The sequence below is a fragment of the Hydra vulgaris genome, chromosome 12, assembly GCF_038396675.1.
Source record: "Hydra vulgaris chromosome 12, alternate assembly HydraT2T_AEP".
NCBI classification, from domain to species: Eukaryota; Metazoa; Cnidaria; class Hydrozoa; order Anthoathecata; family Hydridae; genus Hydra; species Hydra vulgaris.
This window is the reverse complement of record NC_088931.1, coordinates 16,342,522-16,414,610: the sequence shown is the minus strand read 5'-3', so window position 1 is coordinate 16,414,610 and position 72,089 is coordinate 16,342,522. Positions and strand designations below refer to the sequence as shown.

Here is a 72,089-nt window from a genome sequence, read left to right as displayed (position 1 = left end):
GCACAATAAAACCTGTCAGTTATTACTGTTAACAAATCAGCTGTAGAACGAGAAGATCGAAATCCATATTGATGGTCAGATAGTAAGTTATTAGATTCAAGATGAGAAATTAAGTGATTGTTAATTAAAGATTCAAAAACCTTGCTTATGATAGAAAGAAGACTAATGGGACGGTAGTTAGACGAATCAGATCGCTCTCCAGAATTTTGAAGATAGGAATAACAGATGCCGCTTTCCAGCAGGCTGTAAAGCAAGACTCTGATAAGCACTTGTTGAATAATTTTGAGAGTATAGACGACAGCTCCGGAGAACACTTCTGCAAAACAATAACAGGTATGTTGTCCGGGCCACAAGCTGTAGAAGAGTCTAGGCAGGAAATCGCTTTAGATACAGATGCTGGAGTGATATGAATGTCAAGCAATGGATCAACCTGTTTGTTGGTAATATCAGGTAGAAAGCAACTAGTGGAATCAAGAGATGATATTAATGAAAAGTATTTAGCAAACAATTCAGCTTTGTCTTTAGGTGAGGTGACAAAGTCTGAACCATTCAAGAGAGGTGGAACTATAGATTTGCCCTTATTATTGATATTATTAAAGATTCTCCAGAAGTCACGAGAGCCTAATTTTTGAGATGAGATATGAGATTTCATGACCTGAGAATAGCGGGTTTTGGCGTTAGACAAAACCTTTTTACAATTGTTTCTAGCAGTAATAAACAGACGCCTGTTTTCTGGAGAATTGTTTTGCTGATAAATATGGAAGTAACGGTTTCGATTGGCAATCGCAGCAGCACAGTGTGAAGAAAACCATGGAGGAGAGTGAGGCTTGACCTGGAATCGTCGAGAGGGAATAAAAGATTCCATGCCAGCCTTAATCCACGAAGTTATGTAAGAAGCACATTTGTCGACAGGAAGATGAAAGATTTCTACCCAAGGGCCATCACGAAGAAAATCACGGAAAGAACCCCAGTCAGCTTTACTGTAGTTGTAAGAGGTTCGATAATAGTGGGATTCAGGTGATGAAGAAGAATGAGATAATAGTTTTAGAGAGATCAAACTGTGATCAGAAGCACCTAAGGATGAATGTGGAGAAACTGAGCACTGACTAGGATCAGAAACAAGACATAAGTCGAGTAGAGAAGGTAAATGATTCGGGTTGTATGGAAAGCGATTCGGAAATTTGACTATTTGAATTAGGGATTGAGAAAGGCAAAAGTTGTGGGCTTTAAAGCTTGCAGAGTCACTGACACTAGAGCCAAGCCATTCAGAGTGGTGAGCATTAAAGTCACCGACAACAACTATATTAGCTGATAGATAAAGAGAGAGGGCTTGGTCAATATGATCAGAAATAACGTCAAAAAGTGTGCAGTCTTGAGATGAAGGAGAGCGATATAGAACAAAGAGAAAGGCGATAGAGTGAAGTGCTGCTAAACGAAAGCACATAAAAGAATAGTCTGTGGATTCAAACCTAGTTTCACGACAAACAGGTGAATTCTTACGAATGTAAATGCCCAGGCCAAGCATGTGACTATTGGAGTCTTTACGAATTAGAGGAAGATAACCATCAACACTAAGATCACAAGATGAGACAGCTGAACTCAAATTAGTCTCACAAACAGCAAGTAGGTCTGGTGAACGTTGCAAGAGATAAGACTCAACAGAAGAAAAGTTACTTCGAAGACAACGAATATTAGTGAATGATAGGTTTAAAGAACTTGGTGATGATGATGGTTTTTTGTGTTTTATAGTTTTTGGTACTTTATTCATTTTAAAATTAGATTGAAGAACTTGACTCAAAGCATAGATGGTACTCAGAACACTGTTTAATAGCCCAAGCAATTGTCTCATTACTACTAATAAACCCTAAGCCGTAACAAAGGGCTCCAAATGTGGCCTCCGCAATGCACACCAAAAGTACAAACAGAGACACCATCCATGCGCAACATGGCACTGTTAATACTTTGATATTTTTCAGCTGTTGATGGAATCAGCCTCTCTGAGAGCTACCACAGAGTTCGGGAAACCTGACTACCAGCCCGCCTCAGAACCATAAAACTGAGTTTTAGAGCTGTACCCTCATTAGGAGATAATAGAATGAGTTGCCTAGTCATAAAAACACAATCAAAACCCATCCATTGAGTCAAGAAGATCCAGCATTCAATATCCTAAACTGGAAACAATGTATTAAAATACATCTGCGCCAGCCTAATAGATGAAGAAGGGGTGCGAGGCTGGTCAACAGATAGAATCTAAATTTAGCTTAAGCAACATTTTAAGCTTAGTTAGTAACAGTTGAAAATTTAAAATACCAAACAAAACAAAAAAATAGCTATCTAAATTTTAGCAATGATCATCTGTGTCATATAAAAAATAAATTTTGATTATGAATTAAAAGGCCATACTCCTAATAAGTTATAAAAATATATATTTAGCTTTTAAGTTATAAAGACATTTTAATTCAATATTAATAAGTCCCCTCATATTAACTTTTAAATTTACTTTGCGAAAGGGTTAATTTCAAAAAGGTCTTAAAATGAAAGTTAGAAAAGAAACTAAGATTTTGTTTATCATTTATATTTTTAAAAATTTATAACAAATCTAATTTCAAAATTCTTTTACAAAAAATACTTCGTAAAAAATTTCTATAAATTTGTTTTTATTAATTTTTTACATTAATCATTAAGCATTTACATTAATTAATTTTTTACATTAATCATTACTTTTGCTTTAGGGTGATTTTTTAGAAAATGTTCTTTAATAACGCTTTCAAGCTGACTACAATCCATATGCCAGAATAATCTAATAAAATCGGTCGAAAATCCTTTGCACGTTATCTTTACATTCCACTTTTTGCAAATTGCAGATTCGCCAGATTTTTCTTTACAAGAATACTGCCATGCTTTCGATCCATTTACAATTGACATGGTATAACTAAATTATAAAACAACTAAAGGTAAAGTTATGAATATTTCTTACATATGTATGTTATCTTACGTATGACTTTATATGTCTTTGTTTGCCGTTTTTTAAACACAAAAATTATTAAATATTTCAATACAGAAAAAGTTTAAACTTTTCAATAATTTAGAAGTTTAAAAACCAAACTTACTGTTTTCGCCGCACGAAATCTTTTCTATATTTTACTCATATTTTATACTAACGAGAAAAAAGAAAACATCGCATTGCAAATTGCAAAGCATTCCTTGAGTTAGATAATTTAAGATAGTTTCAATAACATTTCTTGTTGTGCTAGGTTTTAATATAAGATATGAACACATAAAAATGCAACTAAATGCAATAATATTATTTTTATTTTTGGTCGAATTAGTTCAAACAGTTATCATATATAAAATTAAAAAAATTATGTTCCGGGATGTAACAGTGATATCCCGGGAAATCCCGCTGCCACTTTTATCCCCGGGATCCCGTTTGATAAACTTTATTTCTATAGGTTATGACAATAAGATCTTTTTGATTGGAAATCTTGTCTGCATTTGTTAGAAATATTTACTAAAATAAAGGATTAAAAAAAAAAAATTGTATATACATTTAAAATAAATATATTAAAAAAAAAAGTTTATACGAATGTGTGTATATGTACGCATGTGTGTGTATATATATATATATATATATATATATATATATATATATATATATATATATATATATATATATATATATATATATATATATATATATATGCACATATGTGTATTTATGTGTATGTATGTATGATTGTGTACAGGGCCGTTTTTGGAGCGTCGTAGGCTCTAGGCACTCTGCATAAAAATGTAGCTGTAGGCCTTTCTTTCAATTTAAATGTCATGTACACGTTATTCAATTTACATTATTTTTTAATTTTTTTACGTAGTCGTTTATGTTTACATTTATTTAAAAATGAAATTCTCAGAATTCCACGTATAATTTTTAAAAGTACGATTTTATTTGGTAGGTATTTTATTTGTTATGACTACGTTTTTGTAAATTATTAATAACTTATGTTAAATGTAATGTTTTATGGAATATATTTAAATGTTTACCCCCTCTTTAAATGGGTTAACATATTTTATTTTTATGTTTTACGTCTATTCTATACTGAATACTTATTACGATTTTCAGAAATTCAAGTCATGTCCGATGGCGATGGGTACAAGAGAAAGCACGAGTCTGGCTATATTAAACGGCAGAAAAAGCAAAGGAAAGAGGATGCATTCAAAAAAAATGAAAGGTTCTTTGCTAAAATATGTTAATAAAGTAGATGCTACTTCTAGCAATGACACTTCAATAAACTCTTTCGTTTCTTCAACAAGTCCAGGAATAGTAATATCAGAGCCAGAACCAATGCTGACTGACACTGTGGAACAATGCGGTTGTGCAATGAGTTTTACAAGTGAACCAGTTATTCAAGCAGATGCGGAACCACCAGTAGCAGATTTAGGATTGGGAATAAGGAATAGTAAGGAATCTATTTCAAATGATCCTGCTGAATGGGAAATAAATGCTGATCTCATAGCTTATTATGCAGAGAATATCCCATCACAGAATTTGAAATCTGATTTAAGCTTAAAAGGTAGACAATTTAGTGAAAAGATTAGATATGTATGCAAGGAATGTTTTATAAGAAAACTGGTAAATGGAGAAATTGTCAGCAGGGATTGGCTCATATACTCGCCCTCAACTGGTAAAGTGTTTTGTTATATTTGCAAGATATTTGGTTGCAAAACCGCAGTGCTTGTTATATTTGCAAGATATTTGGTTGCAAAACCGGCAGTGCTAGTACTAATAATGCACCAAGGAATTAATTTATAACTGGTTTCGATGATTGGAAAAATGTTATTGCTAGGATAACCTCAAATGAAAAATCAAAAGATCATTTTGCTGCTGTGTCGATGATAATGCAATACAAAAAGTCTACTCGAATTGATGTTGAACTTCAGAAGGAAAATGAGAAGTCTTGCAAATACTGGACTGAAGTCTTGAAGAGGGTTGTTGTAGTGATAAAGTTTCTTGCTGAAAGGGGATTAGCTTTTCGTGGTGACAATCAATTGCATAACTCTCCTAACAATGGAAATTATCTTGGTTGTATTGATCTGTTAGCTGAATTTGATCCATTTCTAAGAGAACACATTCAAAGATATGGAAATCCAGGAAAGGGAAATGTATCATATCTTTCAGCAAACATATGCAATGAATTAATTAATATATTAAGAGGCAAAGTTTTGAAGCAAATAATTTTTGAAATCAAGGATTTTAAATATTATGAAATTAGCATCAATTCAACCCCTGATATTAGTCATGTAGATCAGCTCACACTTGTTATTCGCTATGTACTCAAAAAAGAAATGTAGTAGAGCGATTTCTTCAATTTATTCCAATTGAACACCATGATGAATACGTGTTAATCTTGTGGTTGGTATTCTTCAGTTTCATGGAATAGACATCAAAAATTGCCGATCACAATCTTATGATAATGCCAGCAATATGAGTGGAATATATTCTGGTGTACAAGCTAGATTCAGAGAGATTAATCATTTAGCAGAATGGGTTCTATGTGCTGGCCACAGCCTAAACTTAGTTGGTTCAGCTGCCGTGGAGTGTTGTTCAGCAGCTGTAAATTATTTTGGTGTCAAACAGTCAGTTTATAATTTTTTCTCAGCTTCAACGAAGAGATGGTCAACTCTTAAAGAACTTCTTAAAGAAAACGTATTTGTTTTACAAAGCTTATCAGAAACTAGGTGGTCCTGTAGAAGATCTAGATGGTCCTGTAGAAGTGATGCCACAAGAGCTTTCTATGCAAATTCGTCAAGCATTGTGTAAAGTCACTAACAGCAAACATCAACCACCAGCAGCTGTTCATTAAGCGAAATCGCTGGTTAAACATTTAGACTACTTTGAAACTGCGTTAATGTGTGTGATTTGGAAAGATTTACTTCAAAAGATGAATATTGTCAATAAAGCATTACAGGAGCTGGGTATTGAGCTGTGCACCATCATTAAACTGTACGATAGTTTCATACAGTATTTTCATGATACACGCAGTAAGTTTGAAACATTCGAAGGCCAGGCAAAAGATCTCACAGAATCTGATTACAAAGAAGCTACACAACGCAAGCGAATACGAAAGCAATATGATGACGAAGTTATGGATACAAGTAATCCCAGTTTAAAAGTTAGTGCCAGTGATAATTTCTGTATTCAACTGTATTACGTTATCATAGACAGACTTAATAATGAGATGGAAAAACGCAGAGCAGCTTATAAAGTATTGTACGAAAGGTTGAACTTTCTTCTTGACAACAGATCTTTGTCGAATGAGGAAGTTGAGTGGCTAAAACCAAGGCACTAATTCAGTTGTATCCATCAGACCTCGAAGAAGAATTTACCGATGAGTTTTTGCTGTTTTCTCAAATGTTTAGTGATGGTAAATCGGTGTCTGATAAGATTATGCTGCAAATAGACAATAAACTAGTTGCAAGTTTTCCAAATGTTAATATCGCTTTCAGGATTTATCTCTCTATATTAGGCACGAATTCAGAAGGTGAACGTTCTTTTTCAAAATTAAAACTGATAAAAAACTATCTGCGTTCAACTATGGGACAAGCCCGACTATCCCCCTGGCACTGCTATCAATTGAAAATGAAGTAATGCGGGAGATGATATTTGAAGATGTTGATTTTGCAAATACCAAAAGTTGAAAAGTTAATGTCATCTAATTATAGTGTTTGATTATAAACATTTTTATCAATTATGAATATTATGCTGCATCTGTATGATTGTTTTATTAATGAAATGAAAAACACTTTAAAATTTCTTTTTTTTTTTCATTTCTTTTGTAGGCCCTGTAGATTCGTAGGCTCAAGGCACAGTGCCTAATGGATAAGATGGCCCTGATTGTGTATATACAGTATCGGACAAAACATGGTGGACAAACTTAAATTTAGAACAAAAGTTGATCAATAACTAAAAAAAACTAGTAAAACAATTAAACATATTATTTTTTAAATAGTTTATTATGTTCTCAACAAAATTTAAAATGTTTGAGTTATACTAAGAATAAAAAAAAAAAATTTATAACACATTTTTCTCAACAAACTACATTTTTCCTTGGACAAAACAAGGTGGACAAATCAAAACGACGCTTTATTTATAAGATTTCATTGTCTTTATTCAATTTACCATATTCTTTTGTTTTCACTTTTATCATAACATTACTCTAAAATAATAAAATAGATTTTGGAACATCTGACCAATTATTTTTTCAATTTAACTAAAAATAGATTTAACTCGTGATATATGGCGTATATTGCAACTTAAAATGGCTTACGACAAATTAGGAAGTGTTTTACCTGAAAATATTATTAAAGATTTGAAAAGTGGAAAACGTCAAGCTGAAATTTGTAGAAAATATAATATACCTTAATCGACTGTAAACAAAACTGTCAAATCATTTGGATCTTGCTATAAAACAAACCATCGGGGCGGACCTCTAAGAAAAACATCACAAAGACTAGATCGAATAATTGTTAAAAAGCTTTAAAAAGATCCATTTTTGTCATCCACAAAATTAACCGAAAAACTTGAACTACAAATCTCTAATCGCATTGTGCGACAAAGAGTAAACGAAGCAAAGTTGTTTTCTCGAATGCCTGACAAGAAACCACTAACTTCTTTTAAAAATAGAAAGCTAAGACTTGCGTTTGCCAAAGCACACCAAAATTGGACTGCAGACCAGTGGAAAAACAAACTTTTTAGTGATGAATCAAAATATAACCTTTTTTGGAAGCGACGGTCAGAAGCGAGTCAGGAGACCAAAGAACACCAGATTCAATACTAAATATACCAAGAAGACTGTTAAGCATGGAACGTCTGCTATGGTTTGTGAATGTTTCTCAGCACTAGGAACTAGTTCTATTCGCAAAATTAATGGTATTGTGGACCGTTTTGTCTACAAAGATATAATGGAAGATAATGTTTTCACATGCTGAATAGGAGATACATCTAAAATGGATTTTTTTTAACATTGTAAAACAATGGTTCAAGGATAAGAATATCACCATAATGAAGTGACCTGCACAAAGCCCAGACTGAATCTCATAAAAATATCTAGGAAATAATTGGCAAAAAGATTGAGCGTACAAATGTGAAGACCAGTGAGGAATTATTTGAACAAGTCGAGAAGGCCTGGCGAGAGATTGATATGAGAACTGTTGACTCATTAATTGAGTCTATGCCTCAAAGAATGAAAGCAGTAATTAAAAGTCGAGGAGGTCTAACCAAATATTAAGTTAATTTTTTGAAGTTTTTCGAAAAATAATAAGTTAAGTTTTAAAATTATTTGAATTTTCAGTCGATTTTTTGAATGTCCACCTTGTTTTGTCCAAAGAAAAATGTAGTTTGTTAGGGAAAATGTGTTATAAAACTTTTTTAGTGATTTTTAGTATAATTCAAAAGTTTTTTATTTTGCTAACAACATAATAAACTATATAAAAAATAATATGTTCAATTGTTTTACTAGTTTTTTTTAGTTTATGATCAACTTTTGTTCTAAATTTGAGTTTGTCCACCATGTTTTGTCCGATACTGTACATGTGTTTATATATGCGGATGTATGTAAAAGTGTACTCTCGAGTCCCGAATACAAGGGAGGGTGGGAATAAACGGGTGGGTGGGAATTTTAGTCCAGATCTAACAAACGGGGGTTTTTTAATAAACGAGGGGGGGGAGTAGATTTTTTCTCAAATCTTTTTTTTTTTTTTTTTTTTTTTTTTTTTTTTTTTTTAATATTTTGCCGTTTAAAAATATTACAATAACCAATTATATTTTACAATTTTTACATTAGTAACGACAGGACTTCTAGAAGATCATGTGGATCTTGTCATGAAGCCCTTTACAATATATGGTTAATTTTTGATAAAAATACAATGTCTTAAGTGAAATAATAATAATAATACAACTTTATGCAAAAACATGTAAAAACCAAGATAAAATTTTAAAAAGCCAAGATTAAAAAATAAATAAAATATACAAAATAGAACAACAACGAATAAACAAACAAACAAAACAAAAAAACAATTAAAAGTAAATCAAAATATTTTTTATTAAAAATATAATTCTTTTAAGTTTTTGTTTGAATGAGGCAAAAGTCAGTTGGGTAGAAAAATCAAAATTTGGTAAGACTATTTTGTTCCAGAGATAAGGACCTCGATAAGAAACAAAAAACTGGTCTTTGCTTTTATGGCAAAAAGGGGCAATAAGATTGTTATTAATTCGAAGATTATATTTGTTTTTAGGTTTCATACAATAAAGATTTTGTAATACGTTTGGCAACAACTTTTCTCTACATTTAAACATGAAACATAAAATGTTAAAGACATTTTGTTGATATACATTTAAAATATTCATTTCTTTAAAAAGTTGTTTCGTATGAAAAAACCGATTTTTAAAATTTATTGCGCGAGCTGCTTGTTTCTGATGAAGGTAAAGAGATTTTAGTTTTGTTCTATGAGTGCTTCCCCATATAATATTCGCGTAGTTTATATGACAATGTATAAATGAATAATATAATTGTGTTAACTGGTGTTTACATAATACATTTCTTGCTTTATAGAGAATTCCAATGCATTTAGCGATTTTATTGGAGGTATTATTAATATGATTTCTCCAAGATAGATTCTCATCAATATATACTCCAAGAAACTTAGTAACTTTTTCTCTTTTTATTATTATATTATCAATTAAAAGGTCTGGCATGATATGAGGCAGTTTCTGTTTTTTTGAAGATGGATAAAAAAGTGTCCATTTAGTTTTTTCTATATTTAGAGACAATCTATTTTGTTTAAACCAAACAGATACTTTTTTTAATTCATTTGTCATATTAGTAAAAAGCATATTAATATCTTTATGAGACAAAAACAAGTTAGTGTCATCTGCAAAATTTATTGTTGTTAAGTTTGATGATTTATGAAGATCATTTATATATATTAAAAAAATAAGTGGACCAAGTATGGATCCTTGTGGAACACCACATGTTATATTCATTAATAGATGAGATATAGAATCTTTATTGTAAACAAACTGTTTACGGTTAGTAAGATAACTTTCAAACCATAATAGGGTTTTATCTTTAATACCATATGATATTAGTTTTTTAACAGAATTTGATGATTGACAGTATCAAATGCCTTAGACAAATCAATAAACAAGAGTCTTTAAAAGAGTCAGTTATATTGCGCGTTAGTTGAAGAATGGCATGCTCGGTTGAATTATTTTTTTTGAAACCAAATTGGTTTTCGTATAGAATTTATTTTCAACAAGATATGAGTAGATTCGGTTGTACATTATTCTTTCTAAAATTTTTGAAAAAACTGGAAGAACTGAAATAGGGCGATAGTTTGTTATATTTGTACGATCCCCCGTCTTAAAGATTGGAGTTACTTTTGCTATTTTTAGTTTATCTGGAAAAGACCCTTGTGCAATGGATGCTCTGAAGATTTTATAAAGAATATCTTTTATAACATCGTAGGAATCAATCACAATATTTGTGTTAATATCATCATACCCAGTAGCTTTATTACGTTTTAATGACTTAAAAGCAACCTCAAATTCATTAAAAGTTAACTCAGTATAATTTAGATTAGAGCTTATTGATGTTTCGAACTCATCAACAGATTTATCTTTAACCAACGAAATACTATCGCTTAATTTTGTACCGATAGTCGTGAAAAGCTTATTAAATTCAAATGCAATATCATTTGAGTCATTTATTAATTTGTTATCAATTTGTATAAAATTTGGAAGTAAATTTTTATTTGGTTTAAGTTTTCCAGACACCTCCTTCATGATTTGCCAGACGCGTTTTGAGTTGTGCTTATATTTATTAAGCAAGTTTGAATAGTAGTTTTTTTTTGCACTTTTGCGAAGCTTTTCAAATAAGTTTGTATAAGTTTTATAATTTTGTTTATGTTTTTCAGATTTTGATTTTAGGTATTTTATGTAAAGCTTCTGCTTAATTTTTGACGATTTTCTGAGACCTTTAGTAATCCAAGGAGATGATATTTCTTTATCGCTTAAAACTATTTCAATTAAAGGAAAATTGGAATCATACACTTGGTGAAAAGTTTTGAAAAAATTGTCGTAGATTATGTTGATATTATCATTAAAGTTAATATAACCCCAATCTACAAGTGATAGTTGTTCTCTGAAAGAATTTAAATTATTATTATTGATAAGCCGTTTTTTTATAAAAACTTTTCCCTGCTTTTCTTTTTTTAAATTAACACATATAGAAAAAAAAATCGGGAAGTGATCGGAAACGTCGGTTTTTATAATTCCTTTTTTTAGCGACTTATTAAAAAAATCGGTTGTTAAAATGTTATCAATTAATGATGATGAATGACTTGTGATTCTAGTCGGGCGATTAATTAAAGGTATTGTTCCAGTTTCAAATAAACCATTAAAAAATTTTCTCGAACTTTGATTTTCATAATAATCAAAGGAGTTTATGTTGAAATCCCCTATCAAGTAATTTTTTTTCTTTTCAAGATCAGTTTGCTTTATTATGTTTTTTAGTAAAAATTTGCCAAAGTTTTCAATTCTTCCAGCTGGTGGCCTGTAACAACAGCTTATTAGTATATTTTTTGAACGCTTATTGATAAGTTCTATTGTTAAAATCTCTTTGTTTTCGTCAGAAACGCACATTTCGCTTCGAACTTTATACAGAAGGTTTAACAAAAAATAAAACTCCTCCTCCTCGCTTATTAGTACTTCGTTCTAAAATTACTGGATCAAAACCTCGGAGATGGAGATTTGAATTATTTTTAAAATCTGCTTGTAAACACCACGTTTCAGTTAAACAAATTAAATCAAAAGAACTTTCCGCTTCGCTAATAAAATTTAATAAGTTTTCAAAATTCTTTTTTAAGCTACGTATATTAATGTGGACTGCATTAAGATAATCACTTTTATTATCGCCTTTTAAATATTTGCTCACGTTACTAGGATAAAAATAAGAGGTTTCAAATTCAGGAGAATTAATTTCATTAAAATAATTAATATCCGGATCGGATTCGTCGTCTAGGTGTAATCTATACGTTTCAAATAAATTAACTTTTTTTTCAAAATCATTATTAGCTGTTTCCATTTTCGCTATAATTTAGATTTAGCAATAAATAATAGTATGCGACAATTTGAAAATCTTTTAGGAAGACTTAGTGATCAATTTATTGTAGACCATAAAAAATAAAAAATAAATTTAAAAAGATAAGATATTACTTTTTTTGGAATTCCAATCTCGTACAATAAGTTTGTCGTATGAAATGTACGCGTATTTGCCAGCTTGTCTTTCTACTTTCATTTTTTCACGTAGTGTCTTTCGTATAACATTCGTTTCGTTACAGTAATCTTCATATATGAAAATATTTTTACCTTTTAATTTGTAAGAGTTGTTGAGAATTTCAGTTTTTTCCTTAAAATCCAGAAGTTTTAGGATTATTGTTCTATGTTTGTTGTGAACAACTTTGCCTATTCTATGTGCTCTTTCAATGTTTACACTTTTGACTCCTAATATGTTGTTGAATATTTCTTTTACCTTTTTTTCACATTCAGCCCAGCTTTCATTGTCATTTTCAGGGACACCATCAATTCTTAGATTATTACGCCTTGACCTATCCTCAATCTCTCTGAGTTTGTTATTTATTTTTATAAGTTCATGGTTGTTATTTTGTACTTTGATGTTTGCAAGATTTTCTTTTGCGAGACAATCAATGGCGGTTTTTATTTTTTTATCGAAAAGATCTTCATGAAAATTTAAACTTTCTTTGATTTCTTCTACTTCCTTTGCAATTGATGCTATTTTGGTTGAGTTTTGAAGGATGTTAAGTTCAACTCTGTCTAATCGATCATTTAATATTTTTGTGTTAGAACTATGTTAATAAAAGTATTTTCTTGTTGCTTCAGCATTTCTTCCGTCTCGATCTTAAACTTCATAAACATTTCCGTTATCAATTTTTTAACTTCAACAAGTGTGATAGACATGTTTAATAAGTATAAATTATTATAATATAAATATCTATTAATACTATTAACGATTTTTTATTTTATTTTCTAAAAGCAGCGAAAAAAGCATGCGTTCACATCGGCGTTCTATTATCTAAAAAAATCTAATAAACGAGGAGGGGGGGGGGGGGGTTGAACTGATAGTAGGAGTATAAAAACTAATCTTTATAAATATGTTTATATAAAATGATGTATACATATGATGTCTCAAACACAAAATTTTAATTGATAAATCCGAACCAATATTTGTTACAAAACACGCATAAAACTATTATCACGTGGCTCTCGGTCAAATGCGCATTTTCTAACAGCTGTTTTATCAAATGGATTCAATATGCTGTTATAAGTTTTATACTTTGCTAAGTATAAAACAAAGTATAAAATATATATTCAGCATATTAAATCCTACAATTAAAACCAAAGCTATGCAAATCTATGGTTTTAATCATAGGATTTGAACCAAAAAAAGAATTAAAAAAGAGTAAAACCAAAGATTTAGTGAGAAATAAACTAAAAGTTCATTTTTAGCAAATCGAGATTTCTTATGTCGACGATTTTTAAAGCCAGTTTACCCTGAAAGTTTTTGTTTTTATCGGTGACTGAAATTATTTACTAATGTTATGGCCGATTTTCACTGAATTTCTTTTTTTTTTGGTTTTGAGATATAAATTTTTTGTTGATAACAAGTAAAGATTATTATATGGGGGGTAGTGGGTCTCAATAAGCTTAAGGTGGTTGGGAAAAATATCCACAAAGTAGTAAACGGGTGGGAACGTTTATTAAGGACTCGAGAGTATGTGCGTATATTACTATGAATGCGTTTTTAGAAAACATCTCTGACGTCACATTTAAATAGCCTGCTACCGGGGGCTTCAATACATACATTGACTATCTTATAGCCTGATGCCACAAAGGGGTGCCGCTACATGAAGGTTAGCATGGGCCAGCAATCTCTTCGTTTATAACTTTTTTTTAAAAAAACACCGTATGCTATTAAGGTAGCAAAAAACTACACTTTTTTGCGTTTAAGTTGGCCAACTTTCACTTTAATTTGAAATTTTTATTTTGAATTTAGCACGCAAAACCTACACATCGCAAAACAAATCAAAATCAATTTATGGAGAAATAATCATAATTATAATAAATATGCAAAACAAATTTCATTCAAATTATGAAAAACTACATGTTAGAAAACGTTTCCCTTAAAATTAAGCCCCAGCCGCGACATCAAGTAGATTGAGTTCATAATAAACTTTCGTGCCAAATCAAAATGAAAATTGACAAACTAAAAACAATGTAAATAACAAAATCTGATCATTGGCGACTAACTTTTTTATTACATATAGCATAAGGATTTTAGATTTATTTTTTCAGTTCAATGACACGATTTATTTTTTTTATTCTTTTTTCTTGCTGTCAAAAAGTTTTAAACTTATAAAATGTTCTGATGAAAGGAACATTACGACCAACTTACAAAAGTCTTGTTTGTTTGATTTTGTAAAATAAGACAAAGTTAAACAAGCAATAAAAAATTTGAATCATTTAAAAAAGTACACAAATGACTTATAAAAATATATTAAGTGTGTCATCAATCTATATATTAGTAAATGTTTTGTTAATACATATTTATATTAGTAAGTATATTATTATTATATATATATAAAATTTATAAAAATTACAGAATAACTAATTAGCAAAAATGTGTCCCATGGGAATCCAAACATTTTTTGATTCAACAGAGTGTATCAAAAACTCTTCTCCACAACCTTGAAACTTATCTGTCCAATCGCGTGCTAGACCGTAGTTAACCCATGTACGTTTAACATTTACTGTAGAAGTGTATTCGACAAAATGGCTGCCTTCCTTAGATCCAAAATACCATATTCCATTAACGTTTTGGTGTTCAGTTAGGATCTTAGATATATGATCACGACTTCCAGTTAAAATATTGACAACACCACCTGGTAAGTCCGAAGTATCTAATACCTTTAAAAATAAAATCATTTGAAATAAAAAAAATCAAGTAACTTTAAAACTAAATTAATTGAGTTCTTTCGATTTCCTAAAAATCTGTAATTTTTTTAACATAAATACCGCTAAATTACCTGATAAAGAGAAAGCGCTGGCAAAGGGAACTTTTCACTAGGCACAATAATGATCGCATTTCCGCGTGCTATAGCAGGAGCCATAAGTGAAATGAAAGAGAGAAAAGGTGATTCATCTGGACAAGCAATACCAATAACACCAACAGGTTCATTCACTCGTAATACAGTTCCATAATATTGCGTCTCCTAATTAAAAAAATTTAAATGAACATTATAATTTTAACATTATAATTAAAAAGCTACATAAAATAAATTTGTTCTGTTAAAAACAAGAAAAACTTAAGAAAAAGACGGTTAAAACAAAGATGTCGCTAAAAAACCGTTCAAACCATTTTACCAACTAAAAAAGAGTAAAATAGTATAAAACATAAATCGTTTTTAAAGAAATAAGTATATAAAAAAATAAAAGCATATTATAGCAAAAGTATTATATTTTGACAACACACATGCTTAGTTAAAAATGAAAAGGAACGCTACTTTATTATACAATTGCTCTTTGTTTTTAGTGATCATCACAATTCTTGTAACTGACGGTTTTCTTCACCATACTGTTTAAAGGTGTGATTTTACCAGCATAAAAAAGTTTTAAATAACGTTTTACTAACGTATAAAAGTAAAAGTCTATGTCAACATTTTAAAATTAAAAACCAGTTGTTGTTAAGGAAAGAAAAGTTTAAAATTAAAAACCAGTTGTTGTTAAGGAAAGAAAAGTTTACTTGATCATAGTAAAACTATTTTTATTATTACTGCTGTTTCTTATTTACTTATAATTTATATCATTTGAATTCATATGCAAAATGATAAGTCTAGTTAATCCTAGCACGTGTGACAGATTTTACTGTAAATAAATACTATTCAACTCTTTTTAATTATGAAAACTGTTAGTATAAAGTAAAAAAAAAGGAGGTATACTTAAAAGTAAAACCGATTGGTCACGGCAGATTACTTATAAAAAACATTATCTCCTAGAACAAATAAAAAAAATTACATCGAGAAAAATGTAAAACGTAAAAAATTACATCGAGAAAAACGTAAAACAGAAACACAAAAGAAAGCATTAGTGGACGTTTTATTGTAGCTTTACTCTCCTAGACAATAACCACATGAATAATCCAAATAATAATTTTTTGATAGAAAAAACTATTGCAAAAAATGTTATTCTAGCTTGTTGCATTATATTGATGCAACAACTATATGATTAGGTCAAATGCTCATTTTTGGTGAGATACAAAATCAATTAGATCAACAAAATTATTAGATCAACAAGATTATTAAAAAATGATTGCCTGTGAGATTGCTTGTGAGTTTTCCGCTAGTGAGTATGAATCCATTGGCAAAAGCATTGATTAAGAATTAAGTTTGAAACTGCAACAATAATAGAACATTAAAGATCAAACATTTGCTTCACGATAAAGGCACACATCAACTTTTGCTTTACAATCATGAATGAAACATGGAGATGTTTCAGCGGGATTTATATTTACCATTGCATGTAAAGCAAGATATTATTTTTTCACAAAACCACTAGTTATTCATTAAACATACAAAAATCTACAAAGTTTGAGTTACTCTGAGCATAGTGTAGGTCTTTTCTTTGAAACCATGCTAATTTAAAAGTTGAGAAGCCTGCTCATAATCTACATTAGTGAACATTGTGCATTATTTTATGTGCTTCCACTTAGCAACTCTTCACTCAATCACTTTTCTCTTTGATTTTTATTGTTCTCCTTCTTAAGGCTGCACTCATTAGTGTCCATGCCCTTTCTCTTTACCTCTCTGCCAATATTATTGTTATTGGTGACTTTAATGCTCATTACGCTGAATAGCTTGGCTCTAACACCACCTATCCTGCTGGCACTAAAATCCTACAACTTTTGTATTTCTCAACCTCTAAAACAAATAGTTAACTTTGTGACTTGTTTTCCAGACAATCTTGATCATTTACCTTCACTCCTTGATTTGTGACTCGTCTTTAACCCTAGCTTGTATACAGTTTCTCCTTGTTATTTTTTAGGTTGTTCTGACCATGCAATGATCTCTAATAATCTTTTATCTCATATTTCTTCTTCGGACTCACCCTACCATCGCACTAAATATAACTATCCAAAAGCTGACTAGGATTCTTTTAATGATTTTCTTCATGACCATCCTTGAACTGATGCGTTTTCTCTCTCCACAAAAAGAGCGTCTCCTACATAACCTCCTGGATCCAAGTAGGTATAGAAACTTTTATTCATTTTCGTTAGTTCCAAGTCAAGCCTCATTCTGCTCCAAGTTTTTCACTTTCTTGTGCAGCTGTTATGTAAAGTCGTAATCATTTTTTTAGCTTTTTTAAAAGAACAACTCTCTTGAAAATAATTGCCTATGCATTATTGCAAGAAATCAATGTTTGATGCTAAGCTCCATTATTCCCAGTTAACTAAATCTCATATCTTCTCTCAAAAGTTAGGCACTAGAGACTTTTAGAAAGTCTTCAACAGTGCACAGTGAGTCAAACAGCTGTTTTCACGGAAATTGGATCATAACTTTTGAGCAGAAAGTGCTATGGGGTTGATTAAGGACTTTTTGGAAAGGTTTTTATGTGTAAATTTGGAAAAAACTAAAAAATAATTTTGTTGCAGAATATTTAGGTCATAATTTAAAAGAACAAAGTATTGAAAATTTCTCAAATCTTGCTTTTTTATTGGTTATAACAAAAATACGTGTAAATGTTTATAAATATGTATGTATATTTTGTAATACAAAGATAACATAGGTACATCAATGACAAAAACAATAAAAATTATCAAAAGAAGTACTAAAATATGTAATTTATTTATGTTAACATTTTAAAATATGTGTTACTTTAGATAAAATGTTATTAGATACATTTTGTTTATGACAATATTTATCATCTATATCCTTTTTCATTCCAAAATTTGCCGAATGGTTTTGAATTGTTTCTCTTGTCAAAAATAATTTGATCAGATGATATCCACATTTTGTTAATGGTGTCGGTTAAATTGACAATTTAGGAGTTTTTTCTTGAGAGTCTAGTATGTATCAATCTTAATATTTTGTTATTACCTTTTAAGCCTGAACCATAAAGATTTCCCAAACCACTTTCCTAATTATCCAAAATTAGCTCCCAAGAATGACCAATCAGTTTGTGAAGTGATACTGTTATACTGATCCATGGTCCAGGTAAATTTATTTTTGTAACAAGTGAAAACTTAATAAATAAGAATAGAAAATAGCTTTTACATTGATCCAAACAAATTCTTTTTGAGGAAAGTACTTGAAGAATTACTGAGAGCACCAATTCCAATTCTTGGAACGTTACATGATATTGAGCAGGCAATTGTGCAATAACTAAGTCCCTGTTTAATTTTTTGTGCAATAATTCTCTAGCTATATAACCTGTTGTTGTTCTTCTTCTTTTTCCAATTGTATCAGGGAAGTCCCATTCTATAACTGTTTTTTTTTTAAATATCTCTGTTTGTAATGAAGTCTTTGCTTGCTTCAGAAATCTACTTGAAGCACTGAAAGGGGACTCAGACCAATGAAAAACACCAGTTTTCACATGTACACCAGTCTTCATGAAATTTTCTAAATGTACTCAGTAAAGCATGAACTGCCTATAAAAATATCATTAATTTTAAATGTAATAATTTTAATATCAAGTATGTTCACATATTAAGAATGTAGAATAATATGAACACTAATACAAGATAACAAATTACTTGTATTGGTTTTACATCACAGGTTAGAATTGGTTTGAAGGTTTGTCTGGTCCTTGTAATGTAATCAGAATTTTTTTAAGTAAAGAACCATCTTCTTGTTCAAGTTGGTTAAATATTTTATTCATAGTTATAGTTTCTCGATTGACTACAAAACCATTTTCAATTCTTTCAATATTCAAACACTGATCTTTTGAGCGTGTGCACAGTTTTCCCTTTTTATACATAAGAAAACTTTTTAACTCTTCTATGTCAGAATTAAAGACAATGATTGAAGAATTTCTCTTGATTCTTTTCCCATTTGAAGATTCAGCACTTTGTGAACCAATGGGGCATTTGGTGACTTTTGCAACCATATTAACAAACCTGCTTCTGGTTTAAGTGAAAATGGACAGAACATTGTCAGTATAATATTGCTAGTGTTAACATAATCTTTTAATTAAATATTGCATAGCTTTCACTATCATAAAACCCAAACTTTATTTTCATTAGTATATTTTCAATGTTTATATCAATGATGTTCTCCAATATCATTTGCATCGTCAGTTTAATAGCCGGAAATATATTGAAGTAAACACCAGAATTAGATTCAAGATAATTTATAATAATCGGTGTTACTCTAGATTGTTTTCTTCTGAAATGTTTCCAACTAGGCAATATGTTAAAACCAGCAGTTGAATAAGTTTTTTTTTGGTTTGTATATGAATGCCTACAAAAAACATAATCTGTTATTTTTATTTTTATAGTTTATTTTCCTCAGCAATAGAAATTTCAAATAAGTCAAATTCAGCGAGCTTCATTATTACTAACTACAATTATTACTAACTAAAGATATAAATATTTTTGTTGATTCATTTTCTAATAACTTTTTAAACAAAATGATTTGAACTTCAAATAATATAGTTCAAAATATAAACAAGTTTACATGATAAGTAAAAATATTATATATTTATTATTATATACACCACAAAGCACTCAGTTTTGATTTTAACTCTTGCAATTTGTTCATTTTAAAACAGATTTAAATGCTGAAATACCTTTTTTTTATTAATGGTTGTACTAACTATTGTACTAAACTATAAAATTTGGTTGAAAATAGAAGTTCAATAGACAAGAGGGAAAGGGAGGGGTGGAAGTGTTGATCAAAAATTGGTTTTAATCCTTTTTTTTATTTCTAGACATACACTTTTACTCAACACATCTTTGTCTTTAAAAAATATGTACAAAAATTTAAACAAATGGGGTAGGGTAGTAGTCTTTTACTTTTTTTGTTTAAAAGTGCTAAGTTGGCACAATTTAGTTAAAAAGCATTTTATTTCTCTTTGTCATAGGAATTTAAAAATATATGGGTTTACTAGTGCCAACTTGGCACTTTTTAAGATAAATTATTTTTTCTGATAAAAAATTAGTCAAAAAACACTAAAATTTTGCTGAACTTTAGTTGCTTCATTAGGTATAACATGTAAAAAAAAATTTGTGCGAAAATCTATGAAGTTAACATTCACATTTCCATTAACTGCAGTCTAAGATTGTTTCTACATACAATTATCACATTAGCACTGCTTACAGTTTTTCTTATATAATGCCAACAATGACTTAAATGTATCATTTAAACCTATTACCAATATTTTGCAATGAATTTAAGTTTTTCAAACTAGTATATTTTCTGAACAAATCATGCTTTTAAAATAATTTTTTTTTTAATGAACTGGAAATTTATTTGGCTTTCAATAACAACTAACTGAAATTTATTTTAGTAACATTGATTTTTGAGCAATGTCCACTGTTTGGCCCACTGTGCAGTGTCAATAACAAAGTCTAACATTCCTTCTCTAATTAATGTGACTGGTCTTATTACCTCTCTTAAGGATAAAGCAGAACTATTTGCAAAGAACTTTTCTTCTAACTCAACTCCTGAATCATATGGCCATACTCTTCCTCCCATTCCAGTTTAAACAGGTTAACCCATTGTTAAACATTCAAATCATTCCAGCTTCCATTGCTAAAGCCATATCTCAATTAAACTCTCTTATAGCATGTGTTCCAGACAACATTCCTGTCATAGTCTTACAAAAGTGTTCTCCAGAACTCTCTTTAATTTTCTCTTAACTATTTAATAAGTGCTTAACTGAGTCTTGTTTTCTTGTCTGCTGGAAAATGGCATCTGCTGTTCCGATTATCAAAAACTCTGGAGAACACTCTGAACTCTCTAATTATTGTCTGATCAGTCCTCTTTATTATTAGCAATGCTTTTGAGTATTTGATTTTTAACATCTTGAGACCAACAATTTTACTAACAATCAATATGATTTTTCGACCTTCTTGTTCTACGGCTGACTTGCTAACTACTGTAACTAAAAGATTTTATTGTGCACTAGATGGAGACGGTGAGGCAAGGGCTACTAATATGCTTAAAAACATTTAATTGCAAAAGTTGGCAATAGAATTGTTTCTATATATATCTTAACAGATAATATATATATATATTTATAAATATATAATATAAATATATATATTTAGATAAATATATTTTAACAGATAATAAGCTTCTTACTAACAATTACTTTAACAAAAATTTTTGAATATGAAAAACTCTTTTTTTTTTAATTTTTATTTTTTTTATTACGATTTTAGTTTTAAATTCAAATAATCTCGAATTTGAAAATTGAAATTAAGAAAAAATTAAAAAAGAATTTGTAGGAATTTTGCTAATTTTTAATGCTGATTTACATTAACTATAAATTTAAATAAATGAAAACTGCAGAGACATCCATAATACTGAGTGGCATAGCAAGGATCATTCCTGAAATATAAACATAGATCTAGCTGCAGTAACATTATTATATTTAGAAGATAGTGCAAGTGAGAGAAGAAAGTTTTATTTAAATCATAAACATTTTTAATAGTATTTTTTTGAGTTATGTCTATAGATAATTCATGTTTTTGCAAAACTTTTTGATGATGTTTTCATCAATTCAAGTCTATTAATTAGAATAAATTTGTTTGTTTACTTTGTTTTATTTTAAACACATTTTATGTTTTTAATGTTATAAACTGTATAAAACAGTAATAAAACAACATAGCGAAATTGTTTTATATTAACAATCTTTTTATAATGGCAAATCGCAGTATTCGCAACTTTCAACTACGCAGTATTGTTTTATATAGCTTTTTACAATAACAGTTTTCGCTTTACAAATAAAAAATGTTTTATCTTCAGCACAACTAAATGTATTAAATATGATTGCGATTTACTTTTACATTTTTGGGTATAGTGTTTAGTAAAAACAATTATCAAAAGTAATATTTTAATAGTAACAAATACCCTACTTGTACTTTACTTTATAATTGCAATTTAAGTTTAAAACTATAATTGTGGCTATAATTTTTAAACTATAATTTTTAACTTTTAAGCTCAAAACTATAATTGTAGCTATTTTAAACTCTTTTTATGTTTATGGTAGTTTGTATATAAAACATTGCTCAAGTAAAATACAACACATCTGATCCAACCCATTTAATGTGTATTTGACAAATACATCCTATTTATAATTAATTAAAGTATAAAAGATGATAGAAAAAGTTTGATAGAAATATCTTTGATAGAAGTTTAATAGATGTACCTAATTTAAAACCGTATCTATTAAATAAATCTATTCTTTATAGAATAAATAAAATTATAACTAAAAATCCTGGGAAATTTAACTATTTAAATATATCATTTAAGTTAGCCCTCATACACCTATGCCAAATTTCTTAGAATGATACTACCACAAAAAATCATATATATCACTAAGCTGTAGCAAGGGATATAGCTAGATGTAAATAAAAAAAATCAACATAAGTTTTACAGATTAATAATCTGTAAAAATACCAAAACATTTTTTAGAATTTTAACTCTTGTAGTAATATCTAAATAATAATTTGTTCAATTCATTGAATATGATGAAATTAACTTTCATGTAAAATTAAGGATCAAGTAAAAAAAAAAAAATAATAAAAAAAAAATAACACACTTGAACATTTCCACCATATTTGTCAGCATAGGCTGCCCAAAAAAATAATCTTTGGAGTGAGATATCAACTTCTTTTTGAGCCTCATCTTTTGAGCATGATGTAGATTTGCACAAACAATCTATAAACTCCTCTTTCCTTAATTCCAAGTTTTCCGCAATGTAGTAGATAATTTGAGCTTTATTGTGACCAGTGCGTTTGCTCCACCTAAAAACACAAACAAATACATTTGCTCAAAAAATAAATATTTTTTTTAATAAATAAATAAATAAAACACATTTCTATTTTAATTACATAAAAAAAGTGTGTAACTTATTTAAACAAATTAAAGATAAAACTATACAATGTAACAAAAGTCTTGTTTACTTAGATTCCAATGTTTATTTTTACCACTGATTTCAAAAATCACATTCACTTTGACATAGATAATTTTTTATTTATGCTTAATTTTATGTTTTCTTGATAAGTGCAAAATTTCAGTGTGTTGTATCAATTTATTTTAATGATGTAAGGATAATTACATAGCATTGAGGACGCAAATCCATAAGTCCAAAAAAAGACACCGGATTTGGAAGTCGCAAAAATATTACTTCTTCCTGGTGGAGTACTTTTAGGTTAGAAGAGCAATTAAATTTTGATTTCAGAGTCTTTATGTATAATTGCAGCAAGGACTTCAGGACTCCAGGACTCTGTGTTAACAAAATAATAGATATCAAGTTATAAAATCTTTTTTTTTCTTTATTGAAGATTACAAGTCACTCAAAACTTTTATCTCTTGGACACCAGAGATCAAAAAAAAATATAGATAGATTTAAAACCGCAGTCTTTTTGGACTCTGCATCCCTGCAGAGTTCCAAAAGGTATATTTATTTTTGATATTATTATTACCGATCATTAAAGGTATTTAAGAAGAACAATTTTAGTGGGAACAGTACTTTACAAAAACTTCCAAATCTTTAGTATAAACTCTTTCCTTTTTTCTGAACAGAGATGTACCCTCCTATCTTTTTCATCTTCTTCATTTCTGAACTCTCCTATCATAGCAGTACTTCATCGTCCTTGATACCTACTTTCCATTTTATCAAGACATTGCAACATATGAACCTTTATTGACATATGACTTTATGGACAGTTTCTTGAATTTTTCAATAAACTTGGCAACCACATATTTTTAATTAGGGTCTTTGTGATTTTCTTTCCAGTTTCTCTGACTTCAACATTGCTTTTATCTGGGGTCCAACAAATATACTACCTTTGATCTTTGCCTCAAATAGCTTTGGAAATATGAGACAAATGCCTTGTAAAACCTCTATAAAATCTAAGATTATTAGAAGTTGTTTTGCCAATCTTAGTTTGATACGAAGTGGCCGTAATAAAATTTTATTGGAATCTACTAGAGGTTGCTTGAAAACATTGAACAATTCTGGCTGTAGTTCTGCTAATGGGGGCTAATGAACTTTCTTGTAATGACTTAGAAAAAAAAACATGAATACTTTGTGTATCTCTCTTGTAAACCAAGCAAGAAAACAACCATCTTGAAATTACCACCAACATCTCACTTGAATTCAGAATAACTAATTTGTCAACTTAGTAAGTTAATCTTTGATTGGTTATTATAACAATTAATAGTGTAGATAACTTTGCTTTTTAAACACCTCATTAAATGACCATCTATTAATACGTTTTGGAGTAGCCATTATGAGAAGAACAGAACTTACGCAGTCGGCACAAATACAAATACAATGCACATTAGAAACCTATTTAGAGTAGCTTAAAATGTTTTTAAAACAAATACCTTTGGTCTTGAGCGCAAACTTTAAATGTGCATTTGATAACAGACAGTAAAATATTTTAATACATTTTATGAAAGATTTTATAATATGGAAACAAAAACCTCTCAAATGTTAATATTTAATGTTTTATGTTAATATTCCAAGCAAATATACCCTGCCTAAAATTGTTTTTACTTTAAAACTATAAGTCAAAGGTTTTGACTTCATTAATACTGCATTTTAATATATATTTGTTAAAAAATTTTGTTTAAATTTTTGTATTTTGATATTAAATTGGTATATCAGTACCATTGAATTGGGTTAACATTTTTTTAAACATTTATTTAACTTAAATTTTAAAATTTGTAAAACTTTATGTAAACTGCTGATGTATCAAATAAGTGATAATTGGTGCATCAAGTAATATGCATTACAAAGACTCAATAAATACTGAACACATTACTTTTATCACCATAAACTTTAAACTGTATAATAATATAAGAAAAAAAATTTATTAAATTTATATTAGATTTTATATTCTAAGTCTCATTCAACAACATTTAAGCAACTTCAACAATTAAACTACATTCAAATGTCATCTAATTTAAACAATTAAAGTAATGCGAAAGTACATTAAGTTTTAACGTTTTTTTAAAAACCGCAAAAATAATGACTAGGAAATAATTCTAATAGTGTTTTTGGTATTAACGGGTGATGAGGAAGTTATCGGACAAATCCTAATTTCATTATTTGAGCATAATAATTAGTTTTTGTGGTTTTATGCATAGGCATAAACGTTCTATAAAATATAAACTTTATTATTTGAAACACAATTATTTAAAATGAGGTTAAATGCAGCTGAACGAGAATCTTTTCGAAAGCAACTAAAAATGTTTTTTGAAAATAAACCTAATATTAAAAAAAAAAAAATGTAAATCATTTTGAAAAGGAAGGATTTGCTCGAAGAACAAAATATGATGTCCTAAAAAGACTTGAAACTGTTCAATCATTTTCTGATAGAAAGCACTCTGGTCGTCCGACATCCTGGACTAGAGAAAAAAAAGCCGAATTAACGAGACTTGTCAACAATCGAAAAGGGGTCAGTCAGAGAAAAATAGGTATTAAATTCGGTGTAAATCAATCAACAATTGGTTGTCAGTTAAAAAAAATGAATATTAAATATAGAAAACGTGAAAAGACTCCAAAATACACTATAGAACAACAAATAAAGGCAAAGAAAAGAAGCAGGAAACTAGTTAACCAACTCTATAACACAAAATCGCTTCTAGTCATCGATGATGAAAAATACTTTTGTTTTGCAGGGGACAACACGTCTGGAAATTCTGGATACTACACAAACAACAAAAAGACATGCCCAGAAAGTGTTCGTTTTATAGGAAAAGAGAAATTTTCAAAAAAATTATTAATGTGGATAGCCATATCTGACCGTGGTATGTCCGAGCCATTGTTTCGCACTTCTGAGGCTGTAGCGATCAATTCATCAATCTATTAATGAATGTTTAGAAAAACGACTTTTTCCATTTATTCACAAGTATTACGGAGACTTTAACTATTTATTTTGGCCAGATTTAGCAAGTTCTCATTATTCTAAAGATTCTCTAAATTGGATGGACCAATATGTCTATTATGTTGATAAAGAATCCAATCCCCTAAATGTGCCTCACGCACCACCAATTGAAAATTTTTAGGGACATTTGGCACAGAAGGTTTACGAGGGAGATTGGCAAGCTTCAACAGAGCAAGTTTTGATTGATCGCATTAAACTAAAACTACAAGAAATTTATTTAAACTTTTTACAGTCGCATATGAAAGGTGTCAGAGCAAAATTGAGATCAATTGCAGATGGTGGTGTTTTTTCATATAAAAAATAATATATTTTTATTAAAAGATAAATGCTTTATTAAAAAAAAATATAATAATAGTTTGTTTTTTTATTTATAAATAAGTTATTGACGATTTTATTTTGTCCAATAACTTCCGCATCACCCGTTATATTGCTTTATATTATTTCTGAAACATGCGAGGTGTGTTGCTACACCAACAATCTTAAAGCTTGCTGCTACAAAGAATGCTGCTACATCACCTATCTTATAGCCTGCTGCTACAAGGAAGTGCCGCTACATTAACTGAGGGTTTGGTTTGGGCAAGCAACCATTAAAAAATAAAAACATCTGGTCTAGTTATGGAAGAAACTTTTCAACTACCATGCAAGACTCTGACTTAAAACACTTAGGGCTCTTGGTTGAGTAAAGGATAGAGATGTTGTCTCAATAAAAACACTCATCTTGGGCAGATGTTGAATCCATCTGGCTACAGTCTTGTAGAAGATCTCCTAGGAAAAGACTTAAGGGGTAAACAGATTCTATCTGTCGACCAGCCTCGCACCCCTTCTTCACCTACTAGGCTGGCGCAGATATATTTTTAATACATTGTTTCCAGTTTAGGATATTGAATGCTGGATCTTCTTGACTCAATGGATGGGTTTTGATTGTGTTTTTATGACTAGGCAACTCATTCTATTATCTCCAAATGAGGGTACAGCTCTAAAACTCAGTTTTATGGTTCTGAGGCCAGCTGGTAGTCAGGTTTCCCGAACTTTGTCGTAGCTCTCAGAGAGGCTGATTCCATCAACAGCTGAAAAATATCAAAGTAAATAAACAAAGTAAACAAACAAACAAAACAATCAAAGTAAACAAACAGTGCCATGTTGCGCATGAATGGTGTCCCTGTTTGTACTTTTGAAGTGCATTGTCAAGGCCACATTTGGAGTCCTTTGTTACGGCTTAGGGTTTATTAATGGTAATGAGGCAATTGTTTGGGTTATTAGGCAGTGTACTGAGTACTGTCTATGCTTTGAGTCAAGTTCTTTAACAAATTTAAAAATAAATAAAATACCAAAACTATAAAACACAAAAAACCATTGTCATCACAAAGTTCTCTAAACCTATCATTCACTAATATTCGTGGTCTTCGAAGTAACTTTTCTTCTGTTGAGACTTGTCTCTTGTGAAGTTCAACAGATCTACTTGCTGTTTGTGAGACTAATTTGAGTTCAGCTGTCTCATCTTATGAGCTTAGTGTTGATGGTTATCTTCCTTTAATTTATAAATACGCCAATAGTCACATGATTGGACTTGGCATTTACATTCGTAAGAATTCACCCATTTGTCGTGAAACTAGGTTTGAATCCACAGACTATTCTTTCATGTGCTTTTGTTTAGCAACACTTCACTCTATTGCCTTTCTCTTTGTTCTATATCGCTCTCCTTCATCTCAAGACTGCACTCTTTTTGATGTTATTTCTGATCAAATTTACTAAGCCCTCTCTCTTTATCTCTCTTGGCTCTATTGTCATGATTCTACAGGCATTAAAGCCCACAACTTTTGCCTTTCTCAATCCCTAACACAAATAGTCAACTTTCCAACTCACTTTCCAGACAACCTGAATCATTTACCTTCTTTACTCGACTTATGTCTTGTTTCTGATCCTAGTCAGTGCTCAGTCTCTCCACATTTATTCTTAGGTGCTTCTGATCACAGTTTGATCTCTCTAAAACTATTATCTCATTCTTCTTCATCATCTGAATCCCACTATCATCATACCTCTTACAATTACCTTAAAGCTGATTGGGACTCTTTCCGTGATTTTTTTCATGATGGCCCTAGAGTAGAAATCATCTTCTTCCTGCTGACAAATGACAAGTTTCTTACATAACTTCGTGGATTCAGGCTGGTATGGAATCTTTTATTCCCTCTAGACCATTCCAGTTCAAGCCTCACTCTTCTCCATGGTTTTCTTCACATTGTGCTGCTGCAATTTTAATTGAAACTGTTACTTCCATATCTATCAGCAAAACAATTTTCCATAAAACAAACGTCTGTTTTTTACTGCTAGAAACCATTGTAAAAAGGTTTTATCTCGCGCCAAAGCCTGCAATTCTCAGGTCATAAAATCTCGTATTTTATCACAAAAATAGTCTCTCGTGACTGGAGAACCTTTAATAGTATCAAGAATAAGGGCAAAACTGTTATTCCACCTCTTTTGTATGGTTCAGACTTAATCACCTCACCTAAAGACAAAGTTGAATTGTTTGCTAAGAACTTTTCATCAATATCATCTCTTGATTCCACTAGTTGCGTTCTACCTGATATAGCCATCAAACAGGTTGATCTATTGCTTGACATTCATATCACTCCAGCTTCTGTATCTAATTGATTTCCTGCCCAGACTCTTCTACAGCTTATGGTCTGGACAACATACCTGTTATTGTCTTGCAGAAGTGTTCTCCAGAGCTGTCGTCTGTACTTTTAAAACTATTTAACAAGTGCTTATCAGTCTTGTTTTCCAATCTGGTGGAAAGTGGCATCTGTTATCCCTATTTTCAAAAATTCTGGAGAGCGATCTGATTCGTCTAACTACCATCCCATTAGTCTTCTTTCTATCATAAGCAAGGTTTTTGAATCTTTAATTAACAAACATTTAATCTCTCATCTTGAATCTAATAACTCTCTTTCTGACCATCAATATGGATTTCGATCTTCTCGCTTTACACCTGATTTGCTAACAGTAATAACCAATAGGTTTTATTGTGCATTAGATAAAGGTGGAGAGGTTAAGGCCATCGCTCTTGACATTTCTAAAGCTTTTAATAAAGTTTGGCATGCTGTCTTCTCCATAAGCTTTCTTCTTACGGTGTATCTGGTAACATCTCTAAGATTATTGAGTCCTTCCTTTCCAATCATAGTATAAAAGTTGTCCTCGATGGGCAGCACTCTTCTTCATATTCTGTAACTTCAGGGGTTCCTTAAGGTTCAATCCTTGGCCTATACTCTTTTTTATTTACTTTAACAATCTTCCAGATATTCTCACATCTAAGGTGGTATTGTTTCGCTGATGATACTACCATTTATTCTTGTCATGATAAGAAGCCAACACTCTCTGATTGCTTGGAGGGGGCACATTGTAAACATAGTTGGACCTGCTCTTGCATCCAACCTCTAACCATTATCACATTGTTGTAATGTTGCCTCTTCTTCTTCTTTTCTACAAATACTATAATGGGCACTGCTCTAAAAAGCTAGTGTCTCTTGTGCCATCTACTAAAATTCATTCTCTTGTTACTCGTTATTTAATCAAGTCTCATCCTTTTTCTGTGACTATTCCCAAGTGCTCTAAAAACTCCTACTCATCAGTTCTTTGGAATTCTTTTCCTTCAACTTGCTTTCCTGATTCATATAACTCATATAATTTGCAATCTTTTAAATCGTCTGTCAATCGTTATTTTGGTCTACAATCTTTATCTTTTCTCTTCCAGTAACTTCCAACTCTAATAGTGGTTGCTTGTAGCCTTGTTGGAAGCGAAGATGTTAAAAAAAACAAAAAACATACACAAAATAAGAATAATATATATATTTTATCCACACACCCACACATAAAAAAACACGATTACCCTTCTTGAGCGCTATGAGCCACTTCAACAGCATCTCTAACATCTTTACAGTTTGATTCACCAACTTGTCCAATAACACATGAACAATTTAAAATAGGACGAGAGTAATTTGAATCAGGGCGAACTTGTTTTCCACCAATGTAAAGTTTTAATGTTTGATCGATTCTTTAAAAAAAAGTGTTATCAATATAAATACATTTAAATGACAAACTTTAACACTGCTCAGGCTCTGTAAATTTAACTGAAATGGTGTTAACACACAAAAATAATTTACAGTTGTAAAAAAACAAGTCATGACCGTAAAACCATACTTTGGAGATGTGTCATCGCTAGACAACAATGGATTTGAATTTATATTTGATACGCCAGGAGATGAAGCAATTCCAAACTTTGAAACATCAAATAAAGACGTATCAACATTTACTTTTTGTTGCCATTTTAGTTTCACATACTCATAAAGTCCCTAAATAAAATCAAGATTAAAAAGAATAATCAAAGAAAGAATTATTTTTTGCACAGGTTTTTCATAATATTTTTCAATAATTAAATGCAACTTGTTCATGCCTTGAAGTGTTGAGAGAACAACTATTATCAAAAAGTTGAAGAGAAAAAAAAAATTAATAAATGAGCTTCCTTAACAGTGGTTTTTTTGTTTTGGTTTATTTAACTTTCTAAGGGTAAATTAAATAAAAAAACAATTATATTAAAATATGTATTTATTAGGTTGGCTATTTTTTCACCTTTTTGGTTATATTTATTAGCCTCAATTTGTGAATTAAATTAACTCATGTAAGCTAATAATTGAAACAAAGGAAAAACTTATTTATTAAGAGATATTTAACAACTTATAAACTAAAGAATTATTTGTGACAAAAATTAATTATAAGTAGGGATTATAAATAATATTTATAATCATTTTTAATTTTAATAAATAAACCTACTTTTTCATCAAGATCATTTGAATAGTGACTCTATTCAAATGATCTTGATGAAAAAGTAGAGTCAATCTCTATATTTAACTCTCTGAGAGTGAAGAAAAAGTTAAAAAAAAAAATATCTATATTGAAATTGTATTGAATTGTATATTCCTTTAACACACATTTTTTTATCATTATGCAACAAGGATTTTTTTATTATCATATCACAAACCTTTTTCCATTAACACCCTCATCATTTGTTAACATTAACATCACTATTATTTTCAAATACAAATATTTTACCTCTTTACCCCCATCACGGCCAAAACCACTTTCTTTATAACCTCCAAAGCCAGCAGCAGCATCAAAAACATTATGATTGTTTATCCAAACAGTTCCAGCTTTGATGCAGCTTGAAACTTCCATTGCCAAACCTATATGTTCAGACCAAACACTTGCACCTAAACCATATATGGAGTTATTTGCAAGAGCAATAGCTTCCTTGGCAGTTCTGAAAGTTAACACAGTTAAGACTGGACCAAAAACCTATTAGAAAAAATAACAAATTAAGAAGCAACCATGGAGAATAAAAAAATAAAAAAAAAAGGATTTCAAATAGACCTCTTCTTGGACAATCCTTGAGGTTGTGGAAACATTTGTAACAAGTGTAGGAGGATAATAGCATCCTTGAGATGGAATATCACAACATTGATAAATCTAAATAAAAAATTTAAAGGGGTTCCCAAGTGCCAAAATTATGTTTATTTTGAAAGTAAATATTAGAAAATAAGTTTTGAGAGTTAAAATTACCAAAACAATTTATTTATTGAGACATAAACAAAAAATATTTGTTTTGCCATTATACTTCCGGTTGAGAGGTTAATAATAACTTCATGATTCTGCATAGTTTTTTTTCATTGTAAAAATATCTGGTTTGAATAATAAATGTATTACCGCAGAGTTTTATAAACGATTTACACAACTACACAAATAGATGTTGGCGCTACATTAAACATTTTAGTTCAGCAAGAGAATTTTAACAAAATAAAAATTGTAAAACACAATTCTCTGATTACAGTAAAAAGATTGCACAAGCATGTTAAATGTCATGAGCTAAATTATCAGAGGTAAACAAAGACTTAGTTAGATATTTTTGTTTGAAGTACTGCAAAAACATAATAAATTGAGAATTTCTACTCATAGTGCAGTAAATGAATGTAAAAATACTTAGTATAATAAAATGGAGACAGGACTTTGTAAATTTCATGGAACAAGGAGAGATGAAACAAACTGTAATTCTTACTATCGAGTATTAACTTTTTCTAATAATCATTTAAGTTAATCTTACTTACTAATCTAGGTAATGTTACTTATCAGCTTAAATATTTACGAGAATTCTTTTTTTCCCAAGCTGCCATTACTATAAAAAAACGATATACTAAACTATAAGTATCTGATACTAAAGAAGTTATACTAAACTATAAGATTCTCATACTTAAGGGTAAAGATTCTCATACTTAAGTAGTGTATATATTATGCTTTAATTGTACCTTTTTAAGAATGATTAAAATAAAGCATAGTACATACATTTATTAAGAACAAGAAATGTATATAGTTTTACAGATAATTTGTATTATAAAAAAGCAAAATATGTTGTTGCTGATACTGCCCGATCAGTAACCTTTTTAAGTTAAGAAAACTTTGATATAACTATAGTATTAGTTTATTTATTTATATTTTTTATTATTTTTATTTTTATTATTTATATTTTTTCTAAAGAATATCAAGGATAAAAAATAAAATCTAAAATACAAAATTTTTTACATCAAATGACTTTACAGATTTTTAAAATATCTGTTGAAGCCCTGAGAGTTTTTCAGCTAGAGAAAAAATTTCACAAAGGTGATTACAAAACGTTAATTTATAACTAGTTTAAAGCTTAATTAAAGCTTTTTTTAAACTTATTTCTTAGCTTTATTGCTATCTTTTTCATATATTAGTAAGTTCTTTAAATATAAAAAATATGGCAATAAAGGGGATATATAAATTAAAAAAAAAACAACAATTTTTATTAACCAATACAATAATGCTTCTCAATTACCTTCATGAAATTTTTCTTCAGCCTAAAAACACTCTCAGGACGTCAACAGATATCATTTTGAAATCCTGTAAAGTCATTTGATTTAAAAAAGCTTTATCTTCGATCCAAAAATTCATCCAAAAAAAAAGTATTTTTGGTTTTAAGATTTAATTAGCAGAACTTGATTTTAAGAAATATTAGAACAATTTTTAAATTTACATATCTTATATTTATAGCACTAGTATTAGCTTTGTTTTTAAAAAAAAAAAAAAAAAAGTTAGACTAATTGATCATTTTTATTTGATTTTATAAAAGGTTTTATATAAAGGCATTCTTCTACATAAATTGAATTGCAAATGGGAAAACCCAAAAATAACGTTATAACTCTAATATAAGTTATTTGAAAGAACATTCTAGCATTAATGTTATTTATTAACTAAAAAAGCGCATTTATCAGACCAGTATTAAAAAAAATAACTCAAAGAGCTGGAATTTACCTTCAAGATAAAAAAAAATGGTGTTAAAAATCTGTTTGAAAAGTTTAATTAACATGAAACTTATTGTTTAAGGATTATTTATGATATGAACACAACTTGTCTTGGAGAGATCACTTTAAAGATAAGAACTCTTTGACAAATTTTAAGATTAAATTTGTAACTTTAAAAGCAGAAAAAAGTATAACAGATTTTAAAATATTTTTTTTCAGATTTTTTATAAAACACTATAAATTGTTACTAATTTATCAAAGTTATTTGTTGTGAATACCTGATCCAATTTTTAATAATTACTACCTCAGCTCCATCTCTTCTTGCTTCTTCAACAAATTGTTCAATTGATTTTCGTTGTGACTCATCAATAATAGCACTCATATCAATGCATTTGTCTAATGAAGGACCCACTCTTAGGGTTTTCATCCTTTCTTTCAACTTTTTAATAACAACATCTGCCACAGTCTCTTGGACAAGTAATCTTGATCCAGCAGAGCATACCTAAATTAAAACTTAATTTTTAAGTCATATGTATATTATTTAATTTTAAAAAATACATTTTTTGACATCATTAAAAATACTAAATAAAACAAAAAAACTGAAACAAAAACCATATATATATATATATATATATATATATATATATATATATATATATATATATATATATATATATATATATATATATATATATATATATATATACATATATATATATATATATATATATATATATATATATATATATATATATATATATATATATATATATATATATATATATATATATATATATATATAAATAAGTAGAAATCACCTAACAAAATTTTTAACTACAGTAAATTTTCACACATTTGTGTATATATATATATATATATATATATATATATATATATATATATATATATATATATATACATATATATATATATATATATATATATATATATATATATATATATATATATATATATATATATATATATAAATAAGTAGAAATCACCTAACAAAATTTTTAACTACAGTAAATTTTCACACATTTGTGGAATTTGCTGAGCATTTTTGGTTTGTAATCATTTCAAATTTTTTTTGTAGGCATAGTATGCATTTTTCGGAAATATTGTTAAATGCAGGCACTGTTTTAAGGATGGACCAATTCAGTATAAAATTATCAATATTTTTATCTTTTAATTCCCATATATAATTTGACAGCATGGTGTCTTTTAAATATTTTTTATTTTTAAAAGATTGCTTATGATTGGCAAAATGTTTTTTCCATTCACCCTCTGTGATGCCAATATATTGTCTATCAGGTATATTCTCAGAGCAACAACACATTTATATACTACATTTTTTGATAAACAACTTCCACTCATTGGAAAAATGTTTTTTTGTTTACAATTACAATTTTCTATAGTTTTTTCATTTAGGATTTCATTTTTGTTTAACAAAGCATTATTGTGACCTTTTATAATTCTTTCCACACTTTTTGTGCAACTGTAGCTTACTTTAATTGTATTTCGATTAAAAATTTATTAGAGGGCGGAAAATGCTTATCGACCAATTTTGAAAACACTTTTCCTATGTTAGTGGAAACATTTTTGTTATATGAGGAGGGGAGGGGGAAGGGGAAATAAATGACATTATTTTAGAGACATTATTTGTAGATAAAGTAATGCCTCTATGTTGGACGTTTCAACAAGACAATGGCCCCAAACACACATCAAAATTCGTTCAAGCATGATTTAATACAAATAAAATCATTGTAATACAACATCCTGTACAATCTCCTAACTGATTGAGAATATATGAAAACAATATGATAATAAAGTGCATTTGCATGGTGATTCAGAAATGTTAAAGAATTGTATTAGAGAATTTAGACTGGTCACACAAAAAAAACAAGTTTAAATTGGCAATCTTACTAAATCTATGCCTCATAGATGTACTAAGGTTATTAAGAACAATGGATATGCAGGGCTTGAATTAAGCATAACGCAATTATCTTTTTCTTAAAAAAATAATTTTGCAATTTTTTTATTTTTATTAGTTTTCTTTTCTAATTCAGCATTTTTTTTGGTCATTTTTAAAAATATAGAATGTTTTTGTCTGAGGTTTTTATTAGAGGTCATAAAGAGGCCACTCTAAACGTATTTTTTAAATAAAAGTGTGATCATTTGCTCTCTAGCAAGGAGATTTGTATTCAACATAAAGCGCTTTTGAACTAAATTATAAAAAATTTAAATTTAAAACAATGTTATTCTATTTTTGTTCAAAATATGGAAATATAATTCGACTTATTCAACCAAATTTTTTTCTTTCACAATATATTATTGCAGAACAATTTCAACAAAAAAATTTAATTAAAATATTAACTTAAAAATCCCTTAAATGAAAAAATTAACTATACTTAAAGCTTTTAATCGAATGGTAGATCAAGAAGTAATAAATTAGAAAAACATGGTAGCTAATAAGTTTAGTATTTTTTTGAGTTTACTTATCATTTTTTTTTTATTTGCTGGTTTGGTCTGTAGATAATAGAGTGTGTTTTTTATTTGCTTGTTTGGTCTGTAGATTATAGAGTGTGTTTTTTATTTGCTTGTTTAGTCTGTAGATAATAGAGTGTATTTTTTATTTGCTTGTTTGGTCTGTAGATAATGTATAGATAATTGGTCTATACAGTGTGTTTTTACAGAAATATTAAGTTTCAAGTTTTATGACGATAATTTAATTAATTAATTAAAATAATTCAATTTACTTTGTTTTATTATAAACGTGTTTTATAATAATAATGTTATAAACTGTATTAAACAGCAATTGTTTTTACTTAACATGATACTTTTTTAAGTATCATGTTAAGTAAAAACAATTTCTAAAAGTAATATTGTACAGTATTAATTATGTTACCTGCACACTATAACTGCAACTTAGAATAAAACATTTTTGTGTTCTTAGCCTAGCGACTATTGTTGATTATATACATCAGCCAAGTTTAGATTTGAGCAGGTATCAAATCTAAACTTGGTATATAAAGGATTTATATTATTGCAAAAAAAAAATTGTCAAGGAATTGATTTTTAAAGTTGTTTGTCTTTTTTCCATTAAAAATTTGCACAAGAAAAACATTTTAAGGAACAATACAACCAAATAAGAAAACATGATTCTACTAGAGTAAACTCAAGTTGACTCAAGTAGAGCCATGTTTTCTTACACAGGTAAATATATGTTAGTTTTATCAAAAAGTTCTTGTCTTAAATGATTAACTTTAATTTCTAAACTGCAGGGTGACATAAATGCATTAAAAAAAAAATTTTTTTTTTCTTCTTTTTTATGCTCTTAACCTTATATTTGATTTCAATTTAATGAAAAAATTAGGAAATTTTCAATGCAATATGTTAATGTTTAGGGGTTTTTTAATTTTGCAAGATTGCTCGAACACAATTTTTCATCACTTATCACATCTATTCTACTAATTATGTTGAGAATATTATCAATATTTTATTATTTCCTAATCTTATGAGTCATTATGCATAATACACTTTGTTATTTTTTTTAGCAAATCATCAAGTTAAAAATAAAATAAGTTGACTGGAATTCACAAAACCCACTGTAATACTTCATCATCCACTTAAGTTATTGCATCAATATTGTACTACTGCCAAAATTAGTGCATCCTCCTGTAATTCCAAACGAGTTCATTGTCTTGAATGAAAATACATTTTAAAAACACATAATTCGATAGATATTTTTGAAGTTGATTTATAATGCAGACTAGAAGTAAAAATGAAGTATGGTGTGTTGGTCAAGCTACAGCTGTGATCACAGGACAAAAGTTGCCATCTAAAAGGCAAGTTTTGCAATCTTATTTTTTCTTTAAAAATAAAAATAATGTAAGAGAAAGTGCAGGCCTTGTGACAGATCTGGTTCTAGACTTTTGGCAAAGAGCTAGAGTTCCGACAAAGCAACGTCATCATGTTATAACACATGTTGAAAAACTTGTTACGGAAAGCTGAAAAAGAATAAAAGCTGCAAAACAGAAACTCAGCAAAAAAATGAAGAAACTTTGTAACTTGGAATGATGTTTTTTGCAAAAAACATCATACTAAGTTACAAAGAATTGTTATTATTGATACATTCCAATGTGGGGAAGTAAACCTATATCTTCAGCAGCTCCTAAAAATGATTTTAATTTTATTGATTCATTATTTGAGTATAAAGCTACAGATTTAACTATAACTAAATACAACTAGAGTTTTCAGCAATCACATGTGGTACTTCATTGAAAAGTTAGTGTCACCATAAATTTTTAATAACTATTTATAAGAACTATCAGTTAAAAATTGTCACCAAATCAAAATCTCAGGAAACATGTTAAGAAACAGGAAAAAAATAAAAGCTTCAAAAAATGTGATTCCTAATTTCTGTACTTTAAACGATTTTGTTAAAAATGTAGTAAATTCTTACAGCTTCTTAAGAGTGGATATATGTATGTATATATATATATATATATATATATATATATATATATATATATATATATATATATATATCATATATATATATATATATATATATATATATATATATATATATATATATATATACACATACACATATACACACACACATATAGTAAATATATACATTCTTTTTTAAACATGTAGTAAATCCCTCCCAGCTTCCTAAGTGTGCATATATATATATATATATATATATATATATATATATATATATATATATATATATATATATATATATATATATTAGGGTAAGCCAAATTCAAAAAAAATTAGAAAACTACACATGGCTGCTAGAAATGTTGTTTCTTAACATAATAAAAGTACTAAACAAAAAAAGCATAGTAGGATGATTCTGAATACTGTCGAATTTGATATAAAGATTTTCATTTTTGTGCTAAAGTATCGCCCAAAAAAAATCGAATGTAAGGAAGTAAGAGGGGGATGGTAAGTGTTTTGCATCTAAACATTTAAGATGCTTTTTAATCATCAAAAATTTTACTTTTAAAAATTAGCTTTCGAATTGAGCTAAATCAGAAAAAAAGTTGCTTTTTATTAAGATCATCAACAAGTTTTAAGTGAGCAGCCCAAAAAACAAAAAAAGTTATAGAAAAAAAAATTAGCACAGGCCAAAAAACCAAAATTTGGAAAATTGTATGTCTGCAAAAAAACATGATCTTGTACACACAAGAATACATACTATTAAAAAAAAATAGAAAAAAAGATTATTGAGTATTGACAAATTTGATTAGATTATTTTCATTTTTAGCCTAAAATATGTCAAAATTAGGATTTAGTAGAAAAGTCAAAAATGATTAGGATTTTTATATCAATAGTAAATATTTGTAATGAACAATATTTTTCTCAGTAAAATAACTGTCTTAACTAATTTGTTACTAATAAAAGAGGTTTATAAATTATTTGTATTGTGCTAAATCAGCATATGATTACTAATTATTGGGATTTGTGACCACTTTAAAAGCTTTGTTTTGCATAGCCTCACCCAAATTTTTTTTTTTAATTTGTCCTATATGTTTATTTTTATGTATATATTTTGAACTATCTTCTTAACTAATTTTTATGTATTGATAGTTACCTTGAAGGTTTGAAAAAAGCTTCATTTTAAATAATTTACATTTTGTTCCATTTCTACAAATGAATTTTAGAATATTTTCTGTCATCTTCTAAATTACAAAAACACATCACTGCCGGTAGAAAAATTAATAATTCTGCAGCATCTTATAAGTCTCATATGCAAGCTTCTTTATATTGTTCTTTTTTAAAGCAAATGCAATTTTCATTTTCATTTATTTTTTTTATTTTTTTAATATTATGACCTAATGCAAATAGCAAAAGGATAGCTTCTCTAGTGAAGCAATTTGATTTAACACTTTACTTCACAGTGTTGTTGCACAACAACAGTTAATATTTATTCTAAATTTAGTAACTTAAGACAATTAAATTACAGACCTTTTAGAATTAAAAATCACAGATAAGTCCTTAAATTTAAATTGTTTACCTACTGGACAGGACTATGTTTTGCGTGTAATTTATAACTCAAGCTAAAAAAGTTTAGTAGTGAAGCCATTTGTTTAATCCTAAAATTCTTTATCTGTATTTTCATATATATTTTTGTCTAGAAAGTGTTTTTAAAATTAAATAATATAAATTAGTTATTATTATTTTATATACAAACATAATTTCTTTTAAATTACAATTTACATGGGTAAAAAAGTTAAAGTTACTTTGTTGTTGTGCAATATTGTTGTACAACAACATTGCGCAGATAAGGTTTTACAAAATTTTGAAATTTTCATTGCTTAAAGCGCTTAAACCTATATTTATATAATACTAATATCAAATTTGTTTATTTTTAGATAACTTGTATAAGAGTCAATAATTTTTATAATAAAAAAAGATTTAAAACTGACTATGGTGAACAAGGAACTGTTAATGTTTTTTATCTTCCGTACCCAGAATTAAGTGAATTTTCTGAAAGTGAATCAGAAAGTTATGATGAAAACACTGATATATTTAAACCAGAAAAACCTGTGTATTGCGAATCAAACAATGAAGTTGATTTTTTAATTGAATCAGAAAATGAAAACAAACTGAACAAAAACAACAACCAGAAAATGAATCAACAAGTGAATCTAAAAATGAATCAACAAGTGAAATGGAAGCTTTTGATAATGAGAGTAGCCATTCAAATAACCCTTAGTTTTATTTATTACCGTGTAATAAATAATACAAAAGAATGTCATAAACAAAACAAAAAAGTATTAAAAAGCAAAAAAAAAAGATTATCGTTAATGCAAGTGATTACCTCACAATGTTGATTTTAGTTTTAAAGGTGAAGAATTCAAAAAGGTTCCACATTTGAAATGGATGCCAAGGCAATACTTCAATGAATTTTTTGATGCAGTGTTATTTAAAATCATTGCTGACCAGACAAACTTATATTCTGTACAAATGACATGAAAATCTGTTAACACTAATTGTGATGAAATTGAACAGTTTATTGGTATACTAGTTACTTTGTGAGTGCTAAAATATCCGCAATACAGGGTGAATTGGTCTCAATAAACTAAATGTGTATCAATTGCATTATGGGTTTAAAACAATATGAAGTATTAAAAAAGTATTTTCATGCAAATGATGACATGCACACGAATAATACATGCCAAAAAAAGCACAGCGGAATACGATCATTTGTACAAAGTTAAACCAATTGTGCAATGTGTTCTTGATAAGTGCAAGTTAGTTAACACAAGCAGAATGTCAGTCTATAGACAAACAAATTATTCCCACAAAATCAAGGTGTCCAATCAGACAATATTTTCCAAAGAAACTGCACAAATGGGGCATAAACGTCTGGGCACGATGTGGAGTCAGTGGAATGCTTTACGATTTTAGTATCTATCTTGGCAAGGAAGAAATACTGATAATTCTAAATAATATGGTAAAGTTGAAGCAGCGGTGCTGAAGCCTGTTACACATTTGCCAAAAAATAAAGGGCATAAAATCTTCATGGATAATCTTCTTACCAGCATAAAATTGTTCAACACTCTAAAGGATTTTGGAATATGGGCTGTAGGAACCATTTGTAATAACTTTATTCTAAAAATTACTTAAAAAAATTTGTGTAGTTTGTATACTCATTTTTTGCAATGTTGTTGTAGATTGCGTTCATATCTTTTAAATAAATCATAAAAGTCTAATTTTTTTTTTTGACATGAAATAGAATACTATAGAGGTAAAACATAAAACGTAAAATTTTTAATTTCATTTTTGGTATGATTTGGTGAAGTAAAGGGTTAATAAATGTAAAATGCATAATTACATCAGTTGTTGTCTATTTTTAAAATAAACTTTTCCAAAATAACCTAAAGAATAATTAAAAATATGATGGCTGCATGATAGCCAGAGAGCAACCGCTCATAGATTTTGAATCTCAGAATCTCAAGTGAAAAATTTTTTTTACAAATTATCTATCCTGCCTATTCAACTAGTTTCAACTTTTGAGAGTTGCAAACTAGACAATGTCTTATTCTTAATCAGTCTGGTTTTAACAATATTTCTTATTTGGAAAATGAATATGAATATTATTATCCATTGATTATTTGAACAAGCAAATTTCCTTTTTAAATTTTTTTTTTTATTCACTCATACTTTCACTGTTGCATGAGAGATGCCATTGTTAAAATAGTTTAAATTTATATTAATACTGTATATGACTAATAAAAACCACGAGAGACCATGAGAGAGGGTTATAATCACAGTTAAAAAAAAAGAAAAAGTAGTATCATTGACCTCTACAGTAGACGAATTTATTAAAAATTTTTATAAAAGTATTAGAATGTAAAACATGTTGATTTTTAAAATAAATGCTAAAATTAAATAATTGGAACATATTAAAGAATAAATATAGGAATAAATATAAGGAATATATACAAATATAAAGAATATATATAAATATAAGGAATATAAATATAGGAATAAATATAAACATAATAAATAATAAATATAAGATAAATATAAGGAATAAGTTTTTAATTATATTATTAGGTAATTAATCCATAAAAACTTTGTGTTTTTACCTTTTACTTTTTAAGCAGTGCTAGAAAAGGAAAAAAAACGTAAGGATGGTTTTTAGTATATTTCAAAACACTATCTTACCATTGCTATATATATTTATACTTTAAAAAGTCACCCATCCCGTGTTCCTCTTACTCTTGGAGTACTGGTTTTAAATATTTAGTAAGGTTTGATAAAAAAACAGCAGAAAAACAATTTAAAAAAATACAATACAGTAAAAATTCAAAATACAGTAAACGCTATGCAGTAAATTTGTATTCCAGTTCACTAGTGTAAACAGGATATAAAAATGTGTTAAAAAAAAATAATTGCATAAGAATTAAATCTTGAAAAGTATAAAAAAAAAAAAATAGCCACCTCCTCCCAAACCCCAATCTAATGACCATTTTCCCCAATCTGCGCAAACTCGAACCCCTCTTCACCTATCTCTACAACTACAACTACTTTATCATTGAATCTACTCCCCCTAGCTATTCAAACCTTCCCTAAAATTAGATAGGTGAGAGTAAAATTTGTTTAAAAAAAAATTATTAAATGAGCATAATATTTAGTCTTACTCAGCATTTTAAACATGATTTTTGAAAACATACATTGCATTGGGAGATCATTGCAAAACAAATTTCTTTATGTATGGTAAAGTTTCATACGCGTCATTCTTATTATTATCTTAATATCATCTTTCAAGATCTCTTGTTGTAAAATATTGTTTTTAATCTAAGCTATTTATGTAAAACATACATTATATTAATAATATCATTTGCTTATAAAAAAAAAAAAAAAGCGCGTATTGAGACATGAATGTTATGCATTACTTTGTTTACATGAAGAACAATAAAAATGCAAATAATTAAATATGCAATTATTATAAGTGTTAAACCGAACAAGTTAAAAAACGGAACAGATACAATGGAAGTTTTGTATTTTAGTTTTATTCAATTAATTCAGAATAAAAATGAAATTTGGCAGAACTTCGAGATGAGCTACATAAACACTTTCATAACAAAAAATTATTTTTATAGTAAATGGAACAATACTTTATGTAGCCATTAGTAAAATTGATTCATTGAAAAATTTATGTGGTAGTGTGGCCTACCCTAATATATATATATATATATAAATTAGTAAAAAACACTTATCTAACTTTTATCTTCTACTTTCAGTTTCACCATTGCTGGATCTTCAGGAAGAGTTCTCTCTTCTTTGAACTCTTCCTAATGATCCAGCAATGGTGAAACTTAAAGTAGATGATAAAAGTTAGATAAGTGTTTTTTACTAATTTATTTATTTATTATTGCTCTGTTCTTTAAGAACATTGAGCACTCTATTTGTAAAATACACTAACATAATTTACATATATATATATATATATATATATATATATATATATATATATATATATATATATATATATATATATATATACACACACACACACACACACACACATATATATATATATCTTCTATAGCGTATTTAAATAAGCACTTGCTCACTAGTTTTGCTTTTCTTTATAGCATACTGCGTTTTTAGAAAAAGAAGAAAAAAATGAATAATAATAAAAGAAAAAATTGCTGCCCCATGCCAAACCCTCAGTCAATGTAGCATCACACTGCTACGAGTCAGGCTATTTGTCAATGTATGTACTGTAGCCCCCAGCAGCAGGCTATTTCAGTGCGACATCAAAGTGCTCATCTAAACAAGTAATTTAATTTTTATATATATATATATATATATATATATATATATATATTCTTCTTTTTAGAAAAACTAAAGCGTACAATTTAACAGTAGGAGCCTAAAAATGATATTAGGAAATTGAATCCTTAGATATGAATTGAGTAAAGTGTATACATATATATTATATATATATGTATGTATATATATATATATATATATATATATATATATATATATATATATATATATATATATATATATATATATATATATATATATGTATATATATATATATATATATATATATATATATATATATATATATGTATATATATATATTTATATATATATATATTATATATATATATATATATATATATATATATATATATATATATATATATATATATATATATATACATACATATAAATAAGCATTTCATATGTGTATACATACGTTTGTCTTGTATACCTGCCCTTGATTAAACCAGATTGCCATAACAATTCCTTCAACAGCTGAATCAAGATCAGCAGAATCAAATACAATAACTGGTGACTTTCCACCAAGCTCCAATGAAATTTTTTTACCGGTACCAGCTGTTATTCTTCGTAATATTTTACCCACCTAGAGTTTAAAAAGTTTTAGAACTGAAAAAAAAAATGACTTTTTACTGAAATACAGAACTTAATAAGTAAAAAAAAACTATTAATTACTATTTTATTCAATTTTTTTTAGTTTCTATAAATATCATTAGTTATTTAAATAGTATTACTATTACTTATTATTATTATTTCTAGTTTCTTTTTTATATTTTTAGTTTCTTTATGGGTCGTGAGATACTTAATTTTGCTACTTTATACCAATTCAATATGAGTTTTTTTTAAATAAAATAGGAATATTTAATAAACAAATTAGGGGTATTTTAAACTGTTAAAATGGCAAATAATTATTATTTTCAAGGAAAGTTATTTACATCAACAAAAAAAGTAAACTTTAGTTTTAAAAAATAATCAACATTCACGATGTTTAACAAAAGTCTATATGATGTTAACTGAGTCCAGCTTATGTAGTTATCTGTTGAAAGCAATGTGCTGGCTCCAAAAACCCATTCAGAATATTTCAAAAAAGCTTATTTATTTCAAAAAAGCTTATTTATTTCAAAAAAGCTTATTTATCGGATTTAACTAGATATGCTTGTTTTAAAGACCCACGAATATAAAAAAGTTATGTTTTATAATGGCATGTAACTTAGAGGAAACTAATTAGCGATACTTATAATATAGCAATAATTTGCAATAGTTGTAAATAGACCTGGTTTTTATCAGCACCGACATTATTGCTTAAAAATGTAATAATGATACAAATTAAAACAAGGGGTTAAATGTTTAGGAAAATGTAGAAAAATTAATGAATTTAAATAAAAATTAAAATTAATGAAGAAAAACTAAAAATTAAACTTTTTAATAATTTTTCTTAATAATAATTTTTATCTCACAATGGTTAATTACTAAAACAATATTTTTTTTGAAAAATATTTTTATGTTGTTAAGTAACTAAACAATAGATAATCCAAAAATTGTAAATAACTTTATTGACATAATTAATATATAACAAGTTTTTTTTGAAAAAAAAATTTGCCTGAAAACTTGTAAAACTAGAAATTCTGGAAGTGTTTAACCTTTGTTCTAAAAAATGCGTGTGTTACTATTATAAATAAAACAAGAAAGTTTATACTAGAGAATATAAATGGTATTTGCATTCATAAAAAACTTTTAAAAGCATGTATCATAAATCAGGTGGGAAAATTTTTTTTCGAACTTATCTCAAAATTTATTTTTGTTTTACATTTTTATACCAGCAATTGTGATTTCTTTTAATTATATAATTTCAGGATAACGAATTCCTATCTGACCGACTGATTCAGCACTTGAAATCAGATAATTAAAGAACTTAGTTTGTGAAAGCATATATAAAGGGAATAAAAAATTATTTGTTGATAATTTTGAGAATATAGCTAAATAATTTTTTTTTTTTTCGAAAGGCCCTTCTAAGTTCATGCAAGATTCCTGCATAGCCTCTGGGGCCAGCATACCATTGTCTGTTGACTTTTAAATGCCTAAGAAAAAAGTAGTTATAAAGTTTAAGTCTTTATCTAGCTCATGTTCATTAAACTTCAGTTTTGCCTTGTTGGTGATTAAACCTAAATTAAAACATACAAAAAAATGATTGAGACTTGTAATCCAAGTCTGAAATTTTAAAAACTACAAAAGGTAATGATTGATGCATTTTGCAAGCAATAGAAGCAAAAAATTTTTGTAAATAGTTTCTTTTATTTCTGTGCTGCTTAAAGATAACCTAACTAAAAAAGTTACAATAGTATTTTTAATATTCCATAAGCAAAACTTTGTTTTTTTAATACAAAGTTTTGTTGTAAAACTTACATAAATTCAAATTCTGTAAAAATTTAACAGAGTTGTTAGAGAAATCCAATGGAAAGTTTTGAAAACAGAGACAAGTCTTATTTGGAAAATAGGAGGTGCTTGATGCAGTATATAGGGTCCTCAGATTATATTTAATGTGCAACAAGAAAATGAAATGATAAAAAAAACTGAAATTTTAAATGATAAAACATTTTTATGAAGATGAAATGAAAAAATCAACTTTAAAAGAAATAAAAATATGCACATAAAAAAAAAAATTCAGAAATAAAAATATGCAAAAAAAAATTTGCTATTTTGAACAAGCTTGAAACAATTTACATTATTTACTGCTAAAGAACTTTGTGAATATAAAAATAATTTAAAAAAATAAGTGTATGCAGCATTTCCAAGCTTTGAGCTTCTAAAAAACAAACCATATAACTGTAGTCTTGCTTGAGTTTATCATAATGTCTAAATATAAAATGAAAAGAAATAAAACTATTAACCTCTGTTGAACCAGTGAACCCAATTTTATCCACTTGAGGATGTACTGCAAGCAAACTTCCAAATTTTCCATCTCCAGTAACAACATTCAAAACACCTGGCGGTAAACCAGCTTCAGCACAAATATCAGCAAAAAGCAAAGCACTTAATCTTGTATAAGATGCTGGCTTTAAGATAACAGTATTTCCCATAGCTAATGCAGGACATAACTTCCATATGAGTAACATTAATGGAAAATTCCAAGCAACAATTCCAGCTACTATGCCTACTGGCGCCCAGTCTAAAGGTAATAACTTTAAACAGTTAATAGGTTGTGTTGATAAAAATCAAAAAGTATTTGAATATTATTCAATTAAAAAAGCATATCCTATTCATACCTTTCATTTCTGTATCCATTAGTTCAGCCCACCCAACATGGTGGTATAAATGTCTAGCAACAACTTGAGTGTCATAATCTCGTGTCTCCCTAATAGGTTTTCCATTATCCAAACTTTCAATTACAGAGATTAATCTCATATGTTTTTGAACATGACGGGCTATACTATAAAGATGCAAAGCTCTTGTATGACTAGGAAGAGTTGACCAAGAATCATAAGCATTACGTGCAGCTTCAACTGCAAGGTCAATATCATTCTTTGTACCTTGTGTAGTTTTAGCAAGAAATTCACCTAAAACATTTCATAGTTAAATTAAAAAACATGCAGCTTATCTTTTAAATGAATTAACATTCAAATAAAAGATAACAATACGTTATTGTGAAAATATGAAATTTAGGTTCATTTAAATATTATCATTATGCAGTGCTTCCTTACCGGAACAGCGGATATAAGTTAAATAAGAAAGGTGTAGGTGGAATAAAACTTTAATCTCACTAATGAAAACAAAAAGTAAAAATGTTATTGAAAAAGCTATAATAACAATAGTAATTAGAATAAACATTTTTTTATGTTGAAGAAAAAAAGCAAAAACTGAAGACTTTGTTTTTTTTGCATTCATATTGTCTCTAACTATTTGATTTTTAAACATGTTTGTTCGCCCATTAAAAAGATACTAAAAAGTTTAAAAAGTTATTCTGTCAGAGTGATATTAAGTCAGTGTAATAAGTGGCATTTGTTTTTTAAAAGAAATTGTAGAAAGGTTTGTACTAAAACTACCAATAGTACTTGAAAAATCATTTTAAAATTTTGAATAAACTTATACAAATTGATATTAATGATTGCAAGACAGTCAACATGAGGGGATTTGAATTCATAACAGATGTGCTAGATTGCAAATTTTGATGAAGCTTAATCTTTGATATAACTTTGTTTGGTATAACACCAGGTTTTTTGGTGAGTGTGGTGTTCACTAACTTTCTTAGTCAACTCAAGATTTTTAGTTGATGGAGCATCAACAGCACTTTATAGAAAAACATTCTATAGACCAATTTATTAGCTAAAAAGAAATTGTGACCACATCTATTAACTACCTGGCAGGTAACCTGGTCTAAAAATGTGTCCACATAAATTAAATTTTTACTAGCTAAGTGAATGTAATTAAAGAGGTATAAGTTAATATAAAGCTGTTTCAAAGCAATGTCTTCAGTTCAAGTTGATTTAAACTGTGTTCAAATTTAAATTGTTCAAATTTTTAAATTTGAACTTTTCTCACTTGATGACCATAATACCTTGTTATTCTGTATTTTCCTAGTCTTTCTTCCTAATTTAAATGTTTGATCATATATATATATACATATACACACACACACACACACACACACACACACACACACACACACACACACACACACACACACACACACACGATATATATATATATATATATATATATATATATATATATATATATATATATATATATATATATATATATATATATATATATCAAGGCTCGAATTAAGTGTATCGCAAATCGTAATTGCTTTTCATACCTTCGCGATTTCCTTTTTCTTAATAAATATTTTAACGATTTGTTTTGTTTGTTTGTTTGTTTTCTTTTCTATTTTAGCACTTTTTTTTATGCCATTCTTAAAAGTAATATTTTTGTCCAAGTTTTTTACTAGGGGTCAAATAGTACGTCACGCTAAATTTATCTTTTGAATAGAAGCGTGATCTTTACTCTCTTGCGTGGAGATTTTTATTCAATAAAATGCGCTTTTGAACTTAAATTACTTTAAATCTCTGCATGGAAGCCAATAATATTTTAAAGTTATATTTAGTTTGATTTACTCAATGGATAAAGTACATCACAGTAAATTTACCTTTAAAATAAATCAAAACAACCAGTTAAGTTACTACAGTAACCAACAGTTACTCAACAAATAAATTTACTTAATATACTCAAAGACTCACAAAAGTTAGCCATACAAATGTCTCTATTTATATCTTATATGTTGTTGACATATAATATAAACTAACTAAAAATTATTTTAACAAGAAATCTTAAATAGATTTTGAAAAACGCAATAACATTTTTTTATATTTCATTTTATTTAAAGCGATATCAAGTTTAAACATTTTTTATAAATACGTAAGTTGTTTAAGGGAATTTTTTTTAAAAAGAAATCTATTTGAACAAAATTTAGTCTTCTAAAATTCTCTTATTCAAATAATTTTGCAATTGAAATTTGAAATAAAAAAAAATTGGAAAATTGTAACTAATAAAAAAAATTAATGAAAAATAATTGTAAACTTAATTGGGCAGCATCCGTAATACCCAGTCGCATACCAAGGATCACTCCTGAAAGTTAAAGGTATATCTAACTACAGTAACAATATCAGATTTAGAACATAGCAGTGCTCGAAATAATTATTTAATGGTTGCCGATCAACATTGATTAGCTGAAATAAAAAAATTAAAAACCAGGTGATCAAAACATTTTCTAGACAATCAACTTTTTATTAAATTTTATTAAAATTTAAAACGCATTTTTTTTTTTTACCTTACATAATCAAATTACCGTTTTGACTTTAATTATTTAATTTAGCATTTGAATAAATCATTTGTTGTGCCGGTTTCTTTTATAATTTGTTTATTTAAAATTAAATAAATGTTCGTTTTGGTGTATTTCTTTTTAAATGTTTTATCTTGAGTATAAATGAAACATTGCCATTTTTATTTTAATTATTTGGTTTAGAATTTATAAAAACATTAGTTTTGCCATATTTATTTTAATTATTTTATATAGAATATAAATAAATTATTTTGTTTAGAGCTAAAATAAAACTTTGCCTTTTTTTTTTTACAAAGCATTTTATTTAAAGATGTTTGTTTAAAATAAAATATAAATTAATTTTTGTTTTTGGTGTTTTTATTTTAATTAATTTATTTAGAAAAAAAAAATTTGTTTTGTTGTTTTTATTTTATTTAGAACTAAAATAAAACTTGCCGTTTTTTGTTGTTGTTTTTTTTTCAATTGATTTATTTAGAATTTAAACAAGTTGTTTGTTATTAAATTAACATGAATCAAATTTAAAATACAATTCATAGTTATATAATTTTGAGGTTAATTTAATATTTTCAACTTTGTGTATTTCAAATATGAAATACACAAAGTTGAAAATATTAAATATGAAATAATGTTTTTCTATTAATTATCTTTAAAGCTTGATGAATTACTGCCGATCAAATTTGATCAGCCACATTCAATTTTAGGAGATCAAAATGTCAATTTTTCTAAAAGTAGCCGGTCATTGATTGTAGATCATCCGCTATTTCAAGGGCTGCATAGTGCTAGTGAGGATAGAACTTTTATTTAAATCGTAAATATTTTGAATAGTTAATATTTTTTGTTTCTTAAAAATATTTTAAAAGTAGAAACAACCTATTGCAAACATTAAACCAGTGATTATTGCAAACGTTAAACTAAAAATTAAATTATAAAAATATTCAAACTTAAAAAAATAAATTATTTTACTTCTGTTCAAAAAATTTTTTTCTAAAAAAATAATTTAAGCATATACTTAAACTTAAGGAAATATAATTTGATTTGTTAAACCAAATTTTTTTATTGGACTTTTTTTTTGCAAAACAACTTGAATGAAAAAATTAAATGAAAACATCAACTTGAAAACCGTTTAAAGGAAAAAATTAACTTTTCCTAAATTTTTAATAGTACACTAGATCAAGTAACAATAAATTATAAAAAATTTGGTATCAAATGTTATTTATATCGTTTGGTTTATAAATTATAGACTCCTATGGTCTATAGGCATATTTTTGCGCAATAATGATGTTTAAAGTTTTATGAAGATAATGCTTTAATTTAGTAGTATTATAATCAGAACAATTCTATTTATTGACTTCATTCAATGTTATAAGCTGTATAAAACAGCAATAAAACAACGTCACCAAGTTGTTTTATATGCACAACACAAGCTCGTTATATTGTTAAAACAACTTTGCAGTTTGTTTTATTGTTGTTTTATAGCTTTTTACAATAATAGTTCATTACTCTTTAAAAATAACACGTTTTATTGTCAGCTCATGTTAATGTTTTAAATAGTTTTCTACAACTAATTAAAGTGGTTTAATTATTGTCAGCATGAATGTTTTAAATAGTTTTCTATAACTAATTAAAGTGGTTTAATTATTGTCAGCATTAATGTTTTAAATAGTTTTCTATAACTAATTAAAGTGGTTTAATTATTGTCAGCATGAATGTTTTAAATAGTTTTCTATAACTAATTAAAGTAGTTTAATTATTGTCAGCATTAATGTTTTAAATAGTTTTCTATAACTAAAGTAAGTTGTTTAATTATTGTCAGCATGAATGTTTTAAATAGTTTTCTATAACTAATTAAAGTGGTTTAATTATTGTCAGCATGAATGTTTTAAATAGTTTTCTATAACTAAAGTAAGTTGTTTAAGTGGTTTAAGTAATATTTGTGTTTTTACTTTTACTTTTTTGCTTTTATTTTTTTAAATATCATGTTAAGTAAAAACAATTATTAAAAGTAATTTCGTAATAGTATTAACAAAAGCATTTTTGTTTTGCCATTATACTTCTGGTTGAGAGCCTAATTTTAGGCTCTCAAATCTGCATAGTTTTTTCTGGTGAAACATCTGGTTTCAATAAAGAATATTTTCGCTTACCGCAGAGATTTTTAAACTCAGTTCAGTTTTACACAATCAGATTGGGTTTTCCCCTTCATACTTAGACTGCAGTGGTTATAAAAAAACTTTCAATGTAGCATGTTTTTGTTTTTTGTTCAACGTATTGTTAAGTGTTAGAGTTAGAATAAACTAGCATAATAAAAATAGTAATTAAGTGAAGCGAACTTATCTACTTTTATTTAAAAATACAGTAATGTAAATATTTTCTTTAACAACCTGCAATTTATTTGTATTATTAATCACTAAATCACAAATATAAAATAGTATTTTTGCAACTTTAGATTTTTTTTGTACAACTTGTTTTTAGCAAATGTCAATATCATTTTTAAATTTTTGTATAGAACTTATTTTAGTTTTGTTTTTAAAATAAAATAAATAGTTTTTAATTTAAATAAAAAGTCAGACTACTAAAGTGTTACTTATTGATCATATGATTTTATACACATCTTTACATTTTATAGAAGATTATATAAATATGCGTTCTACATAAAAATGAAGATGTCAGTCACCTTATTATATATTCTGTATCTTATTTATTTTTATTTAAACAATTAATAAAAAAGTTTATAAACTTTAAAAGAAAAAAAAAAAATTTGCAAATCATTTTAATCTTAGTGTCTGCCATTAAATCCTTCAAAAAAAAATAATTGCGGAAAAATAATAAGTTAGTAAAATGCAGATTTTTTCAAAATTAGAAAGTATGTTTGATTTTTCCTGTCATATAAAATTAGTAGCTTTTAAAATACACAAGATTAAGATTTTTCTCAGAAAATAAGTAATCAATTTTTTTATATACAACAAAGTACAATATAGTCCAACATAGTTTTGAAAGATTTAAAAACCTTTTTTAAGAAATTTAGGAAACTGTTTTAAAAAAAAAACATTACTTATGTTTATAATAATTTATATTTCTAATTCAACCGTTTTTAAAATGATCTGATATATCAGGGGTTAAACGCAAAAAAATCTAATTGCAAAAAAATTTTACATCCTTCCTCCTACTTATCCCAGGCGCCGCTTTGCGGTAAGGGTTTAACTAGTATAAAATTGTATCCTTTCTACATTAGTTTGTAATTGTTATTTTTTTTAAATAATCTTTCATATTTAAATATTATCTTATTATTTTCTTGTTTGGCGGAGTTTAAAATAGGATTACTGTTATAATTTACAGTTACTGTTATGATTTATAGTTACTGTTATAATTCACAGTTACTGCTCTAATTTACAGCTTAAGTTATAATTTAAAGTTTAAGTTGCAGTTACAGTGTAATGAGCAAGTTATAATGTAATGAGCAAGTAATGTATTTAATTACGATATTACTTTTAGAAACTGTTTTTCTTTAACATTTTTCTTAATAAAAAGAAAAAGTAAAAACACAAATACTACAACATTTCGACCATTTTAATTAGTTATAGAAAACTATTTAATACATTTATGCTGACGATAAAACATGTTCTTTTTAAAGAATTTTGTAAAAAGTTATAAAGCTATAAAACAAAAACATAATATAAGTTATAAAACAACAATAAAACAAACTGTAAATTATTGAGCGTTAAATTCTTTTAAATTTTTCCAATTTTTTTAAATTTCAAATTTCAATCACAAAATTATTTGAATACGAGAATTTTAGAAGATTAAAATTCTTTGTTCAAATAGATTTCTTTTTTAAAAAAATTTCTAAAAACAACTTGTGTATTTATAGAAAATGTTTAATCTTAATATTGATTTAAATAAAAAATTTCATATACTTTTTTCATATTCTATTCGAGATTTCTTATTAAAATATTTTTTAGTCATAAGCTTATGTTATGTGTTAACAACATATAAAATGTAAATAGAAACATTTGTATGGCTAACTTTTGCAAGTCTTTGAGTATATTAAGTAAACTTAATAGTTGAGTAACTGTGAGTTACTGTAGCATTCACTGTAAATTAACTGGTTGTTTTGATTTAATTTGTAGGTAAATTTATTGTGATGTACTTTATTTATTCAGTAATTATTAGCTTCCACGTAGAGATTTACAGTAGTTGAAACTCAAAAGCCCTTTATGTTGAATAAAAATCTCAGCACAAGAGAGCAAATGATCATACTTCTATTCAAAAGATAAATTTAGCATAATGTACTTTACAATCCCTAATAAAAAAAATCAGACAAAAACATTACTTTTAAGAATGGCCAAAAAAATGCTAAATTAGAAAAGACAAAAAAAAATTGGTAAAATTTTTTTTCTTTTTCGCAATTAGAGTTTTTTGTGTTAATTCAATCTTAGCCTGATTAGCGCCCTGCTACCTATCTTTCTTTTTGATACCACGAATCTTATTGCAACTTAACTGTTAAACTTAAAACTTTAAACTAATATGCATGATTTCTGATTAGTTGATGCCATTAGAAAACAATATATTGACAAAAATATCCAAAATTTTAAAAAAGATTAATTGAACTTTAATTACTTTTTAATTTAATTAATTTTCAATTGAAAGACTTAAAAGGACAATAAGCGTATATGAAAGCACGATAAGTGTATTTTTATTTTAATAAAATAGTTCATTTATTTACGATATAATTTGTAAAAGTATATATATATATATATATATATATATATATATATATATATATATATATATATATATATATATATATATATATATATATATATATATATATATATATATATATATATAATATATATATATATAAAATTAAATATATATATATATATATATATATATATATATATATATATATATATATATATATATATATATATATATATATATATATATATAGGGGCTATTCTAGGAAAATAATTTGGGCGGTGGTACCTCCGTGCCGGTCCCAAAAAGGGGCTAGAATAGCCCCTGATATATATATATATATATATATATATATATATATATATATATATATATATATACATACATATATATATATATACACATATATACATATATATATATATCATTTTGCATAACATCACGATCTATTAATGAGTTAACCAGTGCAATAAGTTTGTTATCATCGGCATACAATTTTGAAGTATTAATTGCTTGTTCTGGTAAATCGTTTATGAAAATTAAAAATAATAATGGACCTAATACCGATCCTTGAACTACTCCACTCACAACATTTTGCCATGATGAAGTTATGTCCCCCAGGACTACTCTTTGTTGTCTTTTAGATAGAAATGATTTAATCCAATTTAATAAGTTAGATTTGATGTCATAAGAGGATTATTTATGCCATAAGGGGATATTATAACTTTATTAAGAGACGTTTATGTGAACCACAGGCAAAGGCTTTTGCAAAACCAGTATATAATACGCCAATTGATTTTCCTGTCTATGCTGCAAGTTAAAATGTCTAAGTACTCTAAAAGATTAGTTGTAAGTTATATTAATGTTGAATTTATGTATGATCAGAAATTTAAACTAATTTATACTTATAACTATTAAAAACTTACATAAGAAATTAAGTTGATTAAGAAAAGAATAATAACAAATTCTACATTAAAGTTTAGTAATATTAAGTCTTTCACTTTGATTTAACATTTGTCTACTCTATATTCAGGTAATCAAAGTTAATGCCAAATGATAGTTTTTCCAGCTGTCGTGCTGAACCTTCAGTAATTTAGGGAAGTGGCAACTAAAAGACCATGTCTGATTTTTCCAACTCATACACAGTTTTATCTTCTGTTTGATAATTTGAGAATATTATCAATGAGAAGATAACAATTTGAGAAGAAAACAATTACAATTTAACAAAGAAATACACACATCATATTATACTAAAGAAATTCTTAATAAACAAAAAAAATCATAATAAACTATAACAACATATTGCATTAAAAAAATACTTACATAACATATATTACTCATAATAGCATTTGCAAAATCATGCAAGTGTATACCTTGGTAGCACCACCAACGTATAAAACATTAGCTACCTCCAAGGTACACCGTTGATGTCTCACCCTCTGAAAAGTGTCTCTTGGGTACAATAATTAAATTGGTGAAGTTACAGCTCATTTGAACAAGTTTGAGAGGTCCCCCAAGGGCTTTTAAAATTTTACTATCGAGTTAATTCAAAATCCATATCAATAATCTTAAACAATATGCACAAAATGAGTGAAATAAAGCTAGAAATGCAAACTAGTTTAATTATCTCACTGATAATATAATATAATATAACAATTATGTAATCATTTTTTAATTGTATTCTCCAAATATATATATATATATATATATATATATATATATATATATATATATATATATATATATATATATATATATATATATATATATATATATATATATATATATATATATATGTATGTATGCACGGAAATTTTTTTTTTTAAATAGTTGATGTCTCACCCTCTGAAAAGTGTCTCTTGGGTACAATAATTAAATTGGTGAAGTTACAGCTCATTTGAACAAGTTTGAGAGGTCCCCCAAGGGCTTTTAAAATTTTACTATCGAGTTAATTCAAAATCCATATCAATAATCTTAAACAATATGCACAAAATGAGTGAAATAAAGCTAGAAATGCAAACTAGTTTAATTATCTCACTGATAATATAATATAATATAACAATTATGTAATCATTTTTTAATTGTATTCTCCAAATATTTCTAAAATATATTAAAATATTTAAATACAATATTAAACTACTTATACTTAATAACACTTATACTGTCATTGGTACTTGTATTATTTTTTTAGGGTATGGCTAAATCTACAGTAACCAGAAGCAATAACAACATATGGCTTATCGGCTTTCCAAAAGAAACCATCTCAGGTGCTCGCCTCCCTTCAAGCCAAGATGTCATGAAAAATTTTGTATTCTATCACCGTGTACAGAAGCTAAACATCAATAAAGCTGCACAACAAGTGCACGAGCAACTGCTCCCATTTTGGGTAAAATCAAAACTGCCGGTACGACAAAAACATCACATAATACAGAAAATTAAAGATCTGTATGCTGACCAAGTTCGTTTGATGAAGCATTGTAAGAGAAAGAACTCTACTGATCAAATGAACCAAAAAGAATACACAAATAAGTTGAGTCAACTTTTTGACATCAGCCATGCCAACTCTGAACAGCTGATAAAAACTGATGAAAACAGACAGTTTTTGAAATTACAACAACAATCAACAACGGGATCGATTGGGTCTGTGGACAAAAAACTTATGGTTAAAGAAAAATGAGTTGCTAAACGTCAAAACAATTTATAAGGGATATTGATAATGCAGCAAAAGATGCTGTATCAAAAATTGTTTACTGAGGACAGAGTGGGTTATCATCAACAGCAGAGTCAGCTGCAGACCAACAACTAGACAGTGCAACACATTCAACCACATCATCCGTTTGCCATGATTCTGATGAAGATGATAAATCTGATGAAGAATTTCATGTACAATCAGCATGGTCAAGTAAAACAAATTCTACAAAACAACATAGACATCGCAGAGACATTATATCTCCCAAAGTTGCAGCTGTGCTGGATAGGACAAATACCAGCATTAGAAAGTCAGCTATGATTCTTGCATCGGCATTCAATGAAGCTGGTGTTCCGATAGAGACAATATTTTTCAAGAGTACTATGCATAGACATCGTCAGTGCCGTCATCAACAAGCTGCAGCTCTTATAAAAGAAAATTATGTTCCCTCAAAATCCATTGTTCATTGGGATGGAAAACTTTTGACCGATGTTACTGGTGTGGTCAATGTAGATCGGTTACCTGTCCTGCTCTCATCACTTGTCGATGGCACTACAAAACTTCTTGGAGTTCCAAAGTTAGCATCTGGATCAGGACAAGCAGCTGCTGATGCAGTTCATGAACATATAAAATTTTGAAAGTGTGAATCAATGGTTATTGGCATGTGCTTTGACACAACAGCTTCCAATACTGGAAAACTCAATGGAGCTTGCACTCTTCTAGAAAAAGCCATGGGACGTAATTTATTATGGATGGCTTGCCGTCATCATATGTTTGAAGTGCTACTTGCCGATGTATTCAATGTTTGTCTTGGACCATCCACTGGACCAGAAGTTTTATTTTTCAAAAGGTTTCATGAAAAATGGAGAGAAATGAATCACACACCAGAAGCCAGATCAACCCCTTTGATAATTGTTTCAGATGCAATTAAAGCATTCATCAAATGTCAACTTGAGGTCAGACATTCACGAGATGACTATTTATAGTTTCTAGTTCTTGCTGCACAAATGGTTGGGCTGCAGGTTGATGCAGCCATTCGCAAACCTGGTGCACTGCACAGGACACGATGGATGGCAAAAGCCAACTATTAAAAAATTGAACTATTATTCACCGTAAATAAAACCATTTTTAACTTAACAGCTCGAAAATTACAAGGTATTCAATGTTTGAATTGGTTTATCATTTGTGTTTATCTTCAGTCATGGTTTACATGCATGCTCACTGCTGATGCACCTGTGAATGATATTTTGTTGATACAGCGCTTGCATGACTACGACGATGCAGTTCTTGGTTCGACTGGATTAAAAATGATGCTGCGTCATTCTTGGTACATGAGTCCAGAATTGGCAACTCTTGCTCTTTTTTCATCTCTCCTGTCTGACAAAGAAAAGACTGATCTTGTCCGCACAATACAAGCAGATCAAGGCCCACATCTGATAAAAATACTACCACAAAGTTTTGACAATTTGCGTGTGCCTAAAACATTTTTTGAAACATCCAATATTGATGCCAGTTTTCTTGATGTACCTGTTGAAAACTGGTCAGATACTCCTTCTTTCCAAGTTGCAGCAGTGTTTGTAAGGAATCTGGTTTGCATCAATGACTCTGCAGAACGGGGAGCAGCGTTGGTACAACATTTCAATGAAACCATCACCAAAGACGAAGAGCAGAAACAATTTTTGCTTCAAGTAGTTAAACACCATAGGAAAAACTTTGCAGAATATAATCGTGAACTGCTAGCCAAAACTTGAATTATTTGCATAATCTGCATAAATGCTTATTAATTAATATTCAAGCGAACTGAAATTCAATAAAATTTTGTTTTTCAATCATTTTTGACCTAATTTTTGAAATTAAAAAATAAAAGGCATTGCAGATTTATATATTTTTTCAGAATTATATATTTTGTTTCATTTGTATAAACAAATCATAAAACATTTATAATCATATCATATAACACCTTATCAAAAGTTGGTAGTGAACGATCAAACACCAAAATCGAAAACTTTCAACCCCTTGGGGGAATTCTAAACATAGTCCAAATGGGCTAAAATTTGGCAGGTAAACTACTGTTACCATACAGACATATTTAATGGGGTGAGACATCAATATTTTAAAACTTCATATTTTTGGGACACCCTAATATATATATATATATATATATATATATATATATATATATATATATATATATATATATATATATATATATATATATATATATATATATATATATATATATATAGATCTATAGTTTGTTGGCTTTGGGAAGAGCGGAAGGAAAAAAGTGATTCTTACGCCAACACATACGTCACTTTTAATTACTTTTGACTTTCGTCCAACATTTTCGTGTTGGACGAAAGTCAAAACCATTAATTTAATTACAAATTAATTGTTATATAAAAAAACCACAAAAACGCAAATTTAATTGACCTGAATGTTTTTAAAAACATTCTGAATGTTTTTAAAAACATTCTGAATGTTTTTAAAACATTCTGAATGTTTTTAAAACATTCTGAATGTTTTTAAAACATTCTGAATGTTTTTAACAATATAAACAATGTTTTTATTTTTATTTTTTTTAATAAAACGTTTTTATTTTTATTTTTTTTAATAAAATGTTTTTATTTTAATTTTTTTTACTGTATATCATGCGCGGAGTGTTGCTACATCGACTATCTTATAGCCTGACTCGCAAGGGAGTGCTGCTACATCGACTGACAAATAGCCTGACTCGCAAGGGAGTGCTGCTACATCGACTGACAAATAGCCTGACTCGCAAGGGAGTGCTGCTACATCGACTGACAAATAGCCTGACCCGCAAGGGAGTGCTGCTACATCGACTGAGGGTTTGGTTGGGGCAGGCAGTCTATCATTATTAAAAAAAAAAAATTCCGGTCTTGCTTTTTAATTTTTACTTTTTGTCAACAAAATATGGAAAAAACTTTCGGACAACATCTAAGGGTTATATATATATATATATATATATGTGTATATATATGTATATATATATATATATATATATATATATATATATATGTATATATCTATATATATATATATACATATATATATATATATATATATATATATACATATATATATATATATATATATATATATATATATATATATATATATATATATATATATATATATATATATATATATATATATATATATATATATACATATATATATATATATATATATATATATATATATATATATATATATATATATATATATATATATATATATATATATGTATATATATATGTATATATATATATATATATATATATATATATATATATATATATATATATATATATATATATACATATATCAGGGCCTATTCAAGAAAAAAAATTTGGGTGGTGGTACCCCCTTGTTCTAATGAACTTTAGCAGAAAATCGGCAGTTTTTTCACGAAAATAATAATATTTGTCCTTAAAAACATAAAAAAAAAAAAGGCCGATTTGAGCGCCCAAAATATGGTTGACGCTGTCAAAAACAGTCTAGGATAGCCCCTATATATATATATATATAAATATATATATATATATATATATATATATATATATATATATATATATATATATATATATATATATATATATATATATATATATATATACTCTTGGTCGTCTTTAATTTCTACCAAATGTGTTTTTTTTTCTTTAATTTAGAAAATTGGAAAATATTGAAATTTTTTTTAATAATAATATCTTATTTCATAGAATGCCAACCCAAAAAAAGCCCTCAGTCAATGCAGCAGCACTCCTTACATGTCTACCTATTTGTCAGTCGATTGAGAAGCACTCCTCGCATGTGGTGTAAAGGTGTGGGATAAATGTATCTATTGACTAATGCCTGTAACTAAAATCATTATAAAATATAGAAACCAATTACCATTAGCAGGACTTTTGCTTTCATACATCTCTCTTCCTACAGGTGATAGCCATTTTCCATTAATAAAATGGCAAAACTCTCTTCCGTGGCTATCTAGCCATTGGTACGCAATTTTTGGCGATTCTGGTGCAGGACCATACTCTAAATTCTTGTATAAGCTACTAATGCTCAATTTATTATGTTCTAGCGCCATTTATTAGGAACTAAAATACTAAAAATAAGATAATAAATTAAGAACATCCAAGTATTTTGTAATTCGATATTATGCTAATTGTGTTATAAAAGTTATGCTAATTGTGAAGAAAAATGCATATAATTTAGTCAGCTATTTTCCTGAGAGAAAGTTGACAAAAAGACTTTTTTTTAAATCTTTCAGAAGATTATTTTATTAAATCTCAAGTTAGTTTTATTAAACCTCTTTAAAAAAGATAACACACACACGATCAAAATTTGAACATTTTTAAAATTTGCAGAAAATATTATAGATTATATTAAAATATACATTTTTTAAACATAAAATGTATAGCCATTATCATTAGTAATATTTAAATACATTAAATCTAATTCATATTTTGTTAATGAAACTACTACACTGATAAACTTCCTTTAGAATATGGCCAAAAATTTTACTTATTTTTGCAAATTATCAACAATTTTCAAATATGAACATTTCTTTAAATATTTATTTTACTGGGCTAAACCCTTCATTGTGTAAACTAATTATTTTCAAAGCTAGCACTAGCTTTAAAAATAATTATTTTTGTGAATTGTCATAATTCCCAATATCTTTTAATAATACATATATAAATAACTTAAAGGAAATTTTTTTTTTTTTTTTCTTGAAACTAAATAAAAAATATTAGCTTGCTAAAGTAAGCTTTACTTACTATAGAAGCTCTGAAATAAATGACCAGTAAGTGTAGAGATTTATTAGTTCCCTATTTCTGAAGGAAACTTTTTTGGCATCACTTTCACTCAAATGTAAAAGAAATACAAATAAAGTTACTTTGATGAACTCTATAAGAGCTTATTAAACTTTTTTATAATAGAAAGATTTATTCTTATAAAAATATTTCGGGCTTATCAAACCTCTCCTTTAGTTTTTAAACTCAGTTTTTATAATTAAAAAAATATTGTAATAAAGTTCCTCCATAGTTGACTCTGTAATAAATTTATAAATATTAAAATTTGTTAACGCTCAATTAAATAATAATAAAACAACAACAACGAAAAGATTACCTTATGTTAAATTACCTTAAACAAAAATATATTTTATTTTAAATTTAAAGTTAAAAATTCTTTATAGAAGTTTCTATTATTTAAACAACACTTTTGTTGTTAGTGTTACACTTATATCCAAAAAATTAACTTTTAATATTTGTTAATTTGGCTGTCAACTGTTCAAAAGTAAAGGTGCACCAACATTGAGTAATTGTTTTAAATTAAGTTTTATTCATAGCATACACTGAACTTGATAAATCATGGCCCTTGCAATAACTGACATTGCGCAATAAGTCGTCCGACAAAGACATTTACACATTTCTTCTAAAAATTTGACGACCTCATAAAATCGTGGTTTTTATCCCTCCCACTATGTGTTTTGGGGTGGCAAAGGAGAGAAAAAAGTTGTTTCAGATTTTTGAAAACTAAATTCCTACTGCTTCAAAATACTCAGACTAAGGCAAAATACAAAATATTTTTACTCTGGTGATAGTAATCAGCGTGTATTTTTACTCTGGTGATAGTAATCACGCTGGTTTACTATCTGGTGATAGTAAACCAGCATGACCATCAAAGTAAAAAATTGTTGCCAAATTTAAGTTTTCAAAAAAAATTACATGTTTTTGTTTTTCTTGCAGTTTTTCGCGAATAATTTTTTTTTTTTCTGTAAATTTATTTATATATTAAAGAGTATCAAATTATATACGTTTTAAGATGCTCAAAAAAAAAAAAAAATTCTTTTTCAATTTTCATGATGTTTAAAGCCGAAAAAAAAAGTTTAAATCATAACTTCCAACTTCCGTGAACTCGCAAAAAATAAAGTATCAAAAGGTATCGACCAAATTATTATTAAATAACGTTGAGTTGATATATTTTTAAGAAATTAAAAAATTAGGTGCGACTTTTTGCGACTATGCGAGAAATTTCTATTAGAAGTTTGCGCTACCTGGATTATAGCCAATTTTCCATTTTTTGTTTTTTCCCAAGGGTTAATTGATCAATAGTTTACATAAGACTTGTATTCAATAATCAATTGAAAATGATTATTGAATACAAAATTTATTATTGATATTTGACATTTAATTAGGTAATTATTTACATATGTGTTATTATCCTATGCTTAAAATCAACATTCCATGCTTGAAATTAACATAATTAAAAAAAAGTTGAAAGAATAAAAAGTTATATATTCTACTAAAACTAAAAGCGATAGATTTTACAACTAAAGATATTATTAGCTGTTTCAAATATTCGACAAAAGAAGAAAATATAAACAATGCTTTACTTTTCATAACTTCTAGAGTTTGTATGAGTGATGGTAAAAAAGAAAACTTGGTACAAAAGTTAAATGGAGTTGAATCAAATTACCAAAGATTTTGGAGAGATTCATCAAGAAACACAGTTTTTTTTTGAAACGAAACACAAAAAATGGTTAAATTAAAAGTTTGAAATAGACTTTTGGAGATTATTTGGAGAAATAGACTTTTGATAGAATTTAAAAATGGTTAAATTAAAAGTTTGAAATAGAATTGGCACAAAATATAAAAGGGCGATCAAAAAAAGATTTTAATAATATGAGTAATAGAAGTAAACGTCGGATAATTGCAGGAGAGCATACAAGTTCAAATTTTAATTCAATTGAAAAATCATTACTTATATCCCGTAGAAAAGTACATAATCAAAAAGATTTTTCTTTATTCAATGTGTTAACACATGTCATCAAAAATCTTAAAGATTCACATTATATGTTTGTTCAGTTGACAAATGACAACGATAAAATGACAGCTAAAGAAGCGGCTGCAATAATAATTGACGTAGATCTTAGCGTATCTGGCTATAAACGAATCCAACAGGCATCTAAAATATAATATTCATCTTATTCAACAGTTGAAAAAGCACTTAAGGTGCACAGGATATTCACCTGGAAGTCAGTGATTTAAGAGTTAAAGTAGATTTACGAGCACTTATGAATCATACCGCTGAAAGAATTGTAAAAATGAGACAAAAAGAAATAATGGATTATTTGGATATTAGTAACAAACTAAGTGAAAGTATGTTGCTTTTAAACGGTTGGGGTATGGATGGATCTACTGGGCAGGCTTTGTACAACCAAGCGTTTTTCGATTCTGTTGACAGTCAAAATTCAAGCATGTTTGCAGTTGTAACAACACCTTTGAGGCTTAGTGTGTCAAATTCAAAAAATGTCTTTTTGTGGACCAACTTAATGCCTCTTAGTGTAAGATTTTGTAGGCCAATTTAATTTCATTTCATCAAAGAAACTGTTGTAGTCGTTTTAGGAAAAAAATGTCAAATAGAAAATGAAATTTTGAATTTTCATTCAGTGAATATTGAATTGGTTAATGGAAAGTTTGTTATTATTGATTTCAATTTTATTTTGTGCATGATTGATGGAAAGGTTTTAGCAATTATAACAAACACATCATTAACGCAGTGCTGTTGTATTTGCGGGGCTACACTAACTGCAATGACTTGTTTGAAGAACTTTCTAAGTGGATTTACAGCAAAAAAAGGTACACTTATCTATGGGATATCTCCGTTACATGCTTGGATAAGATTTCTAGAGTGTCTTTTACATATTTTATACCGACTTGAATTAAAAAAATGGAGAGTAAGCAAAGAATTCAAGACGGTATACGATAGCGAAAAGAAATTTATTCAGCAATTAATGTTCAAAAGGATGCACCTCCGAGTTAATTTTCCTGCAGTTAGTGGAGCAAGAACATCTACCACCGGAAATATTTGCCGAAAAGCGTCCTCTAACCCAAAAGAACTAAACGAAATATTAGGGATTGATAAAAAAATTATTAAAATGTTCAAAAATATCTTAGTTGCAATAAGTTGTGAACAAACATTGAATCCAGAGTTATTTGAGCTATACTGTAAAACAGTATACCGTCGATATTTAGATCTGTGTAATTGGTACCGTCAACAGTTCACAAAGTTCTTGCACATGGAGCAGAAATAATGATAAACTCGCCAGTTCCCTTGGGAGTTTTAGCCGAGGAAGCATCTGAATGCCGAAACAAATATTACAGACGACATCGTGAACTACATGCTCATAAATATTCAAAACAAGTAAATTTTAAAGACGTTTTTAACCGTGCAATGAAATCATCCGATCCTCTTATTAGTTCTATCTCCTTGGAATCTAGACGGACGAAGAAGGTTGTGCTCAAACTTCCAAAACAAGTAAAGAGTTTTTTAATTTTAGAAGTTTACAATAAGGAACCAATAAAACTGACAGAACTAGAATCCTCAGACTTAAAATTATCGGAACCAACAGAAACAACAATTCTTAAAAATTTTTCCTTCATTAAATTTAACTATAAAAAAAAAAAAAATTCGATCTTTGTACTTTTATAAAAAAAAATCTTAAAGTTGGGTCAAAACGCAGCGCCATCCAGGCGTTTGAACTAAATAAGTTAATAAACTGTTAGTTTAAATGACATAAATATAAAAAAATTAAATAAAAGTTAATACTTTCTTCAAAACTATTTTTGGCCACCCATTTGTATAAAATTACGACATAGTGCCTCCATATTAGAATTAGAATGAAGAAATTTTAAAAATATTATAATAAACATTTCTAAGATGCAAATGTTGTACTATTAGTTATAACAGGAAAGAAAAAATAGTATTTTTGGATTTAGATGTGTTCTTGAGGTTTCTTCTCGGACACAAAATTTTTTATAGGTTCTATGACTAAAAAACAATTTTTTCCGAACTATGTCAACCGGGACTCAAAAGATACAGAAGCTTATGCTGAAAATATTATTTATTTTATTAAACCCCTGTTTTCTACTTAATTTGCAAAATAGTCAACTTTTTTAGTACATTTTTGCAACTTTTTTTAACAAAAAATATTCATAAATAAAATTAGTATTTTCAAAACTAGCATTAAGTTCTGCGTCATTTGAGTATCATATTGATATAGTTTAGAAAAAAAAAAACTTTTTTTTAATACTAGGATTCTACAAAAATCTTTTAATAGAGGAATCTTAAGAATTTATTAAAATAAAAAGAAAAAGCTCTTTTTTTTTTTTTTACTAAAAGACAACGGTTATTGACAAAACCACAGGCAAACCCAATGATGATATATTAAAAATAACTAGATGTCTAACTGCCGTAAATACGAAGCTTAAGATTGTTTAATTTAATGTAATCAATAAAAAATCGATACCCAGATATCTGAAAAATTTGATGTTATTTTGATTTAAAATTTAATAATTAAGTAAAATATGCTTTTTTTTTGTTAAACATTTCAAAATCATACTTATTTCATGTTTTTTTGATTTTAAAATTTAACATTTAACTCAAATCTTAGATAGCGATTCCACGGCTTAACAAAAAACATTTGACGTTTGACAAAAAACACGTAATTTTCATAAACTTTGCTCTGTTATATCTTTTTATATGGTTAAGCCAGCGCCTTGAGGTTTTTTGCATCAGTTAGTGTTACTCAATCTCTTTCCAACCATATATAGAAAGTACTAAGCTTTGTATGGCTTCATTTATATATTACCCATATCTTGAGACCACTTTTGATAAAAAAACTTGCCGCGGGAACGTTTTTTTAAAACGAAGCTTTTGAAGGTAAGGATTCCTAAGATCTTAATCACATCTAATTTTTATGAAACATTCCATATTTATTAAGAAAAGGACGAGGAATCTAATGGAATCTGGACGTTTTTTAACATTTATACAAAAAATTTTAGTTCTCAGCGTTTAAAAACTTCAAGGTTGATTTATATAGAAAAAAAAGTGTTTTTGAAAAACGTCCAGGTGGAAATTGCAAGTTTAGCCTTTCCTCTATTTAAAACAAGTATTTACTTAAGTTTACCTAAAGAACTGGTACTTAGGATTTGCATATATAAATTATGTGTATATATATATGCTTTTGTTCGCGTATTTAATGACGTAATCTGTTTTGATTTTTGTGTTTGTTTTGGTTAGATTATGAAAATTAAATTGAAAGTGAAAGTATAATTCTTCAAATTTTAATCAAATAAAAATACATCTTTTACTTTTTCCCAGGTAAAAGGTCTGCATTCTTCAAGAAAGTTAAAATCCTAATTTTTACTATTTTAACTACAGGTTGCTCTTATTTAAACTGTTTTTTTTTCAAAACAAAAACCTAAAAATAGTATTCAACAAAAGCTTATGAAAATGGAGTTGTGTAAGAAATTCTTTATTTCTTTTTATATTTATTTGCCTCTATATGTTTGTTGATTAAATACTATGAACTCTTGTAATAATTATTTTGATTCCTTTTTTTTTAGGTGTTGACATTAACAATTGTCTCACCAAAATGGTTGCTCCATCTATAAGTCAAGAAAGTAAGTCAAAATTATAAATTAGGAATACTGTAGCACAAATTTTTTTCATTTTAATAATTCTATTTATTGAAACCAAAATAATCCCCCCCCCCCCCTTATTTTTCTTTATGTCACTTAAATTATGTTTAATTTTAATTTTAGTCTCTGACACTGTTATGGATTATCTAAATATTAATGGAGGCATTGTATCCCTCAAAAATCCAGATTTGGTTTTAACCAATCGCCATTTTTTACAAATTTGTAAAGAAAAATGTAAATTTAACTTGACATGGCCAAATCTTTCAGTATTTTTTACATCCTTGTTTAAATACCCTATATCTAGAGTTATGCTGATCAAGTGCCTTCAAAAGTCAAAAGATTTTATTGCAAAAGTAAATCGTGCCAAAAATTTTGATTTAAGAAAGTATTTTTTAAGCTCTGCTTTATCTTTTATTGGTGCTTTTCCGGATGTTGTTGGTTTGTCACCTTCTGATGCTTGTTCTACCCCAACTTCTATCCACAATAGTGAAATTGTTCCACATCAAATTACTGTTTTTGTATCTTCTGATTTAAACTTGCAAATTGCTAATGATGATTTGTTGTGTTCTGTTACCCCAAACTCTATTGTATACACCACTTTAGGAAATGATTCTGAAAATTTTCTTCTTGAAGCGCAAGTTAATGAAGTGAATCTGCCAGTTTCTAATTCGGATAAAAAACTACCTATATTATCAGGTGATTTGACCTATCAAATAAAAAAATACAAACAGAGAATTAATCATCTTAAATTACAAAATAGACAAATTAATAAAAGATGTAATGAATATAAAAGAAAATATCAAGAACAACATTTTTAACTTTTTTTGAGCATGAAAAGTCATCATTAGCAATTTTCAAAATTAAATCAGAAGGTACAAAAACAGTAATTTGATTGGGAACAATTTCACTGTTGTGGATAGAAGTAGGGGTAGAGCAAGCATCAGAAGGTAACTACTTTTAAAGTTGGAAGTTGTTGGAAAAGCCTAGACGAAGTTTATATAGCTAGATAACAATTAACAGACGACTTAAAAAAATGCAAAAAGATGGGTAAGCCCATCATGCCAGACTTTATCGAAAGCCTTTGATATCCAGAGCAGTAGAATTTGCCTAACCACCTCTATGTAATGCTATGTAGTACCATTCTGTAACAACAGTTAGCAAGTCAGTTCTAAAACAAGATGATTGAAATCCATTTGTTTCTTATGTCATCTGTCACCTTTAAGCTTTTCAGGATGATCACTAGTTTTGGTTAAAAGTTAACCCATTACTTAGTGACACTAGTGTGATTTAGGAGCGTTTAGTGCCACAGGGTCTGTGCGTTTTGTGATTGTGATGTGATCGTTGTGATGTTTTGTGTTGATAGACAACTTGGCTTACTTTCTCGATGGTGTCTATTGTTAAAAATGATTATTAGTTTGTTTCGTTACTGAAACTTGCTACTTCCAATCATTCACTAAAAGGCAAGAAATAATTTTTAGAACAAAAACATTTTTCTATTTTATTTTCATTTTTTTTATCTAAGGCATTTTCATAGGTTCACATAAGCAATCTTAAAGAGTAAGTTTTTTATTTTATACTTATTTAGTTTTAAATGTTTTTAATTTATATATCTTTAAAATGAATTAACAAAATATTTTTAACACGTTATTGTATATATGTGTTTCTAATAATAATATTTTTACATTTTTAGATATAATTTCTGCTGTTATACCTGCCTATTGGAGTTGTAAGTACTCCAAATTTCAGAAAGTTCGTTTGTTGTAAGTTATTTTCATTAAAAATTAAATTTTAACTTTATTGAAGAATCTTCTGTCTGTTAAATAGGTTATTCTGAATAATTTCGACAGATTTTAATGCCCTTTTGTAGTAATTTACTGACCGGTCTGTAAATTATACAATAATTTCAAAATGATGTATGATTTGGATTCCATGATGCCTTTATGCATATATGTATGGTGTAATTATAATATAACTCCAAATTTTATTTTCCAAAACTAAGTAAATAAGTGAAAACCATCAGTCTGTAAAATAGATGATTCTGGTTAATCTCGTCAGATAAATAAAAAAGGAACCATTATGAAAAATTTCGAATCAAATTTAATAACGGTTGAAAAATATCAAATATATTCAAAGTCGGTATGCCCAGTTGGTTTGTGCAGCCCTTTTGCAGTAGTTTACTGACCGGTCTGTAAATTATACAATGATTTCAAAATGATGTACTATTTGGATTCCATGGTTCCTTTATGCACATTTGTATGGTGTTATTATAATATAACCCCAAATTTTATTTTCAAAAACTAAGTAAATAAGTGAAAACCCTGAGTCTGTAAAATAGATGATTCAGGTAAATCTCGTCAGTGGAACAAAAAAATTTTAGGGTATTTTATTTTCTTATAGTTGTTAGATCACTATGGAAAGTTTAAAGTCAAATGTAATAATGGTTTAAAAGTTATTCTAAAGTCAATATGACACCAAAACTAAGTAAATAAGTAAAAACCCTCAGTCTGTAAAATAGACAGTTCTGGGCAATCCCGACAGAATTAAAAAAAAAATTTTTGTATTTTATTTTCTTATAGTTTTTGAATCAATATGGAAAATTTCACATCAAATGTAATAACGGTTCAAAAGTTACTCAAAAGTCAATATGATCCAAAAATGCTCTCTTTTTCGGTGCCATAACACTGCAAATTTTCCATACTTAAGCCCTATACCTTTCGTCAAAAAATCATCAATTTTTGCACTACAAAAAATTCAATAACTTTGGATCCGCTTATCTGCAAAGTTCGAATGACCCCTCATTTTTTAAGTCAGGTCAAGCTCTATATAATGATATAAATTATACATGTTTTTTTAAATTATAAAAAAATCGTCTGGAATGGCTATCTTAGATTTAGTTGGATTTTAATCTATAATCTATTAACATTTTATGCACCTGTTAGTCATTAATTACCCTCTGCAGTAATGCTAGGAGGTATTATAACATAACTGCAAGGTAAACAGAGTCAAAAATTGTAATGAAACATTTTATAAAACTGTTTTGACTATTAACTAAGCTCCGTGTGACACAACGTAGAGGTTCCTTCTAGAAATGTTAGAATTTTATTTATGGTTAAAAACTTCTTGTTATCATAAAAATCATTATTACTTTTTTCTATAATTGATTTACCGTCAATAATTAAATAAATTTAGTTCAATGTTATGTTATAATCTAGTAAGGTTTTCAATACAAAAAAAGCTCCATAGGTATTCAGGTATATAAATAATATCTTTCCTTTGAAATACGAGTCTTTCAATATAAATAACAAATCAAGAAAAGTAACAGTTAATAAAATTTAATTTAATATTTTTATTTATAATATTTTCACACACACACACACACACACACACACACACACACACACACATATATATATATATATATATATATATATATATATATATATATATATATATATATATATATATATATATATATATATATATATATATATATATATATATATATATATATATAAACTGAATTTTTAAGTAATTTATTATCCGTTTATACTGTTTATTTTATATTTATGTTATAAGCCTTTGAATGTAATTAATTTATTAGATTGTTGACGTAGACCAATCATTGATTTTTTAAAAACTTTTTCTGTATATAACACTGATCAACAAATAAAATTTTATTGTGCATATCTTGTTAACTAGGTGGTTTTTTAAAACAAATTAAATATGCTGATTTCAAATATGCAAACCATTTTTCACCATCACGTCAAGTTGTAAAGATATTTGGGTTCAAATCTTTAGTATTTAAGGTAAAGTCCCTAATATTGTCAAAAAAAAAGTTATTCAAAAGTATGTCAACCTGGGTCTCAAAAGAAGCGTATTTTCATAGAGATTTTAAAAATGTTATTCATTTGTAATAAAAATAAGTTTTTTTAGTATTATTGCTGAATAACATTCTGTTGAAATTTTTTTAAGAGTCTTTAGCATTTTTTTACATAATTTTTTTGTCAATAAATTTAAAGGAAAAATATTTATGTTTTCTAAAATCTCTATGAAAATACGCTTCTTTTGAGACCCAGGTTGACATACTTTTGAATAACTTTTTTTTCGACAATATTAGGGACTTTACCTTAAATACTAAAGATTTGAACCCAAATATCTTTACAACTTGACGTGATGGTGAAAAATGGTTTGTATATTTGAAATCAGCATATTTAATTTGTTTTAAAAAACCACCTAGTTAACAAGATATGCACAATAAAATTTTATTTGTTGATCAGTGTAATTGGCCATATCTTTGCAGTCTGATTTTAAAAAAGTCATTTGCTAACATTTTTATCAGTTGTGTGGAAGGCATGTCTTCAGTGACAGCTTCATGCTTAGCATCGTGTTCATTTAGGTCTT

General features: G+C 27.7%; 3 protein-coding genes across 4 annotated transcripts; 1 reads left to right on the top strand and 2 right to left on the bottom strand.

Annotated features, from left to right (window-relative positions):
- Positions 1-4,138: 4,138 nt before the first annotated feature.
- LOC136087976 (zinc finger MYM-type protein 5-like) lies at positions 4,139-4,810 on the top strand. Its single transcript, XM_065811612.1, has one exon. The coding sequence runs from the start codon at positions 4,139-4,141 to the stop codon at positions 4,808-4,810; it is 672 nt and encodes a 223-aa protein (XP_065667684.1).
- A 7,441-nt stretch (positions 4,811-12,251) lies between these two features.
- On the bottom strand, positions 12,252-13,033 carry LOC136087975 (uncharacterized). The gene is made up of 2 exons (XM_065811611.1): positions 12,981-13,033; positions 12,252-12,921 (listed from the first exon to the last, which is right to left on the bottom strand). The coding sequence occupies exons 1-2, from the start codon at positions 13,031-13,033 to the stop codon at positions 12,252-12,254; spliced, it is 723 nt and encodes a 240-aa protein (XP_065667683.1).
- A 1,534-nt stretch (positions 13,034-14,567) lies between these two features.
- Positions 14,568-61,312, bottom strand: LOC100202971 (aldehyde dehydrogenase family 16 member A1). 2 transcript variants are annotated; one of them, XM_065812357.1, is made up of 12 exons: positions 61,093-61,312; positions 47,215-47,505; positions 46,840-47,117; positions 44,370-44,537; positions 33,924-34,121; positions 31,674-31,769; positions 31,356-31,598; positions 30,447-30,598; positions 30,136-30,300; positions 22,895-23,099; positions 15,160-15,345; positions 14,568-15,040 (listed from the first exon to the last, which is right to left on the bottom strand). In XM_065812357.1, the coding sequence occupies exons 1-12, from the start codon at positions 61,283-61,285 to the stop codon at positions 14,741-14,743; spliced, it is 2,475 nt and encodes an 824-aa protein (XP_065668429.1). In that variant the 5' UTR covers positions 61,286-61,312; the 3' UTR covers positions 14,568-14,740. The 2 variants fall into 2 exon arrangements, with proteins under 2 accessions (XP_065668429.1, XP_065668430.1); XM_065812358.1 differs by having other exon boundaries at positions 44,385-44,537.
- Positions 61,313-72,089: the final 10,777 nt, after the last annotated feature.

Coding starts and splice junctions, on each gene's coding strand:
- LOC136087975 (XM_065811611.1), bottom strand. CDS start 13,033: ATGTCTATCACACTTGTTGAAGTTAAAAAATTGATAACGGAAATGTTT. Junction 12,922..12,980: donor ATAACGGAAATGTTTATGAA/GTTTAAGATCGA, acceptor TTATTAACATAG/TTCTAACACAAAAATATTAA.
- LOC136087976 (XM_065811612.1), top strand. CDS start 4,139: ATGGCGATGGGTACAAGAGAAAGCACGAGTCTGGCTATATTAAACGGC.
- LOC100202971 (XM_065812357.1), bottom strand. CDS start 61,285: ATGGCGCTAGAACATAATAAATTGAGCATTAGTAGCTTATACAAGAAT. Junction 31,599..31,673: donor CAAGGATTGTCCAAGAAGAG/GTCTATTTGAAA, acceptor TTTTTCTAATAG/GTTTTTGGTCCAGTCTTAAC. Junction 15,041..15,159: donor CAGCGCTTTCTCTTTATCAG/GTAATTTAGCGG, acceptor TTATTTTTAAAG/GTATTAGATACTTCGGACTT.